Source organism: Bos grunniens, chromosome 15 (genome assembly GCF_055505025.1).
Source record: "Bos grunniens cultivar Pamir isolate PY7600 chromosome 15, Bosgru_T2T1.0, whole genome shotgun sequence".
NCBI classification, from domain to species: domain Eukaryota; kingdom Metazoa; phylum Chordata; class Mammalia; order Artiodactyla; family Bovidae; genus Bos; species Bos grunniens.
The window spans coordinates 6,820,417-6,892,505 of record NC_141179.1 but is presented as its reverse complement, the minus strand read 5'-3'; the positions used below and the strand labels follow the sequence as shown (position 1 = coordinate 6,892,505).

The following is a 72,089-nucleotide window of genomic DNA, read 5'->3' as shown; positions in this document are numbered from 1 at the left end:
GGCAATGGCAACCCACTCCAGTACTTTTGCCTGGAAAATCCCATGGATGGAGGGGCCTGGTAGGCTGTAGTCCATGAGTCACTAGGAGTCGGACATGACTGAGCGACTTCACTTTCACTTTTCACTTTTATGCACTGGAGAAGGAAATGGCAACCCACTCCAGTGTTCTTGCCTGGAGAATCCCAGGGACGGAGGAGCCTGGTGGCCTGCTGTCTGTGGGGTTGCACAGAGTCAGATACAACTGAAGCGACTTAGCAGCAGCAGCAGCAGGGTTGACATATACACACTACTCTCTCTCTATATATAAAATCAACAAGGACCTCCTGTATAGCACAGGAAACTATACTCATTATTTGTACTAAACTATAAAGGAAAAGAATCTCTGTATCAGAGTGCCAAATGGGAGTGCATGTACCCTCCCAAAAGGGTGCAGCCATGGCTTAGCACTAGCTTATTGTTGCCATCCAGAAATATATTCCTGGCATAGTGACATCTTTTGATATTTTTATGAGAGCATTGGGATCTACAATGTCATGGGAAATCTCTTACTTTTTTTTTTGGCCCCTCCACTTAACATCAGGATCTTAATTCCCTTGTCCCATTTAGTGAAAGTGTGGAGTCTTGACCACTGGGGAAGTCTGGAAATCTCTTACTTACAAAAAGTGTTGGTAATTAACTAAAACATTGAAAAATACAGTGATATTTTTCCAGGAAAAATCTTACTTGGAAGGCTGGTGGAATTCAAATGAGGCATACAGATTAATTAATAGCACTGTTTCAGTGTTTATTTCCTGGTTTCTGTAGTTATACTATGGTTATATAAGATGCTAATTTGGAGGAAGTTGAGTATAGGATGTGTGAAAATTCTTATGTTTATGAATTTTCTCTCTTTATAAGTTAATTTAAAAATAAAAAGTTTAAAAAATTAGTGAAATGCTGGAGTCTAATTCTGTGCAAGCCAAACATAATACCTCTGCTGGCCACCAATCTGAGGCCTCTGGTTTTCGTCTGGGATTTTTTGGCCTCTACAGTGGCTAGTACACCAACTTGTATATGGTAGACATTCAGTAAATACTAGTGCTCTGTTTTGGAAAAATGTTTACAAAGTGATTATAGTGTAACATCTATGAATTATTTGACTTTTAAAACTGTCTTTTTTTTTTTTAAACAGGTTTTACAAAAGAGAGGAACTGTTCTACTTCTAAATTTTTTTCCAGTTTTTTCTATAAAGCAAAACATCTGAAAATGGAGGCCTAAAACTCTTAAAAGGGACTTAGTCTGATCTGAGGGAGGTAGTTTTGTGCATGAATAAACAAAGTAGATAACTGGAGTTTTTTGTATCCAAAGAATGTTAATTTAAAAAATATGATCTAGTTATGAGAGGTATAATTACACAGTAATAATAGGTTTGATTCTGAATTTGACTTGTGGATATAAAGAAATGATTGTAGTCGAGACATATTGTTGAAATACTTTTTTTCAGAGTTGGCCAGGCAGTTTCCTACTGGCTGCTGTGTAGAATAGAAAAAAATTGTACCTGTATTTGGTAAAGATTTAAAAATGAATGACAGTTATCTAGAACAAATAATTAATATTCAGCCTTCTGCTAAGTTAGAGAAATATGCATATAAAACCTTTGGCATGTTAAAAGATTTCTGTAGTGACAAAGAAATGTCAAAACCAAAACTTTTTGATAGGTACAACAAAATAAGAGTAAGTATGAAAGATAAACGTGATGATTGGTAAAGAAATTAACCATTTCTAAGCCTATTGATATTTTGAAAGTCAAAAATGTAGTTTGTTCAAATGGGTTGTTATCTCTGAGAATAATTAGAATTAGAATGATGGGTGGATGGTTACTTTTTGGTAAATGAACAAACTTCAGAAAGAAACACAGAGATAGTCGTAACACCACATAGAGACAATAATAACACCAAGAGTTTTATATTTTAAAATAGCACAAATAATATTACACATTTTATAACAATGTATAAAATTATTGACTAATAAAAGGAATACTGAAGTTAAACAAAATAATTCACCTTTGAGGGAAATAATCACTAATATTTCTGATGCCACCTGGAAAGAAAGCATTGAAGTCTGTAGTAAAAAGCCTCAATATATATGAGACCCAGGAAACATGCTTGCAAATCACTTCTGGAAGAACCATGATGACTTGTTTATTGGTCATTACTGATACTATTGATGTAGACCTGCCTACTGGTAGATAGTTTTAATTGAGAAATTCTGGATTTTGAGGTCTCTGTTGTTCAAAAGAAGTGGATTGTGACAAAGTAAATTTATTATGTTTTGTCAAGATAAATTCTGGTTCAAGGTATACTATCTGTGAAATAGTTTCTGACCAAAACCAAATTTTTTTAATCCATCTGTTTTTTGTTTGCTTGTTTAAAATTTATTATCCATCTTAGCTTGGAGACTCAGCACTCTGACTTTTGACTGTTTTTAAAAATAAATTCACTATCAGGAGATTTGATGTTGGCTTTCAACAGCATGGAGCTGAGCCTAAAAGATCAAATGAGCAAATATACCCATCTCTGATAGTTTATTTGAAATGGAATGTTTAATTTGCTAAGATCTAGAGGCATCACTATGACTCAGCAGTCAGGTACCTATCTATGGAAGTAATTATTATTTAATAAATCTTGAAACCAGGTCTTAAGATCTGTGAGCCAATTCTGTTACTACTTAAGTTCTTCATCTGGAAGAAAATTTTGGATTTTTTCTTCTCCCCATTAAAATGGTTGTAGGAAGAAAAATTAATTAATTTGAGCAAGATTTAGGATATACTATATTTCACTGAATCTAAGATGTCATCATTTGTAAAGCACGCCATTATTTTATGTACCTCCTAGAAATAAAAATCCTGTTAATTAAAATGTGATATGCCATTGATTGTAAGATACCTCTCCATAACAGAGATATTGAAACATGTGCCTTAGAGTCAGTGAAATATAATAATCCATTCTTTTCTCCTTTTGAGGTAGGTTTTACACTTTCTTTTCCCTGGCTCCAAAATTTCACAATTTAAAAAAATCAGAATAAGTATAGTTTGAATATTCTTGTGTATATGGGACACTTATGCAGGATAGCTTTCTGCCAAAACAAACTATGTGAGACATTTTATCTTCAGGCTGACCGAATGTCAATGAAGCATATTAGTGGAGAGGGTGACCTACTTGTGGAGACACCTGACACAAAATGGCGTCTTGATGACCTAACGCATTCTACATTTTTATGAAGGTTTTAATTTTCATCACAAGGTACTGTGTAGCATCATGTTTACATTGTATATATCAAGAGTATGCAGAGGTACAAGTTGTACATAATTGTCCCTTAAAATGTATCAGTATAGGATTTAGAATCTTGCCATGCTGTAATCCTAAATGCATAGAAGAAAAAAGAATGAAAGATTTCCTGTTCTAAGTGTTCAACCTAGTACTAAAATTAATAAAAATCAAAAGCCATGCACAAAACTACCTCCCCAGAGAAAGACTAGTCCCTTTTCCTCCCCATCCACTTCATTATGAATATAGTAGAAAATAGCGTATTCTTATCAAATTTGATGAAGAGTGCCAACATGTTTGAACTGAAGTATGACTTTTCATGTGAGCTCTACCGAATGTCAACATACTCAACTTTCCCCGCCGGTGTACCTGTCTCAGAAAGGAGTCTTGCTCGTGCTGGTTTTTATTACACTGGTGTGAAAGACAAAGTCAAATGCTTCTGTTGTGGACTGATGCTGGATAACTGGAAACAAGGAGACAATCCCATTGAGAAGCATAAAAAGTTGTATCCTAGCTGTAGCTTTGTTCAGAATCTAAATTCAATTAACGTTTCAGGAGCCTCTTCTCAGCCTACTTTTCATTCTTCATTAACGAATTCCACACATTCACTACTTCCCAGCTTGGAAAACAGTGGCTACTTCAGTGGCTCTTATTCAAGCTTTCCATCAAATCTTTTAAACTCTGGACCAAATCAGGATTTTTCTGCCTTGAGGATAAGTTCCTACCCTTGTGCAATGAATACTGAAAAAGCCAGATTACTTACCTTCCAGATGTGGCCGTTGACTTTTCTGTCACCAACAGACCTGGCAAAAGCAGGCTTTTATTACATAGGACCTGGAGATAGAGTGGCTTGCTTTGCCTGTGGTGGAACATTGAGCAATTGGGAACCGAAGGATGATGCTATGTCAGAACACCTGAGACATTTCCCCAACTGTCCGTTTTTAGGAAATCAGCTCCAAGGCACTTCAAGGTACACTGCTTCTAATCTGAGCATGCAGACATATGCAGCCCGCATTAAAACATTCTGCAGCTGGCCCTCTAGTGTTCCAGTTCATCCTGAGCAGCTTGCAAGCGCAGGTTTTTATTATGTGGGTAAGAAGCTTAATCTGATAATAAAAAAAAATATTCAACATGTTTATCTTATACATTTTAGTGGTAGAATTATATGGATTCATAAGTTTTGGTCCAAATTTAATTTTAGGTCACAGTGATGATGTGAAATGCTTTTGCTGTGATGGTGGACTGAGGTGTTGGGAATCTGGAGATGATCCATGGGTGGAACATGCCAAGTGGTTTCCACGGTAATTATTTTCAGATTTTCTATGCACATGTGTGTAAGATGAGTTTTATGTGTGTAACTTAATCAACTGTTACTTTAGTCTGCCTTTGTTTCAAAAATACATTTGTGAATAAATTTAGGGAGGCTTACTTAGAAAAATAACTGCTTAAACAGTTTTGGTGGAAATTTAAGATAAATAGTTCAGGATTTCTTTGTGTGTGTAATTAATATAAATATGTATATATTAAAATAACATGCTCATTATAAACTCAAGTCACACATTATTAGGAAAGTACAGAGAGAAAAAATTTAAATGTCAAGAAATCTCGCCACCTAAAGATGACCACAGTTACCATTTTCATGAACATCCCTCCAAAAAACATCTCAAATGTATAAAATTTTATATAAATTAGATACATGTACTATTTTGAAACTTTTCAGTCAACATTATGTCTTGAACATATTTCCATTTATTCAACACTCAGTAGGTAATTACCTATTACCAGGCACTGTTGTAGATATTTAATATACTTGGTTGAACAAAATCAAAACAAAATCAAAATCAAAACAAAATCAAAACTGGTCTCATATGCTAAACTTATAGCAGGAGAGATCAAACAATTAATACAAGCTTAATAAATAAGTTATATAGCATGTTGGAATATAATAAGTGCTTTGGATAAAAAGAAAAAAAGAGATGGATGAAAGAGATCAGAAGTACCAGGCTGATTGCAATATGAAACAGAGTCATCAGGGTAAATATAGATCCATTTCATCTGTTTTGGTCACTGCATAGCATTTTGCTGTCATGTCTTTCGATTATTCCATGCTTGTTTTCACTCTTTTTAAATTAAAATCAAGTAGCCTTTAATTATATTTTTCATGGTCAACACTTCTAATATTTGTTAATGTTGATTGCCAAATGTTTACATTATATGTTTTTAATACTGGTCTTCCCTTGTAACAACTTTGCAGTCCCCAAATATTTCAGATTTCAAAAATTAAAAAGAATACCTTTAAAAAACATAGACGTTTTTAAAATGTGCTGCTAGCTTTCTATTGTGGTAATTTTGTGAATATATAAAGAACTGATAATTTTGCTTTGATCGAGTCATGAATTCATTTTGTACTTAAATTAGACAATGGATATATATTATCTAGGAAATGCCAAACTTGTGAATGTCTGACATACTAGAAAATGGGCTCATCTTCCTAATTCTTTCTTTTTGTGTATTTTCAGCTTTTAAACATACACACATACCTTATGTATGAACAGTATCATTTATTAGGGAACTTTCTACCTTGTTTCCTTGTTATTAGTGTTCAGAGTGTTTTTAGGAATCTTAGAGAACAGTTGAAGAGAGCAGCTGGGAACTTGGAATGGAGACAGCCTTGCTTTTCTCAGTAGACTTGAGAGCCTCACGACCTCTGCCTGCCTCAGCCTTGGCTGATTACCAATTACAGCCCTCCTCTTGATGATATCTTGCTTTTGACTGCAGCGTCTCTTACCACTTCCTATATGCTAAATGAATAGTCAAGTGGTTATAATTATGCTTATGTTCATTTGAAATATTTACCAGGCTACAAATGGCCAGATTGAAATAACCAGAGTTAAATTTGTTTAAATATAAATAACCAGATTTAATTTTGTTTACATTTTAGGTGTGAGTACTTAATACAAATTAAAGGACAAGAGTTCATTAGTCGAGTTCAAGCCAGTTACCCTCATCTACTTGAACAGGTAAGGGACAGTTTTTTAAAATCATTTGTTAAATTGACTTTCTGATAATTACAGAGAGTAAATTTTAGTGAAAAGACAAGAATCACTTTAAAAATACACTTTTTTTTTCAACACCCAGCATGATCTTAGAGAGTGCTCAGTTCAGTTCAGTTCAGTCGCTCAGTCGTGTCCAACTCTTTGTGACCCCATGAAACACAGCACACCAGGCCTCCCAGTCCATCACGAATTCCCGGAGTTTACCCAAACCCATGTCTGTTAAGTCAGTGATGCCATCCAACCATCTCATCCTCTGTTGTCCCCTTTTCTTCCTGCCCTCAATCTTTCCCAGCATCAGGGTCTTCTCAAATGGGTCAGCTCTTCGCATCAGGTGGCCAAAGTATTGGAGTTTCAGCTTCAACATCAGTCCTTCCAATGAACACCCAGGACTGATCTCCTTTAGGATGGACTGGTTGAATCTCCTTGCAGTCCAAGGGACTCTCAAGAGTCTTCTCCAACACCATAGTTCAAAAGCATCAATTCTTTGGTGCTCAGCTTTCTTCCCAGTCCAACTCTCACATCCACACATGACCACTGGAAAAACCATAGCCTTGACTAGATGGACCTTTGTTGGCAAAGTAATGTCTCTGCTTTTGAATATGCTATCTAGGTTGGTCATAACTTTCCTTCCAAGTAGTAAGTGTCTTTTAATTTCATGGCTACAATCACCATCTGCAGTGATTTTGGAACCCCCCAAAATAAAGTCTGACACTGTTTCCTCTGTTTCCCCATCTATTTGCCATGAAGTGATGGGACCGGATGCCATAATCTTAGTTTTCTGAATATTGAGCTTTAAGTCAACTTTTTCACTCTACTCTTTCACTTTCATCTTTAGTTCTTCACTTTCTGCCATAAGGGTGGTGTCATCTGAGTACCTGAGGTTATTGATATTTCTCCTGGCAGTCTTAATTCCAGCTTGTGCTTCACCCAGCCCAGCGTTTCTCATGATGTACTCTGCATAGAAGTTAAATAAGCAGGGTGACAATATACAGCCTTGACGTACTCCTTTCCCAGTTTGGAACCAGTCTATTGTTCTATGTCCAGTTCTAACTGTTGCTTCCTGACCTGCATATAGGTTTCTCAAGAGGCAGGTCAGGTGGTCTGGTATTCCCATCTCCTTCAGAAGTTTCCACAGTTTATTGTGATCCACACAGTCAAAGGCATTGGCATAGTCAATAAATAGTAGTGAGTGCTATTCTTTGGATAACAGCAGATCCAAAATTAGAAACCTTCTGAAAAATAGTATTTAAGTTGTGTTTCTGAATATTACTCTAATAAAGTTGTAATAAATTGAATTACTTGAGGAAAAAATTGACTAGGTAGTAGCATTTAAGTTACACTCTATATCACCATGATGATGAGCTATACTATATAAATTTTTCTTAAAAGGATTTGAGGAAGATAATTGTATTGCTTTTTCTAATCTTCCCAGAAAAGCAAATAAGAACTTATAGAATAGCTTGAGGGTCAAACACTTCCTAGCCATGGTCAATGGAACTAATATTCGATCCAGCTTATCCCAAAGAAACACCCAGAAAATGGAAGATCTTTGGGATAATAGGTAAACAATGATTGTCTTGTAGATCACTGAAAAGGTATAACCCTGTTTGTGCCTTAATGAAAATGCGTTTTATTTGTTAATACATACACACATGTGAAGAAATTCTTAGTAGTTTATGGCCTACAGAACTGCTGTTGAATGTAAATAAAATTCGCTTTTGACATAAAAAACCATGTTCCCAATAAATAAGTCAGTATGCAATAAATTGAACAAGTCTTTTGATTAATTTTTATTGCAATGAATAAGATGAAATTTACATTTTAATTTATGTACATTTTTTTTGTAGCTGTTATCTACTTCAGACAATCCAGAAGATGAAAATACAGAGTCACCAAGTATGTATACTAATAATAACTGCTACATTTAAATATTAGGATCATTTGATACTGTTAAGATTGAAAGCTGATAATTACATAATATACATTTATGTTTTGATTTATAATTTACAATGAATTTTCAAATACACTTGATATTTTTCAAACCTTAGTGCATATCATAATTGCCTGAGGAACTCCAAAAATATAGATTTCTAGTCTCACTTTAACCCTACTGAATTGAATCGTAGTATCTAAAAGTGGGGCTTGACTGTCTCTAGTTTTAACAAACTGCATACATCCAGTTTTCAGACCAGTGTGGGAACAGATACACTATGGCATAAGATTGCATACATACTATTTCTATGAAATGGAGAGTAGAAAATAATATTCCCATTTTTTTCAATAAGGACTTGGAGGCTCAGAGAGGTTAAGTGACCTATTACCTTAACCTAAAAGGTGATAGAGCCAATATTTGAATAAGCCCTTCTTCATTATCTAGTGTTAAATTCAATTCAATAAATATTTGTTGTGCTTCTGCTGTCCTGAGAAACAAAGAACAGAATAAATGTAACACCTGTTCTCATGAGCTGCTAGTCTGAGGGATACAGGAAAATGCACAGATAGGATAATGGTGCAGAAAATAAAGTGGGCTCAGAGAGCACATATGGAACATTAGTCCAGACTTGGAGGATCAGAAAAGCCTTTCCAGAAGAAGTATTTGTCTTAGCACAGAAGCAAACAGAAGAACAAAAGTTAACCAAACGGAGGAAAAGAATATTCTCAGCAGAGAAAACAGCACGTGAAAGACTTAAGTGACAAAGGAGAACAGGCAAATTAGAAGAACTGAACAAACTTTTGTATGGATAGAAGTAGGATTTGTGAAGAGATGAATGAATGAAGCAGGCTGGCTTAACAGTAGTTAGCACAATAGGCAGAATTTGAACCAGCAGCTGTCAGTTTGTGACTTCTGGTCTAGAAGACAATTGAGTAAGTGGCCAGTGGTGAGGCTGAAGGGGTTAGGGTCCAGACTGTGTAAGATCTTATAAGGTACAATTGAATGTTACCTTAAAGGCAAAGGAATTGTTGATGGAATTTATGGAAATTCAGATTTATGTTTTTAAAAAGGCATTCTGATTACAATACTGAGAATAAGTTAGATAGGAACAGTGTTGTAGAAGGCCACTGCAGGAATAGAGATGAGTGATGACAGTTGGCCTATTTCACAATTATATAAAACATATTTAATTTAATTTAGAAAGCTCATTTGTTCATTCAACTTGGGGAAAAAGAATCTCAATACTGGTTGGGATGATCCACCAGCACCGACATTCTATTTCTTTCTCCCACTTATAGTTATGCCAGATAATGGATATTTTGTATCTGAATACAATGTTCCATGTTCCTATTTTAGTGACTGAATATGTATACCATTATTTTAAATTTACGAAAGGTAGTACAAAAATAGTACCTGCATATTTTCTGGGCCTTATATTTTGGATATTGTAATAGAAAGACATTTCTCCAAAGAAGACATACAGATGGCTAACAAACACATGAAAAGATGCTCAGCATCACTCATTATCAGAGAAATGCAAATCAAAACCACTATGAGGTACCATTTCACGCCAGTCAGAATGGCTGCTATCCAGAAGTCTACAAGCAATAAATGCTGGAGAGGGTGTGGAGAAAAGGGAACTCTCTTACACTGTTGGTGGGAATGCAAACTAGTACAGCCACTATGGAGAACAGTGTGGAGATTCCTTAAAAAACTGGAAATAGAACTGCCTTATGATCCAGCAATCCCACTGCTGGGCATACACACTGAGGAAACCAGAAGGGAAAGAGACACGTGTAGCCCAATGTTCATCGCAGCACTGTTTATAATAGCCAGGACATGGAAGCAACCTAGATGCCCATCAGCAGATGAATGGAGAAGAAAGCTATGGTACATATACACAATGGAGTATTACTCAGCCATTAAAAAGAATACATTTGAATCAGTTCTAATGAGATGGATGAAACTGGAACCTATTATACAGAGTGAAGTAAGCCAGAAAGAAAAACACCAATACAGTATACTAACGCATATATATGGAATTTAGAAAGATGGTAACAATAACCCTGTGTACGAGACAGCAAAAGAGACACTGATGTATAGATCAGTCTTATGGACTCTGTGGGAGAGGGAGAGGGTGGGGAGATTTGGGAGAATGACATTGAAACATGTATAATATCATGTATGAAACGAGTCCCAGTCCAGGTTCGATGCACGATACTGGATGCTTGGGGCTGGTGCACTGGGACGACCCAGAGGGAGGGTATGGGGAGGGAGGAGGGAGGAGGGTTCAGGATGGGGAACACAGGTATACCTGTGGCAGATTCATTTCGATATTTGGCAAAACTAATACAATATTGTAAAGTTTAAAAATAAAATTTAAAAAAAATAAAGAAAGAAAAATAAATAAATAAATCACAATTTAGAAAATATACAAACTCTCCCATAATGTGTTAAATTCCTTATTTTGTATAGTTATTCATTTTGGACCTGGAGAAAACCATTCAGAAGATTCAGTCATGATGAATACACCTGTGGTTAAAGCTGCTTTGGAAATGGGCTTTAGTAGAAGGCTGGTAAAGCAGACTGTTCAGAGTAAAATCCTAATGACTGGAGAGAATTATAAAACCATCAGTGATCTTGTATTAGATTTACTTAATGCAGAAGATGAAATAAGGGAAGAGGAGAAAGAAAGAGCAACTGAGGAAAAAGAATCAGGTATACATATTTATTTACAGTCTCTATTTCCATAAGGATGCCACTGTATATGTTATTGAAAATATACTCATTAATCCAATTGGATTTTATGTTCAGTCTTCTACATTTGAATTCTGAAAACTTTCTTCACATTAAACTATATTTGATTGCTTATTAGTAAATTGAAATCGTATATATTGAGTGAAAGCAAATTTTCCTGCCTTTGCTTAATTTCTGTGTTTACTCTGAATAATTGATTGTGTATATAATTATTCATGGCACATTAAAAAAAATTTTTTTTTTTTTAAATTTTTGGCTGCAGTTGGGTCTTCCTTGCTGCACGTGGGCTTCTCTAGTTGTGCTGCCTGGCTTATTGTTGCAGTGCCTTCTCCGGTTGTGGAGCATGGACTCTGTGGACTCGAGCTTCAGCAGTTGCAGCTCTCAAGCTTTAGAGTGCATGCTTAGTAGTTGTGGTGTACAGGCTTAGTTGCTCCTTGGCACATTCAGTCTTCCCAGACCAGGGATTCAACCAGTGTCCTCTGCATTACAAGGTGGATTCTTAACCACTGGACCACCAGGGAAGCCCATGGCACATTTTTGATCTCGGACTAGTTGCTCACTCCTCTTCGCTGTAAATTGGGGTGGGATCAGGGACAACTATTAATAGTAGCATAACAGTGTGTCTCAACCTGTGACTATAAAGTAATATACAAATTATCATTAAGTTTCCTATTGCTCACACAAGATATGAGTTCCCCTTTGGAGTGTCTTTCTATTATTTAAAAGAGTGCTGGGATACTGTTTCACGTTCTTTCAAGACAAGTTGCCTGTGACCTTCCATGCTAGCCATGTCGTCTTGTTAGCTCTGCTCTGTTGCCCTTCAGAAAACTCTCCTCTCAGCATGTTCATTCTCATCTGGTTGCTCTGCTTCCATCATCACTTTGGCCTGGACAAAGAGAAATGTTGATCCCTCCTTGGCCACTCTTTCTCAAGCATGGACCAGATCCAAGAGTCCTTTCAACACAGCTGAAAACAGACTACAACTGTTAACAAGCTCTTATTGGAGATTTAGGGATCACGGAAGGACATTATATCACACATGGCAATTGACAGCCATAACTGTATGTGTGCTCTCTTGGTGCTCCTAAACCCATCCTCATGAATCTCTCTACCTAGCTCCTGATTGATCTCTGTGTGGCTCTGACCAGTTTACACAAATGACTAGGAAAGTCCCAAGCAAGGCTCAGTTCAGTTCAGTTCAGTCACTTAGTCATGTCCAACTCTTTGCGACCCCATGGACTGCAGCATGCCAGGCTTCCCTGTCCTTCACCAACTCCCGGAGCTTACTCAAACTCAATTCCATTGAGTTAGTGATGCCATCCACCCATCTCATCCTCTGTCGTCCCCTTCTCCTCCCACCTTCAATCTTTCCCAGCATCAGGGTCCTTTCAAATGAGTCAGTTCTTCTCATCAGGTGGCCAAAGGATTGGAGTTTCAGCTTCAGCATCAGTCCTTCCAATAAATATTCAGGACTGACTTCCTTTAGGATGGACTGGTTGGATCTCCTTGCAGTCCAAGGGACTCTCAGGAGTCTTCTCCAACACCACAGTTCAAAAGCATCAGTTCTTCAGCGCTCAGCTTATAGTCCAACTCTCACATCCATACATGACGACTGGAAAAACCATAGGTTTGACTAGACGGACCTTTGTTGGCACAGTAATGTCAGCTTTTTAATATGCTGGCTAGGTTGGTCATAGCTTTTCTTCCAAGGAGCAAGCATCTTTTAATTTCATGGCTGCAATCACCATCTGCAGTGATTTTGGAGCCCCCCAAAATAAAGTCTGTCACTCTTTCTATTGTTTCCCCATCTATTTGTCATGAAGTGATGGGACCAGATGCCATGATCTTAGTTTCCTGAATGTTGAGTTTTAAGCCACCTTTTTCACTCTCCTTTCACTTTCATCAAAAGGCTCTTTAGTTCTTCACTTTCTGCCATAAGGGTGGTGTCATCTGCATATCTGAGGCTATTGATATTTCTCCCAGCAATCTTGATTCCAGCTTGTGCTTCATCCAGTCCAGCATTTCTCATGATGTACTCTGCATATAAGTTAAATAAGCAGGGTGACAATATACAGCCTTGACATACTCCTTTCCCAGTTTGGATCCAATCTGTTGTTCCATGTCCAGTTCTAACTGTTGCTTCTTGACCTGTGTACAGATTTCTCAGGAGGCCCCCAAATAGCCACAAAGCCCAGAATGAGAAAGGTTTGCACCCCTTCCCTTGTCCATGGCCATCTGAGACCTCTTTCTTCCCAGGATAGTTGACTGTGAGATTGTCCACTCCATTCCTGGATAAATCTACCCCTGGCCAACCCAGACTGACATATCAGATCATGATGATACAGCATCCTCTATTTACCAAAGTGTGACTTACTTATTCAGTTGTACATGTCACCAATACAGCATATAGTCCAAGTTTGCCCAGCCTTGCCAAGTTCTTTTTCATTTTAAAGGGAAGATAAGACTGCGTGTCCTTCCTGTAGTTGTCACATTCTTACCACTGGTTGTCAGTGAACAACTGCTTAAAGAAGAGAACACTCATCTCCATAACTGTTTAAAAACTCTTTGAAGTCTAAAGCCATCCAGCTATAAAATACTTATTTTTCTTCAAAAAAAGAGAAATCAATGGTTTCCAGAGATAACTCCAAGTCAACAAATGGTATAAGATAACTTTCATGTGTCTGCACAGTCTGTGCCCAAGAAATATTTTTTGAATGACAATTAAAATTCTTACATTTGTGTTACTAATTAATTTCTAGTTTCCGAGAATGGTAGGTGGGTGATTTCTTTACAAATGTGCACTTAAAGAGGCAACTTAGGATATTTTTTTCCAGAATAAAAGAATAGTATGTTTCAAAGGTGTATTCAAGTCTTTACTTTCTTATAAGCTATAATATAGCCTATGACTTTGAAGTGAGACTATTTTCCTCAGTCAGTAGCAGTCTAATTTTGGAAATCTGAAGAATTTCAGAGAACTTATTAGTTTAAGTAAAATGTAATTAGAAAAATAAAAAACTTTAAAATGGATATACTTCAATATAAAATTATACTTTAATTTTCTAATATATCGCTACTTCTTTATAATAAATTACTTAACAATATGGTAAATTCTGATTCTTCCATCCCTCTGCTGTAATCTACTTCAAATTTCTTTGTTCCAACTGCTCTTTAAATTGCCTAACCCTGATCGTTCATTTGTTCAGCAGGTATGTGTGAAACATTGACTTTTTACCCAGACACTGTCCTGTTCGTTTTCTCTTTTATTTTCAGAGCTTCAATCCTCTTTGAAATGCGTATCTTGAGCCTGGACCATCTGACTAGGCACTAGTTAAATGGTGTTCCTTGTTAAATGGTTTTATTCACGTTCCTATTTGATAGAGTCAGAGTTTCTAAAATATATCAATCATCTCCACTCAAATAATCTTTCTTTAGACAACTCAACTTCTCTTTTTATTTTATAGTAAAGCTTAATGGATCATGGTAAAACTATATGATAGTTAATTAACAAACCTAGATTCATAAGTCATATTCCATAAAGATAATGCAATTGCAGAGTTTCAAATATAAAATATTTTACTAGTAGATACAAAATCTAGATTTTTAAGGAGAATATAGTGATCCTATAGCACAGGAAGGTGTGACAAGTAGGATTTCTTTTTCAAAATGTTGTTAGTGCCTTTTCCCCATTGTTATAAAATATTGAGCTAATGGTGATACCATGTATAATTTGGGGAAATAATAATTAAATGGAATTTTAAAGAAGTTTTATGGGTGACTGATAATTTAAGAAAAAATCTGTCATTTTTAATTCTCTTGATTTTGCCTTTTCCACTTGGACTAGATTGGATTGAAATTTCAATTTCATTTGGCTCTAAGGTTTATTTGGTTAAAGGATTAGCAATATTGCAGAATTGTTGAAAGCAGAGATTATGACACCAAATTGCCTCAGTTTGACTTTTGCTAGTTTTATGTACTTGAGCAGTTTACTTACCTCATTGTGCCTCTGTTTTCTTATCTACTAAATAAGGACACTAGTGAAAGTGAAAGTCGCTGAGTCCTGTCTGACTCTTTGCAACTCCATGGACTATATAGTCTATGGAATTCTTCAGGCCAGAATACTGGAGTGGGTATCTGTTCCCTTCTCCAGGGGATCTTCCCAACCCAGGAATCAAACCAGGGTCTTCTGCATTGCAGGCAGATTCTTTACTGACTGAGCTGGGCTGTTGTAAAGATGAAATAAGTTAATACATGTGAAGTGCCTACCACAGTGCTCAGCATTAGTTCTTATTATAAATAGAGTTATTTTCTACTTTGGTACTGCCAAGCTAGCAATCAACTTCAGTGCTGATACTGAATTATGGTTGTTTTCATTCAGTTATATGTGTATATGTGGAAGGAAGTTTGCAGACAGAGTTTGAATGTGATTATGTTTGTGTTCTTTTCTATAAAGATGACCTGTCATTAATCCGGAAGAATAGAATGGCACTTTTTCAACATCTGACTTGTGTGCTTCCAATTCTGGATAGTCTCCTAACTGCCAGGGTGATTAGTGAACAAGAACATGATGTTATTAAACAGAAAACACAAACATCTTTACAAGCAAGAGAACTGATTGATACTATTTTAGTGAAAGGAAATTTTGCAGCCACCATATTCAAAAACTCTCTACAAGAAATTGATCCCATGTTATACAAGCGTTTATTTGGTGAGTGCTGAAAAATTACTTTTGAAACTTTCTAGGTCAATTGAAAAATATGCTCATATTAATAATTTGTGATTATTGAAAATAATTCAACCTAATTTGTAAACTAATACTTGTACAAAAAGATAGAAGGCTTTTGTTGCCTTGACATTTTGAAAATTATTTATAGTGTTTGGGCAGAGTCCAAACTGTTAGTTTAAAAATATATATTCTGTGACTAAATATTGTTAACCTTATTTGTAATAGTAATGCTTTTGCTTTTGCTCCCTTAGTGCAACAAGACATAAAATACATTCCTACAGAAAATGTTTCAGGTAAAATATTAATGATTTAAACCAGAAGAAAACATTGTTTTTTATTTTCTTGGCTTTTCATTGGAGGAGAAGCAGGAAATTGCCTTTTATTAACATTTTTTCTCTCTTCTTAGATTTACCAGTGGAAGAACAGTTGAGGAGACTACAAGAAGAAAGAACGTGTAAAGTGTGTATGGACAAAGAAGTGTCCATAGTGTTCATTCCTTGTGGTCATCTAGTAGTTTGCAAAGACTGTGCCCCTTCTCTAAGAAAATGCCCTATTTGTAGAGGTACAATCAAGGGTACAGTTCGTACATTTCTTTCGTGAAGAAGATCTAAAACTCTGTCTAAACTTATACTAGAATTAATGGATGAAATGTATTATAATTTTAACTTTGATAGTGTTTTGGTTTCTTTAAGATGTTTTTATTTATTTGCAACTCAGAAGATTTTGTTTTATATAAATATATTTATATAAATATATCTCTAAAATATGAACATGAATATTTTATATAGCAGGGAATGATGGGCTTTTGTTCTTATGAACAAAATATAGGGATAGCACTATAAGCACAATACTAAATTAAAATTTCAGCATTATTGAAATTGTAAGTGATGGAAAATTTAAGCTTTTGAACTGACCTTTCTGAATTTTGCATATTTTTGAGTTGTATTAAGGATCAGGAACACAGATTCCTTTGCTTTTTCCATCAGTGTCCTATACATAGAAGGTCTTGATATTTGTTGAGTGACTTTTTTAGGACATAATGTTTTTGTAAAGAATTCTATGAGGAACATTTTAATAAAGCAATCAAAATTACTGTTGTTCTTGATACCTTCATTTCTATGATATCAGATAGTGTACTGACTCCCACACTCCTTCTGTACCTCCCTAAGACTTTTTGAATGTTGAACTCTGCTTTAGATCCCTTTCTGTAAGATGCTTCTTCACTTATACTTGTAGAGCACAGTGGTCAACCACAGCTGGCTTTAATCTATAGGATTTTATAGGATGTCTGAGTCAAAATCAAATATCCTCCCATTAAATTTGTTTATTCATTTGTCTGTTGATTTATTCAGGAAGTCTCATGCCTGTCCTGCCTATCAGGAAAGGCCCCTAGTTTTATTCTCACCACTTTGGTATTAATTCTGGGATTTGAAAAGTACACTGATTAGCAGTGTTTGGAATGAACAGCTTGTAAGTCAATTTGTTCCGCTCTGCCAGTGCAGAAAGATTTCCTCCTTTGCATTACTTTTTGGTACTCAGCGTGTCCAATTCATAATTCTCTAGCCTTTGTTTCCTGTAGAGTTTTTAGGGCTTTAAAACCAGAAGTGAAGCTGTAGTTGGGAATAGTCTGGAGAGACAAGCAAAAAAGCCAATAATCTAAATTAGTTCTAAATGGCTGCTAGAGTTCCATAAAAAGAAAGCTTAGGAACCAAGTAAGAGGGGAGATTCCATCTCTTCAGGCTGTTGCTGGGAGGCTGCATGTGATGCCACTGATTTTGCCTCTTTGTTCGAATATTTAGTTGGCTAGCCACATGGTAACCACAGTGTCCTGCAGGGGTGCAAGGCTGAATCAGTTGGATTATTGCTTAGATGATTTGTGTTATTCAGTTGCTCAGTCGTGTCCAGCTCTTTGCGATCCCGTGGACTGCAGCACCGCAGGCTGACCTGTCCTTCACTGTCTCCTGCAGCTTGCTCAAACTCATGTCCACTGAGCTGTTGATGCTATTCAACCATCTCATCCTCTGTTGCCCCCTTCTCCTCTTGCCCTCACTCTTTCCCAGCATCAGGGTCTTTTCCAGTGAATCGGGTCTTTGCATCAGGTGGCCAAAGTATTGGAGCTTCAGCCTCAGCTTCAGTCCTTCCAGCGATTATTCAGGATTGATTTCCTTTAGGATTGACTGGTTTGATCTTGCAGTCCAAGGGACTCTCAAGAGTCTTCTCCAGCACTACAGTTCGAAAGCATCAAGTGTTCAGCCCTCAGCCTTCTTTATGGTCCAACTCAGCCTTTTAAGAGAAACATTTAGATAGTATATACCCTTCTGACAGCAACTATGTTTATATCTAGTTCTTATTGCATGCTACACTTAATATTTGAACTTGCCCATATCCACTGTGAAAGTCTTGTTCATTTCTCATTTTGGTAGTATATATATAGCTATATAGTATATAGCTAACATACCCAGATTATTTATTCAGATATTTTGTTATTACCCTGTTAGTCACTATAGATAATAATAATGGTAGTTTCACTTTCAGATGCCATGTCAGGCATCAGGCACGTTTTTAGGTGCTTGACATTCATTCATTCATTTGGTTCCCTCCATCTTCACCCCTCACCCAACCTGGCCTTACAATTCTTGTAACTGAGTAGATAATTTAAATCTCAATATACAATATATACTAAGTGTTATAATTCAGAATTTGCAGTGGGCTTAGTTTCTTATTTAGATTATGCTCATTGAACTTCCGTCCATTCTTTTTTTCATTTCCTTGTGTTACTTGGTACTATTAGCCTGTAAAATGCCTTTGTGATCATAGGCAATGTTATTCAACCATCTTTACCGTGTTTTGATGGCTTGCACATGATAGTAGACAGTGTGGATGTTTGCTGTGTAAGTTCTAGGCAAAACGATGGGTTGTTTAAGGGATTCACTGTAGAAGCAACACTGTTGCTAAGTCGCTTCAGTCGTGTCGGACTCTGTGCGATCCCATAGACGGCAGCCCACCAGGCTCCCCCGTCCCTGGGATTCTCCAGGCAAGAACACTGGAATGAGTTGCCATTTCCTTCTCCAGTGCATGAAAGTGAAAAGTGAAGTTGCTCAGTCATGTCCGACCCTCAGCGACCCCATGGACTGCAGCCTTCCAGGCTCCTCCGTCCATGGGATTTTCCAGGCAACACTAGTACCCTTGAAATAGTAGGTCAGGATTGCTCATTCTTTTTAAAACTATGCCAATCCCCACACTTCTAGTCAAGAAGAGATGAGCAAGGTCCAATTTCCCGAGTATGTACTATGTAAATAGAGTAATAGGTATTTTTTTTTTTCCACGTTGCACAATATACCTGCTCTTCATCAGAGTCTCACCTGGCCCTGTACAGTTTTTAACCTCATTTTCTGCCACTTTCTTCTTGCTCACTATAGCTCAGCTACTTTGGTTTTCTTCAGTTTCTAAACATGGCAGGCTCTTTTGCTTCAGGGTCTTTGACTGGACTGTTTTTTCATTTGCTCTTTCCCTGAAAAATTTTTACTCGTTCTTCAAGTCTTAGCTTAGATGTTACTTCTTCAGAGAGGCCTTCTCTTACTCCTTAGAGCTAAATTATATCCCTTAAACTGTCTCACGACTAAGTGACTGAACTGAACTGAAACTGTCTTTCCAAAGGCCTCTTTTTTTTTTTTTTTTAATGAAATTGATCACAATTGCAAAGAGTTGACTCATTGAAAAAGACTCTGATGCTGGGAGGGATTGGGGGCAAGAGGAGAAGGGGACGACAGGATGAGATGGCTGGATGGCATCACTGACTCCATGGACGTTTGAGTGAACTCTGGGAGTTGGTGATGGACAGGGAGGCCTGGCGTGCTGCGATTCATGGGGTCGCAGAGTCGGACACGACTGAGTGACTGATCTGAATCTGAATCTGAATCACAATTTGTATTTATACATTTTTTGTGTACTGTCATGTTTATTGTAAAAATTTCCATGAGAAAAGGAACCATGTGTTTTGTTTGCCGTACATGTCTAGCACCTAACTCAGAGCCTGACATAGAATAGGCCCTTACTGAATGAGTGAATGAATGACTTTCTATGAGCAAGGTTGGGATATGAGAGGGAATTTCTTCCTCCATAATTATCACTGTTGATAAAGTATTAAGGGATAATCATTGGTGTAGAATCATGGGCCAAATTCTGCACTCCTTTAGATATCAAAGGGAAGTTTTAGAGAGCGATCAACTCAGTTAAAAAAGATGTATGTAGGAGATGGGACTTGCAATTATTTTCTGAATGATGAAGCAAGGCAATTATTTTCTAGATGATTTCAAGTTTGGAAAGAGCATTTTAAAAAGGTACAAATATGGACATTAGAATCTTAATAATAATAATTGACATGTATTGAACTTGCATGTACTAAGTGTCTGTGCACATTATCTCATTAGAGAATCACTGTAACTTAAAAACAGTATATAACACAGGGACTGATAGTGCAAATTTGGGGTTCAAATTATAGCTGAGTAATCTTGGACAAATTAGTTAACACCTCTGTGCCTCTGAGTGCATCTGTGTGGAATGGGGATAATATGCTGCTGCTGCTAAGTCGCTTCAGTCGTGTCCGACTCTGTGCGACCCCATAGACGGCAGCCCACCAGGCTCCCCTGTCCCTGGGATTCTCCAGGCAAGAACACTGGAGTGGGTTGCCATTTCCTTCTCCAATGCATGAAAGTGAAAAGTGAAAGTGAAGTCGCTCAGTTGTGTCCGACTCTTAGTGACCCCATGGACTACAGCCCACCAAGCCCCTCCGTCCTTGGGATTTTCCAGGCAAGAGTACTGGAGTGGGGTGCCACTGCCTTCTCCAACTATAGCCCCTGCTGCTGCTAAGTCGCTTCAGTCATGTCCGACTCTGTGCGACCCCATAGATGGCAGCTCACGAGGCTCCCCCGTCCCTGGGATTCTCCAGGCAAGAACAGGGGATAATATACCTGTTGCTATATTACATCTCATGTCCCGTGATGAGATTAACATCTCATCTCCCATGAGATGTTTCTCATGGGATTGCAGTGAGGATTTAAAGAGCTGATCTGTAAGATGCCTGGAGTGCTCAACAAGTATTAAGTAGATACTGTTCTTGTTTTTTAAAGATGAAAGAAGTGGTTTAGAGAGGTTTAGTATATTACCCAAGGTCTCATAGCTGGTAAGTGAAAGAGTTGGAAGGAGAACTCATACTACCATCAATTGGAAGAGACCTTAGGAGTTCTTTTTTCTTTTTTTTTAATGAAGGATAATTGCTTTACAGAATTTTGTTGTTCTCTGTCAAACCTCAACATGAATCAGCCATAGGTATACATATATCCCCTCCCTTATGAGCCTCCCCTCCATCTCCCTCCCCATCCACCCCTTTAGGTTGATACAGAGCCCCTGTTTGAGTTTCCTGAGCAAATTCCCATTGGCTGTCTATCTTACATATGAATGTAAGTTTCCATGTTACTCTTTCCATACATCTCACCCTCTCCTCACCTTTCCCCATGTCCATAAGTCTATCCTCTATGTCTGTTTCTCCATTGCTGCCCTGTAAATAAATTCTTCAGTACCATTTTTCTAGATTCCATATATATGCATTCAGTTCAGTTCAGTTCAGTCGCTCAGTCGTGTCGGACTTTTTGTGACCCCATGAATCACAGCATGCCAGGCCTCCCTGTCCATCACCATCTCCCGCAGTTCACTCAAACTCACGTCCATAGAGTTGGTAATGCCATCCAGCCATCTCATCCTCTGTCGTCCCCTTTTCCTCCTGCCCCCAATCCCTCCCAGCGTCAGAGTCTTTTCCAATGAGTCAACTCTTCACATGAGGTGGCCAAAGTATTGGAGTTTCAGCTTTAGCATCATTCCTTCCAAAGAACACCCAGGACTGATCTCCTTGCAGTCCAAGGGACTCTCAGGAGTCTTCTCCAACACCACAGTTCAGAAGCATCAATTCTTCGGTGCTCAGCTTTCTTCACAGTCCAACTCTCACATCCATACATGACCACTGGAAAAACCATAGCCTTGACTAGATGGACCTTAGTTGGCAAAGTAATGTCTTTGCTTTTGAATATGCTATCTAGGTTGATCATAACTTTTCTTCCAAGGAATAAGCATCTTTTAATTTCATGGCTGCAGTCACCATCTGCAGTGATTTTGGAGCCCAAAAAAATAAAGTCTGACACTGTTTCCACTGTTTCCCCATCTATTTCCCATGAAGTGATGGGACCAGATGCCATGGTCTTCGTTTTCTGAATGTTGAGCTTTAAGCCAACTTTTTCACTCTCCTCTTTCACTTTCATCAAGAGGCTTTTGAGTTCCTCTTCACTTTCTGCCATAAGGATGGTGTCATCTGCATATCTGAGGTTATTGATATTTCTCCTGGCAATCTTGATTCCCACTTGTGCTTCTTCCAGCCCAGCGTTTCTCAAGATGTACTCTTCATATAAGTTCAATAAGCAGGGTGACAATAAACAGCCTTGACATACTCCTTTCCTATTTGGAACCAGGCTGTTGTCCCATGTCCAGTTCTAACTGTTGCTTCCTGACCTGCATATAGGTTTCTCAAGAGGCAGGTCAGGTGGTCTGATATTCCCATCTCTTTCAGAATTTTCCATAGTTTATTGTGATCCACACAGTCAAAGGCTTTGGTATAGTCAATAAAGCAGAAATAGATGTTTTTCTGGAACTCTCTTGCTTTTTCCATGATCCAGCAGATGTTGGCAATTTGATCTCTGGTTCCTCTGCCTTTTCTAAAACCAGCTTGAACATCAGGAAGTTCACAGTTCACATATTACTGAAGCCTGGCTTGTAGAATTTTGAGTATTACTTTACTAGTGTGTGAGATGAGTGCAATTGTGCAGTAGTTTGAGCATTCTTTGGCATTGCCTTTCTTTGGCATTGGAATGAAAACTGACCTTTTCCAGTCCTGTGACCGCTGCTGAGTTTTCCAAATTTGCTGGCATATTGAGTGCAGCACTTTCACAGCATCATTTTTCAGGATTTGAAATAGCTCAACTGGAATTCCATCACCTCCACTAGCTTTGTTTGTAGTGATGCTTCCTTGACTTCACATTCCAGGATGTCTGGCTCTAGGTGAGTGATCACACCATCATGATTATCTTGGTCTTGAAGATCTTTTTTGTACAGTTCTTCTGTGTATTCTTGCCACCTCTTCTTAATATCTTCTGCTTCTGTTAGGTCCATACCATTTCTGTCCTTATTGAGCCCATCTGTGCGTGAAATGTTCCCTTGGTATCTCTAATTTTCTTGAAGAGATCTCTAGTCTTTCCCATTCTGTTGTTTTCCTCTATTTTTTTGCATTGATTGCTAAGGAAGGCTTTCTTATCTCTTCTTGCTATTAGTATACAATAATTATCTTTCTTTTTCTGACTTACTTCACTCTGTATAATAGGCTCTAGGTTCATCCACCTCATTAGAATGGACTCAAATGTGTTCCTTTTTATGGCTGAGTAATAGTCCATTGTGTACATGTACCACAGCTTCTTTATCCATTCATCTGTTGATGGACATCTAGGTTGCTTCCATGTTCTAGCTATTGTAAATAGCGCTGCAAGGAAAAATGGGATACATGGGTCTTCCAATTTGGGTTTCCTCAGGGTATATGCCTAGGAGTGGGATTACTGGGTCATATGGTGGCTTTATTCCTAGTTTTTTAAGAAATCTCCATACCATCTTCCATAGTGGCTGTATCAGTTTACATTCCCACCAGCAATGCAAGAGGGTTCCCTTTTCTCTACACCCTCTCCAGCATTTATTGTTTGTAGACTTTTTGATGATGGCCGTTCTGACTGGTGTGAGGTGATATCTCATTGCAGTTTTGATTTGCATTTCTCTAATAATGAGCGATGTTGAGCATCTTTTCATGTGTTAGCCATCTGTGTGTTTTTTTTGGAGAAATGTTTGTTTAGGTCTTTTCCCCACTGTTTGATTGGGTTGATTGTTTTTCTGGTATTGAGTTGTATGAGCTGCTTATATATTTTGGAAATTAATCGTCAGTTGTTTCCTTTGCTTTTATTTTCTTCCATTCTGAGGGTTGTCTTTTCACTTTATAGTTTATAGTTTCCTTTGCTGTGCAAAAGTTTTTAAGTTTAATCAGGTCCCATTTGTTTACTTTTATTTTCATTACTCTAGGAGGTGGGTCATAGAGGATCTTGCTTTGATTTATGTCATCGACTGTTCTGCCTATGTTTTCCTCTAAGAGTTTTATAGTTTCTCTTATATTTAGGTCTTTAATCCATTTTGAGTTTATCTTTGTGTATGGTGTTAGGAAGTGCTCTAATTTCATTCTTTTACATGTACCTGTCCAGTTTTCCCAACACCATTTATTGAAGAGGCTGTCTTTGCCCCATTGTATATTCTTGCCTCCTTTGTCAAAAATAAGGTACCCATAGGTGAATGGGTTTATTTCTGGGCTTTCTATCTTGTTTCATTGGTCTATATTTCTGTTTTTGTGCCAGTTCTATACTGTCTTGATGACTGTAGTTTTGTAGTATAATCTGAAGTCAGAAAGTTTGATTCTTCCAGCTCCATTCTTCTTTCTCAAGACTGCTTTGGCTATTTGGGGTCTTTTGTGTTTCCATATGAAATGTGAAATTTTTTATTGCCATTGTTAATTTGATAGGGATTGCATTGAATCTGTAGATTGTGTTTGGTAGTATACTTATTTTAGCAATATTGATTCTTCCTACCCAGGAACATGGAATATCTCATCTGCTTATGTCATCTCTGATTTCTTTCATCAGTGTCTTATCATTTTCTTTGTATAGTTCTTCTGTCTCCTTAGGTAAGTTTAATCCTAGATATTTAATTGTTTTGTTGCAATGGTGAATGGGATTGATTCCTTAATTTCTCTTTCTGATTTTTCACTGTTAGTATATAGAAATGCAAGTGATTTCTGTGTATTGATTTTGTATCCTGTGACTTTGCTAAATTCACTGACTAGTAGTTTTCTGATAGTATCTTTAAGGTTTTCTATGTACAGTGATGCCGGGAGCCGGCGAGAGACATTCCGCTCGTGACAAAGGTCATGAGGAAGGAGGCTCGGCATACGCAAAGGCGGGGTCGAGCCTCGGGAGTCTCCCCGGATATTCTCGAGTATCTTCCCCCAAAAAACCAGAGTCTGCCTACTTTATTGCTTTGTGCTCTCACCTCTGACTTTACTGGGGGCTGTCCCCCACCACCATCTCGCTCTCTCTGTCAAAGAGTTAACTTACAGCTCCAATTAATAAAGTTCCTGGGCAATTAGGAGTGTTTAAATCCAAATCCCTCAGATGGCTCTCTAATTCGCCTGACATGTTTACCCGGACTCCTACAGCTATGCATATGATTGTTTACAGTCTCCCAGCCTCAAGAGGCACGGGAAGCTTAAGATATTCAAATAGCTTAGAGCCTCTCAGAGAGTTAGAAACTGTCAGAATAAAACTAGTAAAAGATTTCATTGATGAGCCAATGCTTGTTGCCAAGTTTTCACATCCCCTGAATTGTATCCTTGAATGTGTATTAATTAATATAGTTGGTATGTAGAAAAAATAAGTAGTGGCCTTGGTGTTAGTAACTTTAGACCCTTAAGGTAATAAATTCTTTCCTTTGTTGTAAACCCATTACACATCCACCCTATAGGAATGCAATTTTATCTTCGGAAGATGGCGCCAAACCTTAAAATAATTACTCTTAGAGAAAATAAGTCTTTGTTGATAAGTCCTTGTCAAGAGTCATAAAATGTTAATAGGCCTTCTGGCCAGAAGATGATGTAAATCACCTAAACCATTTGTATACGATAAATTTGCAGGAAAGAAACCCTGGTTTTTGATAAGAATCAAAGACTGCTGACTTTGCATCCCCTATTATCCTCTATGTGTAACTTAGGGTATAAAAGCCCCTGTTAAAAATAAAGCTATGGGCCTTGCTCACCAATGCTTGGTCTCCCCATGTCATTCTTCTCCTTAACTTCCAGCTGAGTCTCCATCTGGAGCGTGGATATCCTCTGCGACCACTTATTTGCCTGGGCTTCTAAGACCCACTCGAGAAGGTGTCTAAGGTGGGGCACCTTCCGCTATTCGAGAGGGCGCCTGCGGCCTCCATGGTCAGAGCTAACCTAGTGTCACGGGTTATATTGATTTTCCGCGTAAACCAAGCTACTCAGTCTCTTTTCTCCACTGAATTTTCCTACTGAGCTATCCTCATTCTATTACTCTTTATATCTCTAATTACCATTTGAATAGGTCGCCAACGCCATCTCCCCTTCGAATACCCTGGATCAGCCGGGGCTGGTCCCCGGCACAGTATCATGTCATCTGCAAACAGTGAGAGCTCTACTTCTTTTCTGATCTGGATTCCTCTTATTTCTTTTTCTTCTCTTATTGCTGTATCTAGGACTTCCAGAACTATGTTGAATAATAGTGGTGAAAGTGAACACCCTTGTCTTGTTCCTGATCTTAGGGGGACTACTTTCAGTTTTTCACCATTGAGAATAATGTTTGCTGTAGGCTTATCATATATGGCCTTTACTATGTTGAGGTAGATTCCTTCTATGCCCATTTTTTGAAGTGTTTCAGTCATAAATGGATGCTGAATTTTGTCAAAGGCTTTTTCTGCATCTACTGAGATCATCATATGGTTTTTATCTTTCAATTTGTTAATATGGTGTATCACATTGATTAATTTGCATATATTGAAGAATCCTTACATCCCTGAATGCATATCAGCTTGATCATGGTGTATGAGCTTTTTAATGTGTTGTTGAATTCTGTTTGGTAAAATTTTGTTGAAGATTTTTGCATCTATGTTCATCAGTGATACTGGTCTGTAGTTTTCTTTTTTTTGTGTTGTCTTTGTCTGGCTTTGGTATCAGGGTGATGGTGGTCTCATAGAATGAGTTTGGAAGTGTTCCTTCCTCTGCAGTTTTTTGAAAGAGTTTTGGAAGGATAAGCATTAGCTCTTCTCCAAATCTTTGATAGAATTCTCCTGTGAAGCCATCTGGTCCTGGGCTTTTGTTTTTTGGGACATCTTTGATCACAGCCTCCCTTTCAGTGCTAAGAATCTGTCCATTTCTTCTAGGTTATCCATTTTATTGCCATATAATTATTCATAAGAGGTGGTGCAGCTGCTTGGGTTGCAGGGATTCTGGCAGCACCAGGTACTCAGGAATTGGCGGCTAGGGCAGCAGGAAATATAGTGCTCTAGAAGGGTATGGCAACTAGTGTTGGCCAATACGCTCCAGGGTTCTTGCCTGGAGGACCCCCTGACAAAGAAGCCTGGCAGGCCACAGTCCACAAGGTTGCAGAGTTGGACACAACTGAAGCGACCTTCCGTGCTTAGACACAAGACTTTTTTTTTGTCTGTGGCAGCTCTGCCCCACTGAGGGTTGAGTGCTGAAGGTGGCAGAGCTGCCTGGGTCACGGGGATCCTGGCAGCACCAAGTGTGCAGGGACATGGCCTGCCTCTGCTGCAGGAGTTATGGCCCTCTCAGAGTCTTTGTTTGAGCCTTTTGTACCTGGTGATCGGAAGGCCTCTTTGGCCAGTCTTTGTAGCTCTGCCTGTTCATGCACTTAGAGGGCTCCCTTGCCTGGGGTCCTTCTCTGTTGTTCAGTGCATCAGGCACATAGAGGGACCACCCTGGCTGGGGTCCTCTGCTATAGATTGGCATGTCAGACACTTAAAGGGGCATCCTGGCTGGGGTCCTACTCTGTAGTTTAGGGCATCAGGCACTTGATGGGCCAGCCTCTCAGTTGTTCAGCTGCTAGTGCAGGCGTGTGGGGAAAGAGAGGCTATGGTGATGGCTCCACTCTCTATGTGTGACTCAGCAGCATCTCCTTGCTTCCATGGCTGCCTGGCTTTCCTCCACAGGCATTTCCCACCACAGTCTCCTCCCTCACACTGCCTCGATCCATCTCTCCACAGTCAACAGCAGCCTTTGCCCTGGGATTGCTCCACGATCCCTAAGGTCCAGATCCCAGCTTCTGTCCCTTCCAGGGGACCTGTGTCCCTGTCCGGGGTATGTATGGCTGTGGCAAGGACTGTCTGTTCTCATTCCATTTAGGCTGCCACAGATCAGTTGCTTCACTCTCAGCCTTAAATGTTTCTCCTCTAACCCAGACAGTTGCCCCGACGTGGGGATCAGACCCCTGCTTCAGTTCCCCCACCCGCTGAGGGCAGGTCCAGTCCTATTAACACTCCTGTTTTTCCCCCTAGTTCCTTCATCCTCCCAAGTTTTGTGTGGTTCTATATATTCTTTTCCGCTGGTCAGGTACTCCTGTCCACTCTCAGCTGGTGTTCTGCATGCACTTCTGTGTCTGAAGGTGTATTCCTCATGTATCCATGGAGAGAGAGGTACTCCACGTCCACCTACTCCTCCACCATCTTGTTCTCTCTAGGAGTTCATCGTGGCATCAGAATATTTGAATCATCTTTGTAAGGAACCTCTCAAAAAATGCTCATGTGTCAGCTTTATTGATCTTATGGTAGTAGAGGTGGATATGATAGAACTTAGGTGATGCCTAAAAATAGTTTTCTATATGTTTTGTTAGGCCAAAGAAAGAAAAAAAGGTGAAAGTCGCTCAGTTGTGTCTGACTCTGCATGAGCCCATGCAGTCCATGGAATTCTCCAGGCCAGAATACTGAAGTTGGCAGCCTTTTCCTTCTTCAGGGGATCTTCCCAACCCAGGGATTGAATCCAGGTCTCCCACATTGCAGGTGGATTCTTCACCAGCTGAGCCACAAAGGAAGCCCAAAAACACTGGAGTGAGTAGCCTATCCCTTCTCCAGTAGATCTTCCTGACCCAGGAATCAAACCGGGGTCTCCTGCATTGCAGGCGGATTCTTTACCAACTGAGCCACAAGGGAAGGGATAATAAAAGTGTCAAGCTATAAAGTGGATATCCTCAAAATATTTTGAGAGGTCTTCATACTTGAAAATACTGGGAACTAGTAATTCAAATTAGTTTTGTGTTGGCTAGTCAGGCGATTGAGCCCTTAAAATGTGGCTTAGTTTGAATTGAGATAAGTGGTAAGTACTAAGACACACAGTAAATTTTGATGACCTAGTACAGAAAACTATAAAATACTCAGTAATTTATATTGATTACATGTGGAAATAATATTTTAGGTATATTGGGTTACATATATTGTTAAAATTAATTTTACTTGTTTTTTCTTAATATGGTTATGAGAAGATTTTAAATTACTCATATAGATCACATTACATTTCATTGTATAGTACTGATCTAGATAATATAATTGCTCTTAATTTTATCATTTCAAGACATTAGGGACTCATCAAAGTTTATTAAAAGGTAGTTTGTACTATAAAATATGGTCTTCTCTAGAAAACTACTCTGTCCATGCACCATCACCTCCTTTTCCTCTGGTCTGGATTGAAAGTTTCCTTAATGCTCTATTTTTAAAGGAATTGTATTAAAGTATAGTTGATTTTCCTTGATGATCTTTTCTTGTCCCTGTGATTGACTTTATGCTAGTGTTTATCACATTGTATGGGGTTTGTTTTGACGGGCTTCCCTGATAGCTTCGGAGAAGGCAATGGCACCCCACTCCAGTACTCTTGCCTGGAGAATCCTATGGATGGAGGAGCCTGGTAGGCTGCAGTCCATGGGGTCGCACAGTCGGACACGACTGAAGCAACTTAGCAGCAGCAGCGGCCTGATAGCTTAGTTGGTAAAGAATCCGCCCACAATGCGGGAGACCTGGGTTCGATCCCTGGGTTGGGAAGATCCCCCAGAGAAGGGAAAGGCTACCCACTCCAGTATTCTGATCTCCAGTGTTCTGTATAGTCCATGGGGTCACAAAGAGTTGGACACGACCAAGCCACTTTCACTATGGGGTTTGTTTATTGGTTTCTTTTGCTAGTTTGTGAGCTCGTGAGAAGGGACTGTTTTTCATTCTCACTGTCCTTAGAATTTGTGCAAAAATCATACATACCATGATTCTTTTTCCCCCAATTTTACTGAAATATATTTGACATACAGTACTATATGTTTAAGATAAATGATTTGATTTACATACTCCATGAAGTGACTATTGCAGGTTTAATAAATATCCATCATCTCATGCATGCATGCATGGTAAGTTGCTTCAGTCATGTCTGATGGTTGCAATCCTATGGACTCTGGCCTGCTAGACTCCTCTGTCCGTTGAATTCTCCAGGCAAGAATACTGGACTGGGTTGCCATGCCCTCCTCCAGGGAATCTTCCCCACCCAGGGATTGAACCCACGTCTCTTATGTCAGGTTCTTTACCAGCTAGGAAGCTCATCGCCTCATATAGATGCACAATTAAAGAATCAGAAAAAAAAAAAAATGTTCTTCTTCTCATGATGAGAACTCTAGGGACTAAATCTAACTTTCATATATAACACACAATAGTGTTAATTATATTTATCATGTTGCATGTTACACCCCTAGTACTCAGTTCAGTCACTCAGTCATGTCTGACTCTTTGCGACCCCATGGAATGCAGCATTCCAGGCCTCCCTGTCCATCACCAACTCCTGGAGTTTACTCAGACTCATGTCCATCAAGTCAGTGATGCCATCCAACCATCTCATCCTCTGTCGTCCCCTTCTCCTCCTGCCTTCAGTCTTTCCCAGCATCAGGTTGTTTTCTAATGAGTCAGTTCTTAGCATCAGGTGGCCAAAGGATTGGAGTTTCATCTTCAGCATCAGTCCTTCCAATGAATATTCAGGACCAATTTCCTTTAGGATGGACTAGTTGAGTCTCCTTGCAGTCCAAGGGACTCTCAAGAGTCTTCTCCAAGAAGTCTTCTCCAAGGTAGGGTGGGATGAATTGAGAGAGTAGCATTGAAACATATACATTACCATATGTAAAATAGAAGAATTGATACAGTCACCATCTGCAGTGATTTTGGAGCCCCCAAAATAAAGTCTGCCACTGTTTCCACTGTTTGCTTATCTATTTGCCATGCAATGATGGGACTAGATGCCAGGATCTTAGTTTTCTGAACTTAGTTGAATTTTAAGCCAACTTTTTCACTCTCCTCTTTCACTTTCATCAAGAGGCTGTTTAATTCTTCTTCGCTTTCTGCCATAAGGGTGGTGTCATCTAAGGTTATTGATATTTCTCCCGGCAATCTTGATTCCAGCTTGTGCTTCATCCAGTCCAGCATTTCACATGATGTACTCTGCATATAAGTTAAATAAGCAGGGTGACAATATATAGCCTTGACGTACTCCTTTCCTGAGTTGGAACCAGTCTGTTGTTCCATGTCCAGTTCTAACTGTTGCTTCTTGATCTGCATAGATTTCTCAGGAGGCAGGTCAGGTGGTCTGATATTCCCATCTCTTGAAGAATTTTCCACGGCTTGTGTGATAGCAACAAAAAAGCAGGAGGCATTATTGTTATATAATCCTTACTAAAGAATGTAGAAAAAAAAATTTGTCCTTTCCTCCTCCTTGAGAATTCCAGACCCCTTTCTCCTCCATGGGGACCCTGGACTTTTTATCAACCTGCCTAGGAATTGACTCTGTCACTAGGCTGGGGAAGTTTTCAGCTATTACATCTTCAAATATGTTCTCTGCTCCTTTCTCTCTCTTCTCCTTCTGGGACCCCTGTAATGTGAATATAAGTGTACTTGGTATTGTCTCAGAGATCTTTTAAACTGTCTTCATTCTTTTTGTTCTTTTGTCTTTTTTCCTGTTTAACATCAGTGATTTCCATTATTCTGTCTTCCAGCTCACTGATTTTTTCCTCTATTACATCTAATCTACTCTTCATTTCTTTTATTATATTTTGCATTTCAGTTTTTGTACTCATCTCTGTTTGGTTCTTCTTTATATTTTCTAACTCTCTGTTAAAAACATCTAACATCTCACTCTGTCCATTCTATCTTCTCCTGAGTTCTTTGATCATCTCATGTTCCTCTGTCACCTCATTTTGTCTAATTTGTTCTTTTTATTGCTATGTATTTGGTAGGCTGGTTAAATTTCCCAACCTTGGAGAAGTGCCGTTCGTAGGACAGGTCTTATGCATCCAAGCAGCACACTCTTGTCTTGTCACCAGAGCAGTGTGCTCTAGTGGTACCCCCAGAGTGGGGTGCACTGGTCCTCTGTTGTGGTGGGCTAACTACACCTAGTGGTCTGATGGGTGTGGCTGGCCCACGAAGCCACTAGTTAGTGGGGCTGGGTCACCGGGCAGTTGGCTCTAGAGCCCCACTGTGTTCCCAGGGCTCCTGGCCCACTGCTCAGTAAAACCTGGATATAGGGCTGGGATTCCTAGACACAGCAGCAGCCTGCTGGTAGGTGAGGCCAATCTCTGATATGGCTCACTACACGTTCTGAGGTGTCCCAGAGCTGGTGCTGGCCCTTTTGTGAGTGGGGCTTGATCCCAGGGTGGCTGGCTGAAGGGTTTCTTAGAGCTGGTATTGGTATGCTTGTGGGCGGGGCCTGGACACGGGCTGTCCTGGAACTTGTGCTGGTCACTGGTGGTCAGAGCAGTGTCCTAGGTTCTCTGGGTGCAAAGCCTTGAGGGTCCTGAAACTAGTGTCAGCACCTTGGTAGGTGGGGCCAGACCCTGGGACAGCTGGCTGAGAGTCCACTGTGTCTCAGAGCTGGTGTTGGCTGGTCCTGCCATGGTGGTCTGTGGAGCTGCAATGGTCCTGGGACTTGTGCCCACATACTGACTAGTGGGTAGGGCCTTGGCTTCTTGGGGCTGGTTCTGGCATGGTAGATGGAGGTAAGTCCTGGGGTCTCTGGCTGCAGGGCCCTGGGGTTCTGGAGTTGGTGTGTTTGGGGCTTGGGCCCATGGAATCTTGGGGCCAATGTCTGCTCATTGGTGGATGGCTGGTCCCAATGCTAGTGAACCGGTGCGTGGAGCTTTGTCCCCAGGTCTCTAGCTGCGGTGTCCTGGGATTCCTGGGACTAGTGCTGGCTTACTGGTGTATGGAGCTCAGGATGTTCCTACTCTGCTATCTTGGCCACTCACCTCCATGATTCTTAAATGAATCAAAGAGTGAAATAATTTGTTCATAGGCATGTAACCCCAGGAGAAACAGCAGAGATTAAAGCAAAATCTCTTTCACTGTAATGCCCAAGTTTTATACATTGTGACATATTGCATATACTTCAAAGATTTGAATAATTTTGCACTGTCATTTATAAAATGGTACGTTTTCACTATTTAATATAGTGTACCTATGTTGTGAAGAGAACTCAACTTTCTAATTCATCTAAAGTTTTATTTATTGCACGTTTCTAAGGGTTTCAAATAATTCTACTAGATTGAGCTGCTCAATTTCTCTCTTGTGATTGCTTTCTGGAAAACCACAGGAAAAACTTCCCCTAGACCTTCATCAGCTTTTTGGATCCTAGAAGTCTTTTATCTTATCCTTCCTCGAAAGGAAACATGTATAGAAAGAACAAGGTTCTCTATTCCTTGTGTATGCGAGCATGACTCCTTATGACCGTTTTTTCTCCAGTGGCAGGTCTTTTCCTTTTGTTTAGTTTGAGGATTTGGGGGCTTATTAAAGAAAAGACCAGCAGGTGGCAGTAGCGCACAACGAGCTTTACTCTGGTGCTTGGCAGGTTTCAGGCGAGGGAAGTTCCCATAGAGGGTGGGTGACCTTCCAGTCAGAGGTGTGGGGCCACCACCAGGAGGGGAAGAGGGCAAGGGAACTCCCAGGCAGGAGGGGAAGGAGGCAGGAGGTTTCGTCTAAGTGCTGTTGCAGACAGCTTAGTCATGGATCTCAGAAGGCCAGCAGGGACTTGGTTTCTTAGACTGAGGATTTGTTTTGTGGATTCTGGGTATGCAAAACAGGCAGGATCTAAATGGCTTAAAATATGGTTCTTTAGGATACAGTTAAAGTAATTAGATGTGTAAAAATTTGAGTTTGGCACAGGCAAGATTTTGAGCTAGTAGTCCAAGTCTGCTGTGAAAAAGTAATATGAAGCTAATAAGCAGGGGGCATCTTTTTTTTAATTGGAGGATAACTGCTGTACAACAACGTGGATCAGCTGTAAATATACATATATCCCCTCCCTAGTGAGCCTCCCTCCCACTGCCCACCCATCCCACACCTCTGGGTCATCACAGAGCACCAGCGGAGTTCACAGGGTACATCTTTAATCCATTTATATAAATCTTCATCATCCTTTTGTTTTCTTGTTTATTTTTGGTTTCACTGGGTCTTTGTTGCTGCACATGGGCTTTTCATTGTGGTGTGAGGGCTTCCCTGCAGTGGCTTCTCTTGCTGTGCAGCACAGGACCTAGGCGTGCAGGCTTCAGTAGTTGCAGCAAGCGGGCTCAATAGTTGTAGTATGCGACTCTAGGGCATGCGGGCTTCAGTAGTTGTGGCTCACAGGCTCTAGACTTCAGACTCAGAAGTTGTGGCTCACAGGCTTAGCTGCTCCATGGCACGTGGGATCTTCCCAGACCAAGGATCGAACCTATGTCCCTGCATTGGCAGGTGAGTTCTTATCTGCTGCATCACCAGGGAAGTCCCATCCTAACTTTTAACTCATTAATTTTTTTTCATACTTTAAACTTTTTATTTTGTATTGGGGTATAGCTGATGAACAATGTTGTGATAGTTTCAGGTGAACAGTGAAGGGACTCAGCCATATATATACATGTGTCTATTCTCCCCAAAGTCCCCCTCCCATCCAGGCGGGCACATAACACTGAGTTTCATGTGCTCTACAATAGCTCCTTGTTGGTTATCCATTTTGAATATGGCAGTATGTACATGATCTTCCCAAACTCCCTAATTATCCCCTCCCTCGGGCAACCATAAGTTTATTTTCTAAGTCAGTGAGTCTCTTTCTGTTTTGGAAGTTCATTTGTATCATTTCCTTTTAGATTGCACGTATAAGGGACGCCATATGATACTTCTCCTTCTCTGTATGACTGACTTCACTCAGTATGACACTCTCTAGCTCCATCCATGTTGCTGCACATGGCATTATTTCATTGTTTTTAATGGCTGTTAACTCATTGAGTTTTGAAATTAGAGCTGCTGATATTTGAACTTATATCAATTAAAGTTCACTAATTAAGCTTTTAAATAATATTTCTGTTATTAAAATTTTGACTTTTGCTACAGACAACAAAATTTTAAAGCTCTCATGAACTTAATACAGATAGTGATTTTTTTTCCCCAATAGATGGAAAGGTAATACTTGGGATGTTGTAAGTAACTAGAAGTTGGGGAAGAAAACTATGACATGGCCAAATTTTCCAAATTTTTAATGTGTTGGGTTTTATTTAATTTTTAAATAAAGTATTTCAAAAATTCAGGAAAGTATACATTTCATTCTTGTATTGAGGAATACCAGAATATGCCACCCCAAAGTGTACTTATAGAAAATGGATTATTTTGTCTTGCTCTTTAGTATCTTAAAGATGACTCTTAAAACTCTTATCAAAGGAGAGGACAAGGACTCAAATCTGCACAACAAACCTTACTAAACAATTCTTATTTACCATGCTTTTCCTGATTACCTTCCTATATCTTGATTCTCACCCAGAAACCCCAAACCTCTTTTCCTTTGCTGGTATTAAAACCCAAGTTCTAATCCCATCTTTAATGTTATTCATCACTGAGGATTCTTATTCATACATGTGTAACCTTGTTTTTCTCTTGCCAATCTATCTTTGGCCAGTCTAGTTTCCAGCATCCCAGCTGGGGAACCTAAGATGGGCAAAGTAAGAATTTTTCCTTCCTTATGATATACACTGATGTAAGGGAGAAAAAAAATAATTTCCCCTTTGCCCTTCTGAGTTTTTGGCTGAGACCTCTGTAATAAAAGACTATTAACAAGAAAAACATCAGAAGTTTCACATATCTACCTCATGTATACATGGGAGATACCCTGGGGAAACTGAGTAACTCCCTGAGACGGACTAAGCCACAGGCTTAAATACCACTTTCACCTCGAAACAAAAAGAAAGAAGGGTGTGAGGAGGCCAGTTACAGGGAAGTTTCCAGGAAAAGCACAGTAAACCAGGGTAAAGTTTGCTGCTGCTGCTGCTAAGTCGCTTTAGTCGTGTCCGACTCTGTGCGACCCCATAGACAGTAGCCCACCAGACTCTCCTGTCCCTGGGATTCTCCAGGCAAGGACACTGGAGTGGGTTGCCATTTCCTTCTCCAATGCATGTAAGTGAAAATGAAAGTGAAGTCACTCAGTCGTGCCAGACTCTTAGCGACCCCACGGACTGCAGCCTACCAGGCTCATCCGTTGCTGCTGCTGCTGCTGCTAAGTCGCTTCAGTCGTGTTCGACTCTGTGTGACCCCATAGACGGCAGCCCACCAGGCTCCCCCGTCCCTGGGATTCTCCAGGCAAGAATTCTGGAGTGGGTTGCCATTTCCTTCTCCAATGCATGCAAGTGAAAAGTAAAAGTGAAGTCGCTCAGTCGTGTCCGACTTGTAGCGACCCCATGGACTGCAGCCCACCAGGCTCCTCTGTCTGTTGCTACATAGATTTAAATCAGTGCCTTCTCCATTTGTCACTCCCCAATGCATCTTTGGCCTGTCTAGCCCAGTCTTAGCAAGAATCTTGCTATGTCATGTTAGTGAGAATGTGCCGAACCTTAATATCTGATTAAATTCTTTATCTTCCACCTTTGATATATATAAGCCCTCAGCCAATCTTCAGCAAGGATCCACCTGCCCTTGATGTCTCCACTAAGTAATTTCACATCCACTGACCCTTCATTCCACTGGTTGGCTACAAATTCTCAGCTATCTTTGTGGTATTCAGAGTTGAGCCTGATCTCTCTCCCCATGGCAATGCTTTATTGCAACAGTCTTAAGTCTTCCTTTCTGTTGTTCATTACTTGTAAACGTTTTGACAAGTGTCAGAACAATTTTTTTCTTTAATAATATCACATAATAAATCCTAACATTCTTTTATACTTCCTAAAAAATTAAACAACCATTACATATGCAATTGATGCACTGAAAAGATTATGAATCTCATTCATCATAAAGCAGTGAAATTAAAAGTACACTGAGATACTATTTAACAGACGGGCAAAAATTCAAAAGTTTGACAACATATCTCCTTGATGAAAGTGAAGTGAAAGTCGTTTAGCTGTGTCCAACTCTTTGTGACCTCATGGACTATACAGTCCATGGAATTCTCTAGGCCAGAATACTGGAGTGGGTAGCATTCCCTTCTCCAGCGGATCTTCCCAACCCAGGGCTCGAACCCAGGTCTCCCACATTGCAGGCCAGTTCTTTACCAGCTGAGCCACCAGGGAAGCCCATCTCCTGGATGAAGTGGTGTAGAAAAAGGGAAATTACATACATTGCTGACTGGATTGCAAAATGCTAATACTTCCATGAAAGGGAAGGGGTATTTGATCACATCTAGCAAAATTACATACGAATTTGCCATTTGACCTAAGAATCCAACTTCTGGGAATATATCCTAAAACAAAATGTCCATGACTATTCATTATAGTATTATTTGTAATAGCAAAAGATTGGAAACCACCCAGATGTCCATCAAAGGGAAGTAGTTGAATACATTATGGCATATGAAATAAAATTACATCTTATAGCAAGACAAGAAAAAAAATCAAACACAAAAAATTTTCCCAGCCCTTTGGCCTCGTCTCTCCTGCCACTGTGCATAATGTATCTGCATTAAACATCGACCAGACCTCTCCATTTGCAGAAACACCTGCTCAACTATACAGAGCAACATTCTCCTAGTACCAACAAGACAGTTCCTTAAAAGATAACAGTCCTTCTTAATCTAGGAAGGGGCCCGTTACTTGCTTAACTACTATAAACTGTCAATAATACATCATTTAATATACAGCCCTCTGTCTTAAAAACTTATATTGATATAACTGTGCTTTGACCTCTAAGGGGCAGAACAGTTCTTAGAGCTTTCTGAGAATCTATTCCTGGATTATAACACTCAATTTGGCTCAGTTAAATTTTCCATTTTTTTCTTAGATTAACTGACTAATTTTTTCACCAACAGGGACTAGTTGACTACATAGCGCTACATCTACACTATGGAGTACTGTGCAGAAATGAGAAATCTATCTCTACTAGTATTGAGTGATCTCCAGAATTAGTAAGTGGAAAAGGTGGGAAAAATATGCTACCGTTTATCTAATAAAAAATAAATATATGGATAAATATATATAATTATATTTTTAGAATTAAAAAAAGAACCATAAACGTGTTTAAATCATTGCCTATGAGGCAGGAAGAAAATGGAAGTGAGAATAAGGATTTTTCAGTGTGAAGGAAGGGAGTTACAGATGTACAATCAAGGGTTATCCAGCTTATAACAGAACAGGTTATAAGAAAAATACAGTTGACGGGAACAGAGTAAAGGGACAAAGTAGGTGATTAAATAATCAATCTCACTAGGACATTATAAGTAGAAAAAACATGGGCTACTCTTGTAAATTAATGATTACTCAGGAAAGCAGGTTTGCTTACCACCAAACCAGGTAGGCTTGCTTAGCAACAAAACCATGCAGCAGAAGCATGAGACATGCTCTCAAACAATAAAACAGTGGTGGCATAAAACCCACATATCTCAGTGAGTTCAGTAAGTTAATGATTCTTAGGACATGCTCTCTGCACACATGAAAAACAATAACTTGTGGACTTAAATTGACCATGTAGGGAACAAGAAAACTTTCCTGCTCAGCCTGGAGGAGGAACTGATGATGGAAGCATGATGTCTACTCAGTTCAGTTCAGTTCAGTTGCTCAGTCATGTCTGACTCTTTGTGACCCCACGGGCTGCAGCATGCCCGGCCTCCCTGTATATCACCAACTCCTGGAGTTTACTCAAACTCACGTGCATTGAGTCAGTGACGCCATCCAACCATCTCACCCTCTGTCGTCCCCTCCTCCTCCCACCTTCAATCTTTCCCAGCATCAGGGTCTTTTCCAATGAGTCAGTTCTTCACATTAGGTGGCCAAAGAATTGGAGTTTCAGCTTCAGCATCAGTCCTTCCAATAAATATTCAGGACTGATTTCCTTTAGGATGGACTGGCTGGATCTCCCTGCTGTCCAAGGGACTCTCAAGAGTCTTCTCCAACACCACAGTTCAAAAGCATCAATTCTTTGGCACTCAGCTTTCTTTATAGTCCAACTCTCACATCCATACATGACTACTGGAGAAACCACAGCTTTGACTAGATGGACCTTTGTTGGCAAAGTAACATCTTGGCTTTTTAGTATGCTATGTTGGTCATAACTTTTCTTCCAAGGAGCAAGTGTCTTTTAATTTCATGGTTGCAGTCACCACCTGCAGTGATTTTGGAACCCCCCCAAAATAAAGTCTACTCAGTGGAAAGTACTCTGAGGTCTACTCAAGAAAGACAAACAAGTTCTTCTCCCTCTTTCATTTTTCCTTTGATTATAAAACTCCAGCCCAGTAAGATCCTGGGGCATGGCACCCCCTTCCTGCCTGCTTGTAAGGCTCACAAGCATCTTATTCTAATAAATCACTTCTTATTTATCACTTTGCCTCTCACTGAATTCTGCACTGAGACACAGAGCCCCTGATATCACACCAAATGGTTTCACAACTGAATAACAGTACCACAGACAGTCAGATTATGGTCTTAAATATCATTTCCCACTGAAGGAAACAGAGCATTTTGAATAAATGGCTTGTTATAATTACTGGGTAAGAGATGTACAAAGCCAGTATTGAAAGCAATCAAAGACTACCAGGGCCATTTCTAAAGGACTCAGGAATGACTTCCCTGGTGGTCTAGTGGCTAAGACTCTATGCCCTCAATGCAGAGGCCTGGGTTCACTACAACTAAAGGTCCTGCATGCTGCAACAAATATCAAAGATTCTGTGAGCCAAAACTAAGACTCAGCACAGTCAAAAAATAATTAAAATATACACATAAATTTTAAAAAAAGGACTCAGGAGCCAACATAAATAAGCTCCCATTGGTCTATTGAGAATAAGTGCAAAGGATTGTAACTCACAAAGTGTTAAAATCCCTAGATTCATACAGATAACTGTTCACTTTAGGGTTTTTACCCATTAGAACTTTTTTTAATAGTTTAGGTTACCATTTAATTTTATTTTTCATTAGAGTAACCACTCATTATTACTTATTGACCAGTTAAATCCTTTTCTCAATGATATGTAATGTAATCCCAATGTCAGGTTCATATATATATTTCTAGGCACTGTATCTTGTTCCTTTATTTGTCCATCCTTGCGCTAACTCAGTACTATCTTAATTACTATGACTTTACTATATAACTCATTATCTCATGGATAAGTCCCTTCAATCTTATATTCTTCTTCAAAATTGTCTTGGATCCTGTAAATATTTTATTGACATAAATGTGAAAAATATTAGGATAGCAACCTCAGTAGAAATACACACCTTATTTTTAAAAATCACCAGCAATTGTACACTGTAAATATTAAAAAGATTAACTGAGTAAGTGGGCAACAATAAATTTAACATTCAACTACAAGGTTATACTGGAGAAGGCAATGGCAACCCACTCCAGTATTCTTTCCTGGAGAATCTCAGGGACAGGGGAGCCTGGTGGGCTGTCGTCTATGGGGTCGCACAGAGTCAGACACGACTGAAGCGACTTAGCAGCAGCAGCACAAGGTTATACAAGGTTATAGTTATTTATTATGCCTGAATGTTATTACACAGTTTTTTTTTTTGAAATATCTATGGACTTTCAGTTTTTGAAATACGAATTTTCCCTTATACTGTTTTGGTCAGGACAAGAATTGAAAATGAGAAATAGTCTTGAATCCAGAATGAACAGTTCTTGCTATATTTATTTTCCCACACATAAAAATAAAGTTGAGTAACTTTCAGAGAAATTGTAACTTGAACTAAATACTGAACTACTATCAAACCTCGTGCATATTTGGAAGTTTTTAGTCATTGGGAGTCACGGCATTTCTTTTCTCTGTATCACAATCTGTTACGAATACTTTCTTTTTACTATTAACACTTGAACAGAAGCCCTCCTGTTCTGTGACTGACTAGCAGGCAGAAATGACAGGGACAGGAAATGGGAAATGGTTCAGGGTTTTGGAATTCCCCCGGCTGCCTAATTAAGTAGCTTATTTGGAAGTTTTTGAAATATTTGCCCCCCTGGGGTTCCCCTGAGAGAAGAAATCATCTGCTATCATTCACAAAGAGAGTCTTCACAAAACATAAACTAAAAAATTCCCTTGCTGCAATATAGCAAATATTTACTGTATGCCACTGCTAGAGAGGGGAGCAAACCAAGATTTTGTATTTACGATTTTTATATCACTTAACTATACAAACATGTCACTTAACTATATAAACGTTATTTATAAGGGCTCCTTTGTGGTTCCTTCATGATTAACATATACATGCGTATGAATGTACCCACTCATTGGAAAAGACCCTGCCTGATCTTCGGATTGAGGGCAGGAGAAAAGGGCCACAGAGGATGAGACGGTGGCTGGCATCACCAATTCAATGGACATGAACTTGGGCAAACTCTGCGGAGATGGTGAGGGACAGGCAGGCCTAGTGTGTTACAAGTCCATGGGGTTGCGAAGAATCAGACACGACTTGGCGAACAACAATGTATGAATGTATACATTCCATTCTAGCCACATTCAGATTAAAAAAAGGAGTGAGGCCTGGCCTGAAACATGGTTCCTGTTGCTCGTGATGACTTTCTGAAATTAGAACACTTTTGTCAGTTCATCCGCCTCCAGAACAGAAAAACAAAAGTTTAAAAATAAAAGATACAGTGTCTGATTATAAAATTTATTCTCTGATGCTGTTCTGCCGTCCAACACTTTTCCATTTCCACGGCCAGCTGTCGAAGGTTGACGTTACGCAGCCGCTGAGACCGTTCAGATCAGATCAGATCAGATCTGTTACAACTATTCATTTAATGGAAGCCCAAACGCCGGCAGGTTGCCTCCACCCCGGGACGTGGTCACCCGCGCTGAGGGGAGGCCTCACTCGGGGAGTCGGCGGGGGCCGGACCCCGAACGCGCGACGCCGGGGAGAGGCGCTTCGCCCGCACGGGGGCGTTTCTGCAGGGCTTCCCGCGGCTTGCGCTTCGTCACGTCCCCCTCAGGAGAAGGTCAGGAACGGCCAGGGAACGAAACGTCAGAAATACCCACGCCGCGAGATGAAAAGTCAGAATACCAAGCTAAGGCCCGGCTCCGCAGGCCCCGCCAGCTGACCCACGGCCAGGCCCTCCCGCCCGCGCGCGCTCCCTGAGTCACGCCAGACCCGCACTTCCGCCCTCAAACGCCCCGGCGCCCTCGGGCTGCGTGACGTGATCCCGGCCGGCGCGCTGACGTCACGGGCGTCGGCGTGGGCCTCGCGCGGGCGGGGAGCCTGTGGCGCGCTGGAGCCCAGCCACCCGGCCGCCCCCTTCTGCCGGCGTCGCGTTCGAGGGTCTGAGGAGGCTCCGGGCGGCTGAGCAGTTTCCGCGTCTGCTGCGCCGGCCCCGCGGTGAGTGCAGCTCGTTCCGGGCCCCGGGGTGCGAGGAGGCTTGGGGCGCGCGGGCCCGTGGGACTCGCTTCCCTGCGGCTGCGGTTGGGAGGACTGGGACGACAGGGCCGGAGCCCTTCGGCCGGCAGCTGGGGGGTCGTGGCGAGCTCTCCAGTCTCCTCACTCTCGCCGACGCTGTTTCATTCGGAAGCCCCAACTCCAAAAGTTGCAGTCGAAAGTAAATTTTTTAAATTGACCTGTTGGCAAGCCTCCGCTGGCCGCCGCCCACTTTTGTGGCCATTGGACTCAGCCCAAGATGTTGGTCAAGCTTCTGCAGGGTTTTAAACTTAGCCCTCGGTGGTGTTTTGTTTAGCGTGTTCGAAGGAGGACAGTTTTGTGGGAGCGGGGTCTCCTCTTTCAGATCGCTCCAGCCGCGCTCTGCCACTTTCGTGGTCCACTGTGTGTTGTGAGTAATAGCGCTGGGAAATTAAAATTCAGGTTTCCCTTCTTTTCCCTTGCAGTTTGTCTCTCGGCCTCAACCCCCGAAGCCACAAGTTTGCTTTAAGAGGGCAAATCACTGTAGGGTGCTTGTGGACAAAAGTCTGTTAAGACAGAACGTCAAGTTCTGGTGTAACGGAAGCTTTCTTGCAAGGGGTCGCATTCCCGAGGCCAGTGTTTCACAGAGCCGTTGTGGGGTGTGTTGGTTTTGAGCTGCTTTCTGTGGCTGTTGCTTTGGATTGTAAGGCGTTGTAGAGTTAAAGGGTTATCATTTATTAATGAGTTCCTGACCCATTTTACTCTCACTGGTGAGTTTTCCGAGTTCTGGAGAGACTTGATATTAAAGAATAAAGAACATTGTGAGCGCGCAGTCGTGTCCAGTTCTTTGCGACCCCAGAGGCTGTAGCCCGCTAGGCTCCTGTGTCCAAGGAATTTTCCAGGCAATACTGGAATGGGTTGCCGTGTATTATGTCGTCTAAACAACTGCACTGTTGCTCATGGGTGCCGTCTCTTTCAGCACTAGTGCCCCTTTGCCTCTAGCAAACTGCCAGAGATATTACCCTTAAAGTATGTATTAAAGTTGTCACCAGAGGAGGAGAGGAGACCAAGAACAAAATAGGTTTCTGTGTCCATCTTTCTTCAAAGTTGTACGTTAAAAGAAATGCATATTTATGCTATGGGCAATGTATTGCATTTATTTTGATAGAGCTTTTCTAATTAGTTTTGGTGACAAATTGCTGAAATTTAAGATGTATTATCTAAAGTGTAAATCACTTTTAGAATTTATTGAACAAGTTGAAAAGAATATATAAATTGTATTCACCGTGAAAATGCAGTTTTCTAAAATAGCTTTTGTTTTTCCTTTTCAGATTTACAGCCCTGAAGAATCTACTTTTTTTCCCTCATTTTTTCCCCTGCAGTAATAAATCCCATTATGGACACCCAGAAACTTTATAAAGGGATATAGTTTGAATTCTGCGGAGTGTAATTTTGTGTATGACTTATACTTTTAAAATATGAAGGGTTTTCAGAAACAAGGCTAGTAGAGTTAATTACTGGCATATTATGCATAAGCAGTGTTGGTGATAAGATCTTGTTAGGCATTTGTGATAATACTAGAACAGTCAAGCTGTATCTTGATAAACTTGATTTACCTTTAAATACAAAATGAGTGATATTGTAGATGCATGATTCTTAAATGAAAGACAAGTTATGTAAAAAGGTTCTGCTGTAGAAACCTTATGGTTAACTAGTTTATGGAGGCAATACCTTCAGTTGACCAAATATTATAAAGTGGTATGCAAAGTTAGGAAGAAAGACAACATAATGATGCTGCAGGAAATGAAAACAAATATAGACAGTATTAACAAAGATAAGTTAGTGGCTTGTGAGTTTTAACATCGTACACAGTATAACAGATATAGGTTCAACAATGCTTGTAGGTGTTGACATCCTCCAAAATTGTTAACTGAAGCTACTTTAACTTTCTTAAGTAAATACTATGATGATAAGCTATGTGAAATTAGCCTTTAGATAATGTGACCATATGAAGACTTATTGTTTACTAGAATAAAAGATTTTTTTTATAAAAAATATATTAAGAGTGCTTGGAGGGAAAAAAGTCTGCATATAGTTTTTTTTCTCTTATAGGATGGCCATTAATTGGCTTGATATCCAGGCTATGTGATTTGTAACCAAAAGCAAATTAAAGGCATAAGTATTGTGTCTTTGTTTAGAATTTTGGGAATATAAACTTCCTTGAAAAATCAAGGAGTGTTAAACATATTTTCAAAAGTGTCTCAACTTCTTTCAGTCTGCTTAGTATTATACCAAATAGTGAACAGAGATAGTACTTGAGTTAATATAGTCCTAAAGAGTATTAAATAGTATTTTGATAATATAGGAGATAGAGTCATCCTGCCTGAGTGTAAATTCAGATGTAAATCCAGTAAAGAAGGTGTAGTGAATTTTATGTAAGTAGGAGCCTATCATTTGATTCTTTTTTAATGGTGAAAAAAAAAAAACTAATGTGAAGAGAAGAAAAATTTCATGTAAAGGATTTTTGCTGTCAAAAAGTAAAAATCATTCATGCACAAAACTACCTCCTAAAGACTTGTCCTGGATCCCTTGTATCGAAAAATTAAGAGTGTGATGGAAGACAGCACAGTCTTGTCAAATTGGGCAATTGGCAACAAACAAAAAATGACATACGACTTTTCATGTGAGCTCTACCGAATGTCTACATATTCAACTTTCCCCGCCGGTGTTCCTGTCTCAGAAAGGAGTCTTGCTCGTGCTGGTTTTTATTACACTGGTGTGAATGACAAGGTCAAATGCTTCTGTTGTGGCCTGATGCTGGATAACTGGAAACAAGGAGACAATCCTATTGAGAAGCATAAACAACTGTATCCGAGCTGTAGCTTTATTCAGAATCTAGTTTCTGTTACTAGTCTGGAATCTACTTCTAAGAATGCTTCTTCTCCAATGAGAAACAGTTTTACGCACTCATTATCACCCACTTTGGAACATGGTAGATCATTCAGTGGTTCTTATTCCAACCTTTCACCAAACCCTATTAATTCTCGAGCAGTTGAAGACTTTTCCCCATTGAGGACTAACCCCTACAGTTATGCCATGAGTACTGAAGAAGCGAGATTTCTTACTTATCAAATGTGGCCATTAACCTTTCTGTCACCATCAGAATTGGCAAGAGCTGGCTTTTATTATATAGGACCTGGAGACAGGGTAGCCTGCTTTGCCTGTGGTGGGACGCTAAATAACTGGGAACCAAAGGATGATGCCATGTTAGAACACCAGAAACATTTTCCCAGCTGTCCATTTTTGGAAAATTCTCTGGAAACGCTGAGGTTCAGCATTTCAAATTTGAGTATGCAGACACATGCAGCTCGCCTGAGAACATTTATGTACTGGCCATCTACTGTATCAGTTCAGCCCGAGCAGCTTGCAAGTGCTGGTTTCTATTATGTAGGTAAGAAAACGTATAGCTATACATTTTATCTAGTTCATTTTGATTAATATATTAGAACACGTGTGTATTCAGTTATTGTGTTTTCTTTAGGTCGCAACGACGATGTCAAGTGCTTTTGTTGTGATGGTGGCTTAAGGTGTTGGGAATCTGGAGATGACCCATGGGTAGAACACGCCAAATGGTTTCCAAGGTAATTGCTTTGAAAGGTATTTGTATACACAACTCTGTGCGTAAAAGATGTAGGCATGTTTGTGTGTTTTAAGTTTACATTTCAGTATAACAAAGCTTGTTTATACCATTAGAAAATTAGCCTTTTAAGACACCAAATTGTAACATTAGTTATTTTGGTAGAAAAATGTAGAATATTCTGTAATTTTTTTCTTTTATAAACCATGTATTCAGGATATAACTTAACTTATTCTTGATGCCTCATTCACAGTTATGGCCATACATTACATTTATGTGTTTTCCATTTTGTTTAAAGTATTATAAAAATATGTAAAGTAGAGCAAAAAGGGGATATGTTAGAAAAAGGTAAGGAAAAAGAAAAACAAGAAGGGACATTAAGTGAATCTAGGAATAGGACAAATATAACAATGCATATAATAAAAACCTGATTGTATAATCAGTTTTAAGTGATTATAATTGTAAATTATTTTTTTCTGTACAATTTTATCTTTTTGTTATATGTATCTCTCTTTAGTCACTTTGTTTCTACCGGTATGTCCTATTTTTTTTTACTATAGCCTGGAAAGAATTTAGAGGCAGTGCTGTTACTGGAATGTTATTGAGTAGTTGTATGAACTTGGACAAGTCATGTGACCCCTTTGAGCCTTTCCTCATCTATAAAATGAGGAAATTGGAATAGGTAATACTGTCTTTTAAAAAAATTACAAGATGTACATAAAATACAATTTTTAAGTATACAGTTTTGTGGCATTAAGTGCATTCACCTTATTCCTCATTCATTACTACTATCAATTTCCAAACTTTTTTTATCTTCCCAAACTGAATCTTGTATTCATTTAGTTAATTCCTTATATTCCAGCCCCAGGCAACCACCATTCTACTTTCTGTCTCTGTGAATTCAACTATTTTAGGTACTTTATAAGAGTGGAATCATATCATATAGATAATTTTTCAACTGGTGAGTGACTTTCCTAAATGAGGAAACTCTAAATTATTTTTTTGGGAAAAATCATGTTTTATGGTCATAATTGTATTTATTTTTGGCCTCTCCTTGTGGCTTCTGGGATCTCAGTCCCCATTCAGGGATTGAACCTGGGCAACAGCAATGAAAACACCAAGTCCTAACTACTGGACCACCAGGAAATTCCTAGTTGTCAGAATTTTAAATGACTTGATTGTACTTGGCTCTATGAGATTGGCTTATTCTGTAATTTGGAATTTAATGCTGTATTAAAAAGACAAAAACAGCTTTCTGATTAACAGTGTTTCATTTGCTATAATTTTTCCTTTATAAAGCAAGACCAAACAAAATCTTGGTTTATTTCTGTAATTAATGTTTTGCTTGAAATGGTTACATAAGGGAAAAGGCCAGAAGTACTTTTTGTAAACACTTCTGAAAACAACAAATTTCAATTGTGGATAGTCTTTCATCTCAGAAAATGAAAACCCAAAGTGGATAATCATTATCACTGTATTTTAACACAATTTATTTATTCACTTATTAAATATTTGCATGCCTACTAGATACTATTTTACTTCTGTTTTTTCTCTCCTAACATTTTTAGTTATAATCATTCAAAAGAATTTCCTTTTTCATAAGTATTAATATTTACACGACAGTGTGGAGTCAAATGAAAAGTCAATCCAAAGCAAAATGAAGAAGAACCAAATTAAAGAGAAAGTCAAAATAGTTTTGTGGTACTATGACATATGAGGTTGAAAATAAAACTGGCAGATAAATGCTGATTTTGCAGCAGACCAGTAAGAATACTGGGATTCCTCTTGATTGAGCATGATAGTTCATGACAGTAACAGCATTATCTGGTGGCAAGAGTCTTAGGAATAAGTAGTTAGAAGTAACAGTGGAAAATCATGATGATCTTTTTTTCCCCCTTATAATATCATTTTTAAAAAATTGAAATATAGTTAACATACATAATATGTTTCAGGTGTGCTGTGTCCTGATTTGATGTTTGTATACATAATAAAGTTGTTACCATGATAAGCCTAGTAACCATCTGCCCCTATACAGCTATTGCAATATTGTTGACCATATTAAAACATTTTTTTTCTTTGAAGGATAATTGATTTTGGGGCTTCCCTGGTGACTCAGACAATAAAGAATCTTCCTGTAATGTAAGAGACCTGAGTTTGATCTCTGGGTGGGGAAGATCCCCTGGAGAAGGGAATGTCTGCCCACTCAAGGATTCTTGCCTGGAGAATTCTATGGACAGAGGAACCTGGTGGGCTACAGTCCATGGGGTTCACAAAGACTCGGCCATGATTGAGCGACTAACACTTCAACAACAAAGTCATAATTGCTTTTGCACACATTTTTTTTGCTGTGTGTATATTACATCCCCATGGCTTATTTATTTTATCACTGAATTTTTTATCTCTAAATCCCTTTCACCTATTTCCCTATATGCTTCTGAATACTACTTTAGATGCTGGAGATATTAACAGTGAATAAGACAAGACAAAAATCTTAGTCCTCATAGAATTTATTGGAAGGAGGAAGTATGGAGCAGCCAATGTTCAGTATACTTCCTATCTTTAGTCATTATAAGTTAATCAGTCCCAGAATAAAAATAATTTAGACCTATATTAAGATCAGGAACAATGATGACTTGAACCATGAGCATGTTTACATGATCTCTACTAAATCTACCCCAGTCATCACTTGAAGGACATTGGGTTGTTTCCAGTTTGGAGCAATAATGAATAAAGCCACTCTAAAAATTAGTAAACCTTTGTGAACTTGTTTTCATTTTGTTTAGGTAAATACTTTAAATACTTAGAATTGGGATTAGTGGGTTGGATGGCAAGTTTTGTTTACCATGGTAATTTAGAAGAAACTGCCAAATTGTTTTCTGAAGTGGCTGTAGAATGTGTGAGACCTCCAAGTATTCCAGATTCTTAATGACGTGGTAATATCTTTTTGATTTTAGCCATTCTAATAGATGTGTAGTGGTATTTCACTGTGGTTTTAATTACCATTTCCTTAGTGATTAATGATGTTTATTTGCTATCTAGATGTTTATTTGCTGTCTATATAAGTTGTCGCTCAGTGTCAGCAAGGAATTGGTTCCAGGACACTCCCAGGGTTTCCCCTCAAGAAACCAAAATCCGTGGGTGCTCAAGTTCCTCGTACGATCATAGTAGAGTCAGCCCTTTGTATCTGTGGGTTCTTTATTCTTGGAACTGTGTTTTCTTTGATGAAGTGTCTCTTTTAAAGAAGTTTTTTTTTCTTTTTTTTTTAATTGCTAGGTTTTGAGAGTTCTTAATGTATTCTAGATACAAGTTCTGCATCAGTTGTGTTTTGGAACATTTGAGTCTGTGACTTGTTTTTTTTATTTTTTTAACAATGTATTTGATGAGCAGAATTTTTTAATTTTGATGATGTCAATTTATCAATTTTATCTTTTATGGATTATGCTGTTGGTTTATTAGTTAAGAAATCTTTACTTAACCTAAGAACAAAAAGATTGTCTCCTGTGTTTTCTTCTACAAGTTACACTGTTTTAGGTTTTGTATTTAAGCATGTAGTCCATTTTTAGTTTGTTTCTGTATACAGTTTGGACATAGATAAAGGCTAATATTTATGAATATTGAGTTGTCTATGTCCATTTGTTGAAAAAACAAAAGGGAAGAAACAGATGTTATATGAACTTCCTGGAATAACCATGGAGAAATTCTAGTAATTTGAAAGCAAGTATTTGGGAAACACTGTCACAGTATATATAGATGAAAATACTTGATACTCTTTATTTTTTTAGGGGGTTTGTGCTTCCTATAAAATGGAAGAGTGGACAGTGGAGAAAGATTAGCAGTCGTTTTGTGAAATATTACATTTTAGGCATCAGTTCAATTCAGTCGCTCAGCTGTGTCTGACTCTTTGCAACTCCATGAATCACAGCACGCCAGGTCTCCTTGTCCACCAACTCCTAGAGTTCACTCAAACTCATGTCCATCGAGTCGGTGATGCCATCCAGCCATCTCATCCTCTGTCGTCCCCTTCTCCTCCTGCCCCCAATCCCTCCCAGCACCAGGGTCTTTTCCAATGAATCAACTCTTCACATGAGGTGGCCAAAGTACTGGAGTTTCAGCTTCAGCATGAGTCCCTCCAATGAACACCCAGGACTGATCTCCTTTAGGATGGACTGGTTGGACCTCCTTGGAGTCCAAGGGACTATCAAGAGTCTTCTCCAACACCACAGTTCAAAAGCATCAATTCTTCGGCACTCAGCTTTCTTCACAGTCCAACTCTCACATCCATACATGACCACTGGAAAAACCATAGCCTTACTACATGGACCTTTGTTGGCAAAGTAATGTCTCTGCTTTCCAATATGCTATCTAGGTTGGTCATAACTTTCCTTCCAAGGAGTAAGCATCTTTTAATTTCATGGCTGCAATCACCATCTGCAGTGATTTTTGGATCCCCCCAAAATAAAGTTTAACACTGTTTCCACTGTTTCCCCATCTGTTTCCCATGAAGTGATGGGACCAGATGCCATGATCTTAGTGTTCTGAATGTTGAGCTTTAAGCTTTTTCACTCTCCTCTTTCATTTTCATCAAGAGGCTTTTGAGTTCCTCTTCACTTTCTGCCATAAGGGTGGTGTCATCTGCATATCTGAGATTATTGATATTTCTCCCTGCAATCTTGATTCCAACTTGTTCTTCTTCCAGCCCAGCGTTTCTCATGATGTACTCTGGATAGAAGTTCAATAAGCAGGGTGACAATATACAGCCTTGCTGCTGCTGCTGCTAAGTCACTTCAGTCGTGTCCGACTCTGCGTGACCCCATGGACGGCAGCCCAACAGGCTCCGCCATCCCTGGTATTCTCCAGGCAAGACATACTGCTTTTCCTATTTGGAACCAGTCTGTTGTTCCATGTCCAGTTCTAACTGTTGATTCCTTACCTGCATACAGTTTTCTCAAGAGGCAAGTCAGGTGGTTTGGTATTCCTATCTCTTTCAGAATTTTCCACAGTTTATTGTGGTCCACACAGTCAAAGGCTTTGGCATAGTCAGTAAAGCAGAAATAGATGTTTTTCTGGAACTCTTGGTTTTTCCATGATCCAGCAGATGTTGGCAATTTGATCTCTGGTTCCTCTGCCTTTTCTAAAACCAGCTTGAACATCTGGAAGTTCATGGTTCACAATTGCTGAAGCCTGGCTTGCAGAATTTTGAGCATTACTTTACTAGTGTGTGAGATGAGTGCAATTGTGTGGTAGTTTGAGAATTCTTTGGCATTGCCGTTCTTTGGGATTGAAATGAAAATTGACCTTTTCCAGTCCTGTGACCACTGCTGAGTTTTCCAAATTTGCTGGCATGTTGAGTGGAGCACTTTCACAGCATCATCTTTCAGGATTTGAAATAGCTCAACTGGAATTTCATCACCTCCACTAGCTTTGTTCGTAGTGATACTTTCTAAGGCCCACTTCACATTCCAGGATGTCTGGCTCTAGGTGAGTGATCACACCATCATGATTATCTGGGTCGTGAAGCTCTATTTTGTACAGTTCTTGTGTATTCTTGCCACCTCTTCTTAATATCTTCTGCTTCTGTTAGGTCCATACCATTTCTGTCCTTTATTGAGCCCATCTTTGCATGAAATATTCCCTTGTTATATCTAATATTCTTGAAAAGATCTCTAGTCTTTCCCATTCTGTTGTTTTCCTCTGTTTCTTTGCATTGATCGCCGAGGAAGGCTTTCTTATCTCTCCTTGCTATTCTTTGGAACTCTGCATTCAGCTGCTTTTATCTTTCCTTTTCTCCTTTGCTTTTCACTTCTCTTCTTTTCACAGCTATTTTTAAGGCCTCTTCAGACAGCCATTTTGCTTTTTTGCATTTCTTTTCCATGGGGATGGTCTTGATCCCTGTCTCCTGTACAGTGTCATGAACCTCCATCCATAGTTCATCAGGCACTCTGTCTATCAGATCTAGTCCCTTAAGTCTATTTCTCACTTCCACTGTATAAAATAAGGGATTTGATTTAGGTCATACCTGAATGGTCTAGTGGTTTTCCCTACTTTCTTCAATTTCAGTCTGAATTTGGCAATAAGGAGTTCATGATCTGAGCCACAGTCAGCTCCTGGTCTTGTTTTTGCTGACTGTGTAGAGCTTCTCCATCTTTGGCTACAAAGAATATAATCAATCTGATTTCGGTGTTGACCATCTGGTGATGTCCCATGTGTAGAGTCTTCTCTTGTGTTGTTGGAAGAGGGTGTTTGCTACGACCAGTGCGTTCTCTTGGCAAAACTCTATTAGTCTTTGTCCTGCTTCATTCCATACTCCAAGGCCAAATTTGCCTGTTACTCCAGGTGTTTCTTGACTTCCTACTTTTAGACATACCACATTACAGTTTCTAAAACTTATGTTAAGCTTCCAAAGTAAATTGTCTAGAACAGCATTTTCCAAGTCTTACCTTTTTCTCCTTTGAGGTCCAGACGCCTTTACTGTTATTGTATTAATGTAATCAAATAAAAATATCAGAATGTATCAATACATAGTAAAAATTTGTGATGTTTTATGAGAATTTTGTTCCTGTTAGGTGTATATGTGTACTAGGTTGTGATGTAAAATGTTTGTACTATGGTGTATAGTCCAAGAGTTTGAAAACTGCTTTTCTAGAATGATCAGAGTATATTTTTGGCATAAAAGAATTTAAAAAGTTTTCCTCTTATGTTTTAGGTGTGAGTTCTTGATACGAATGAAAGGGCAGGAGTTTGTTAGTGAGATTCAAGCCAGATATCCTCATCTTCTTGAACAGGTAAATATGTTTTTATAATTGGTAACATTGGATTCTCCTAGATAATAATTACAAAATATGATTAAAAGTGATCTTTATTTCTTTTTAAAGTTAATGATAGTTATATGTTTTATGTCCATCTTAATGAAACTTTTTAGTTTTTTTTCAGACTACCATGTTTGTTCATGGCTTTTAAAAATTATTTTTTAGTTTTTTGAAAAGTTAAACAACCTGCCCCTGTACAAATTTGTGGTAGGGTTGGAGAAGAGTCTTTAGTATCTCCTTCTCCTTTTTGAGAAAAAAAAAAAGTAACATTTTAGGAATTTGGAACCTCAGAGAGTGGTTAAGCTGAAATACAACTTTCTAAGTGGAATGAGAAACCATTAATACTTTTTCCTGCTTTCCTGATATTTAAATTCTAATATGGAATTAGCTGCAGTTTAAGGAAATATTTTATGGTGATTAAGATAAAACAGCAAAGTGCAGTATGTAAACTACCCAGTTTTCAAAGCATGTGCATAGTACTTAAGATAAACTTACCTTAATGTGGCTATGCTCAGATTGTTTGAGATTCTGGATTTTACCTTTTTTTTTTTTTTCCTGTTTCATAGCTCTTATCAACTGCAAATACCTCTGGAGATGAAAATGCTGATCCACCAAGTATGTATGAAAATATCCCAAATAAAGAATAGGATTTAAGAGTATTAAAAATAAAAGTTTGTAAATAAAGGATTTCTGAGGTTATAGGAAAAAGTGCTAAGAAGTTAGCTCGTAAATATTATGTATCTTTCTATTCTCTAGAGGAGGGAATGGCAACCCACTCCAGTATTCTTGCCTGGAGAATTCCATGGACAGAGGAGCCTGGCGGGCTGCAGTCTGTGGGGTTGCAGAGAGTTGGACATGACTGAGCGACTGAGCACATACACATCTATCTTCTAAGATTCATGACATTTTTAGAGGATTCTTAGAAGCGTTCTAGTTTTTGTTCTTAAAGTGCTCATATTCTAACTGGGGAGACAAGATAGGAATACCAAATGAGAGGTGCAAATAGTAAGCTCTCCAAAGAGGGAAAGTTTGCGGTAAGCTATCATGTTTGGAAAGGCCCAGGTTACATGATTTGAGAATTGGGCTAGAAAAGTAGGTATTTGCCTGGATGTAGTATTTTAGTGCAAGGGTAGGAAATACATCTTCTGGTTATAATTTATAATCTTAGCTACATCTGGCATTTAGTGTAAAGTGTTATTTAGTCTACTGTTACCTTACTAACTTTCTGTCTGGATGATCTAACCAGTGTTGGAAGTGGGATATTGAAGTTCCCTTCTATTATTATATTCCTCTGTATTTCTCCCTTTAGTTATGCTAATATTTGCTTTGGATATTCAGATGTGCCACTGTTTTGTTGCATATAAGTTTACAATTGTTTTATGTATGCTTGATAAGTTGACCCCTTCATCACTGTGTATAGTGATTTTCTTTGTCTCTTAGCACTAATTTTGACTGAAAGTTTATTTTATTTTATGTAAGTAGAGCAACTCCTCATCACTTTTGATTATCATTTGCATAGAACTTTTTTATCTTTTCACTTTCAGCCTTTTATATCTTTCCACTTGCAGTAGGCCACGTACTGTTAGATCTTGTGGGGTTTTAAAATCCGTTCAGCCGTTCTGTGTCTTTTGATTGGAGAATTTAGTCTATTTTCATTTAAAATAGTTACTGATATATAGGGACTTTTTACTGTTTTTTTTGTAAATTGTTTTCTGACTTGGGTTTTTTTTTTTTTTTTAGTTCCTTTGTTCATTTCTTCCTCTCTTGCTGTCTTCATCTCTGACTTAATTTCTATAGTAGTGTACTTTAATTTCTCTATTGTATTTTCTGTATCTACTGTAGGTTTTTTCTTTGTGTTTACCATGAAGCTTACATAAAATATCTTACAGATATAATAGTCTGTGTTAAGCTGATAACAACTTACCTTCAATCGTTTAGAGAAACTCTACAGTTTACTTATCCTCACCCCATGTTTTACACTATTGATGTCGTACTTTATATCTCTTTATATTCTGCATCTAGAAACAAATTATTGGAGTTGTAGTTGTTAGTATTGTTTTTTATTTTTCTGTATTTTTCTATAAGTACTCCTTTAAAAAAATTTTATTGAAATATAGTGGATTTACAGTGTTATGTAGTTTCAGGTGTACAGCATAGTGATTCTGTGATACTATATATTCATTCTTTATCAGATTCCTTTCCCATATAGTTTGTAGTAGAACACTGAGTAGAGTTCCCTGTGCTATACAATAAGTCTTTGTTGGTTATCTCTTTTATATATAGTAGTGTGTATATGATAATCCCATGCCCCTAATTTTTCCCTTTCCCCAGACTTTAGGTTTGTTTCTGAAATCTATGAGTCTGTTTCTGTTTTATAAGTTAATTTAAATCATTTTTAAAAAAACATTTAGATTTCACATATGAGCAATATCATATGATGTTTGTCTTTCTTTGTCTGACTTCGTATGTTAATCTCTGGGTCCATTCATGTTGCTTCAAATGGCATTATTTCATTCTTTCTTTGTGGCTGAGTGAATTCCATTATATATATCTACCATATTTTCTTTATCCACTCCTCTGTCAGTGGACATTTAGGTTTCTTCCATGTCAGGCTGGGCTTTCCAGGTGGCTCAGTGGTAAAGAATCCACCTGCCAAGCAGGAGATGTGGATTTGATCAGTCCCTGAGTTGGGAGGATCCCTTGGAGAAGGAAATGGCAACCCACTCCAGCACAACTTTTGCCTGGGAAATCTCATGGACAGAGGAGCCTGGAGGGCTACAGTTCATGGGGTCACAAGAGTCGGACACAGCTTGGTGACTAAACAACAACAATGTCTTGACTGTTGTAAATAGTGCTGCAGTGAACATTGAGGTGCATGTATCATTTTGAATTATGATTTTCTGCAGATATATGCCCAGGAGTAGGATTGCTGAGTCATATGGTAGTTACAGTTTTAGGCTTTTAAGGAACCTCCATACTGTTCTCCATAGTGGTTATAACCAGTGTACATTCCCACCAATAGTGAAGGAGGGTTCTCTTTCTGTACTCCCCTTCCAGCATTTATTTTTGTAGACTTTGATATTAGCTCTTCTGACCAGTGTGAGGTGATATCTCATTGTAGTTTTCATTTCTATTTCTGTGATAAACTAGTGATGCTCAGCATCTTTTCATGTGCCTTTTGGCCATCTGTATGTCTTTAGAAGATCTTCTGTCTCTTTTTGATTGGATTTGTTGTTTTTACATAGAGCTAATGAACTCTGTATATTTTGGAGATTAACCCCTTGTCAGTCACTTTGCAAATATTTTTTTCCCATTCTGTAGGTTGTCTTTTTGTTTTGTTTCCAGTTTCCTTTGCTGTGCAAAATGTATTACTGTTGTTTTAACTTATACTAGACATACAATTACAGTATAGTGTGTTTTGAATTTGACCTGCATACTTAATTTTACCAGTTAAGTTTTATACTTTTATATGTTTTCATGTTATTACTTAAGGTCTCTTCATTTTAACTTGAAGAAATCATTTTAGCGTTTCTTGTAAAACAGGTTTCATGTTCATGAACTCTGTCAACTTCTGTTTGACTGGAATGTCTTTATTTCTCCTTCATTTCTGAAGGACAATTTTGCCAGTATTTGTTTTGCTGAAAGTTGTACTTTTATTTTGGTTTCAAAGGATTTGTTAACAAAAGAAACTGCTTGTTACACACGAATAAGCAGTTTCAATATTTAATATTCAGTAATTAATTTGGCTTAATTTCAGTGTACAGTCATAAAAGAAAAGAAATAGAAACAGTAGAGAGAAATAATAGCATATACATCTCTACATTGGGCCAACACCCACGTTGATCTAGCATAGAACAATGCTGGAAGTCCCACGTAACAGCAGTCTGGAGTCCTAACTGGGAAAGGGTCCTGTCAGTACATCCACCACACAGGCCAGACTTCAGATTGCAGCTTTGGGAGCTGCTGCTTATGATCCTCGGCCACAAACTGATAACAGTTTGCATGCAAAAATGCAGTTCTGGTTTTTCTTTAACTTTTACAATGCTGTTTGTTTCATCTTGTGAGTCATAAAGTTCTTTAGACTCTGGGGGCCTGATTGAGTCCCCAGAGGCTTAAGAAATTCTAAGGCTGGATTGCCCCAGTGGTCCAGTAGTTAAGAATCAACCAGCTAATGCAGGGACACCAGTTCAACCCCTGGTCCGGGAAGATTGCACATGCTGCAGAGCAGTTAAGCCCATATGCTACCACTACTGAGCCCATGCTCTGTAACACAAGAAGCCACCACAATAAGAAACCTGCACGTTGAAACTAGAGAAAGCCTGTGCAGCAAACAGACCCAGTGCAACCAAGAATAAATAAGTGAATAAATAATCAAATACAAAGCACTCGTTAAAAAAAAAAAAAAATCCAAAACCCACTCCCTTTCTTATCTGAAGTGCTGCTTGACTTGCTGGTAACGATTGGTGTTCATGCACGCAGGCAGGCATGTAGTCCGGGCAAGGTCAGAAGTCGGTTAGAGGTATTCTCCCCTACTTGCGAAGCCTGAACAAGGCTACCTTCATTTTGAATTTCCCAAACAGTGTTCTTGGTTGGCATTTGTTTTTCTTTTATCACTTGGATATATTAAGTCTTTCTCTCCTAGCCTGCAAGGTTTCTGCAGAGAAATGTGCTGATAGCCTTAGGGGGTTCCCTTGTATGTAATGATTCTTTTTTTTTTTTGCTGCTTTCAAAATGCTTTCTTTGTCTTTTTGTTTTTAATATTTTGACTATAATGTGTCTTGGAATAATCTCTGGCCTGATCTTGCTTGGGGTTCTCTGTACTTGCTCTTTCTGGATATCCGTATCTCTCCCAAGATTTGGGAACTGAAGTTTTAAGCTATTATTTCTTAAAGTAAGCTTTCTACCCCTTTTTTCTGTCTTCTGGGATTCCTGTGATGTAACTGCTCATCTGCTTGGTGGTGCCCTATAATTCATGTGGTCTTCTGTCCCTCTTTTATTCTCTTTTTGTTCCTATAACTGGCTAATTTCAAATGATCTCCATTTGGATTCTCATTCTTTTTTTCTTCATGATCAAGTCTGTTGAATTTCTCTATTGATTTTCAGTTCTGTCCTTTTTTTCTTCAGCTCCACATCTTCTGTTTGATCTTTTTTCTTTTTCTTGATTAAATTTCTGATTTTGGTTTCTATTTCTTGTTTAAACTTCTGATTTTGTTCATGAATTGTTATTTTCATTTAGTTGTTTACTGTTGTTCTCTTGAATTTTATTGAGTTTCTTTAAGGTGACTGTTGAGTTCATTGTCAGACAAATCATAGATCTTCATTTCTTTGGGGTCAGTCTGGATGTTTATTAGTTTCTTTTGATGGTGTTGTATGTGCCTTATTTATATATTTATATGCTGTATGTAGCCTGGCCATAGTATCTGTGCATTTGAAGGAGCGAACACCATTTCCAGTTTTTACTGATTGGTCTTGCCAAGTGAGGACCTTCTTCTGTCAATTTTGATGGATACAGAGCTGTTTTGGGGTCTGTTGCTGGGACCATAGTCAGGGATTCTGGCACCTGGGTACAAGCCAGTCTTCTCAAAATCACTCTCCTTGGTTTTGGAATACACTAGGCTTTCAGAATCTTATATCTCAATCACAGAGCCCCTCACAAAGGCACTTTGGTCCTTGGACGGATTCCAAATTGTTGTTGCGTGGGGAATCCAGATGGGAGACATCTTAATTAGCAATCTTGCTATCATTACTCTTTTGTATCCTTCTTAAGGTATCGTCCTCACTTGGCTTCCTGGACACCACATTGTTGATTTTCACGTTTCCCTGGTTGATCATGAACAATTTCCTTTGGTGGTTACTCCTTTTTCAAACCTCTTATGTGATGGAGTACCCCTCAACGTTCAGCCCAAAGGTAGTTCTCCATTTCCTGAGCTGCAGACTAGCATGTTCAACCACCTGTTTAAACCTCTGCTTGTTTATAATGGGTTTCTCAGAGTTAATAGGACCAGAGCAAACATTTTCTCCCTGCCCTTCGTACCTCAGATGTGCTTTTTCTCTGATCTCCCTTGCTCAGTTAATGTTCCCCACTTCCTGAGGTTGACTTAAGTTAGACATCATCCCTGATTCCTCCTTTTACTTTGTGTATTTAAGCTATTAAAAGTCCTTTCATCTCTATAATATGTCCCAAATCTTACCACTTCTCTTCATCGTCCCCACTGTTAACCTGATTCAAGCTTCTATCACCTTTTGTCATAAAATCCTAACAGGTCTCCCTGACTCCATTTTACCTCACTAAAGTTTATCACAGAGCTGCCAGAATCAGCTTTTGAAAAAACAAATCAAGTTTTATAAGTCTTAGAATATTCTAGCAGACTTAAAATATAAACTCCTCCCAAGGCTCTACGTGATCTAGGCCTCACCCTACTCTCTGACTGCACCGCCTTACTATTTCTTGAATAATATCAAGCTTTCCTCTTGACTTGAGGCTTTTATACTGGCTGTTCTCTTTGCCTGAAAGACTTCTTTCAGATATTCCCATATTCATTCCTTATCGTTCAGTTGTTTGCTTTGCTGTTACCTATTCAGACAGGGTTCCACATATGTTTGAGCAAGGGAGCACACAGTGTATATTTACATTTATTATACAACAGTTTTCCAGCAGATGGCAGTAAAGTATCTTGAAGAATGATGTCTTTTTATAATTTTCACATTGCCATATTGGCTGGCATTGACCCTGTTATCAGAAAATGCCTCTCTGATCACCCTATCCTGAATGTCCTCCTGCTGCTTCCTAGTTTGTCTTAACCACCTTATTCTGCTTTATTTTCTTCAGAACATGTGTTGCTATCTGAAGTCATATTAGTTTAATTCTTTAATCACGTTTTTTTAAACCACGTTTTTAGATGTGTTCTGTGTGAATTAGTCTTCCACTTTACTGATCTTCCCATCTTTGTTTTTTCTGCTTCATCTGTCCACCTCTTCAGGTCCTGTCTATCCTTAAGGTTCAAACTCTTGTGTGATCTTTTTCATTAAGTCTTTGTTGATTTCTTCCACTTTCCTAGCTGAATTGAGATTATTCTCACTTCTAAATTTGTGTAGCATCTCAGTTTCCAAAAATAACTGTACAACAGAGTCATTTGAGGAATTTTTAGGATATTCTTATGTTCCATCCCTAAAGACTCTAACTAAGATATGGGAATTGGTATTTTTTTTAAGTACAGCCTGTTACTGGGCTTCCTTGGTGGCTCAGTGCCACCAAATAACCTGCCTGCCAATGCAGGAGTCATGTGTTCGATCCCTGGGTTGGGAATATCCCCTGGAGAAGGAAATGGCAGCTCTCTCCAGTATTTTTGCCTGGGAATTCCTATGGGCAGAGGAGTGTGGTGGGCTGTTGTCCATGGGGTCACAGAAAAGTCGGACACAGCTTAGCAACTGAACAACAATAACAGCAGCCTCTCCTTTGATCCTTACCAGGTTCAGACTTCTGTTGGAGTTATAGGTAACTTGTGCATACAGCTCATCTCCATTACCAGCATATAATCACGTCTAGAGTAAAGATTATATCAGAGTCATTATTGTTCCCCATATTTTTATATTTATGGAATTTACCCAAATATATATCTTTTAAAATAGTTGTTCATTTTGGACCTGGAGAAAGTTCTTCAGACGATGCAGTCATGATGAATACACCTGTGGTTAAAGCTGCCTTGGAAATGGGCTTTAGTAGAAGCCTGGTAAAGCGGACAGTTCAGAGTAAAATCCTAACAACTGGAGAGAATTACAAAACAGTTAATGATATTGTGTCAGCACTTCTTAATGCTGAAGATGAGAAAAGAGAAGAAGAAAAGGAGGAAGAGAAGGAAAGACAAACTGAAGAAACAGCATCAGGTATTTGGGAACGTTAGTCCCCTGCATTATTTCCGTTGAGGTCTTGTAGGACTGTCTCATGTGTCTCTCCACTGACTGCTGGTGGCAGCCAGCAGTCATTTCCAAACCTCACATTCCCTTCACTGTGAGCAACGTATTACCCTAGTTGAGAATCACTGACTACAGTTTTTTTTCTTTTTGAATGTTTTTTTCTCCCCAAGAAGATCCCTGATTTATGCTAATCAGAGGATTTTGTCATAATTTCTTTCTTGAGCTATATTGCCTTTCTCCCTCATACATTAACAGATCTAAACTGTTTGGAAAAAGTAAGATTTTAAAGCTGGGGGCCTGTCTCATTTCTACTTTTTTTTTTAAAGTTCCTTTAAATCATATTCTTAACATGGCATTTTACTGTCTAATCCTAGCTTAGTGATCCTTATAGAAAAAATAAAATCCATGATGAAATTCTAGGATTTGATAAGCACCTCCCCAACACAAAGATCATAGGGAATTGATTTTGGTATTCATCTTTATTGTGTTAAGCTTCAGACTTCCACAACAAGTCTTCTGAGTAATCATTCCTTTAACAAATACTAACTGAACATGATCACCTGTACCAAGTACTGTGCTCCCCATGGTGCTTGCTTTCAAGGAGCATAGAGACTAGCTGTGGAAACCAATATGCAAAAAGATAGGGTTACAGGGCCAGTAGAACTGAAAGTTGCATACATAGTGTAAATTTGACTGTCAGACTGGAAAACACTTTTTCTGTTTAAGCTTGTAAGTAATGATAGGAATAGTTTGAGAACTGTATCATTTGGCCGTGTAGCAAAATGTTTAAGGTCTGATTTCTAGTTGAGACAAATTTGTGTTTAAATCCTGGCTTTGTCAGTTACCAGCTTGGTGATTAATTTAACCAGAACTCTTGTTTTCTCATCTGTAAAACAGGGATGATAGTACTACAAATTGCATGGGGCAGCTATAGAAATTAAATGAGAGGTTACAAGTAAAACAGTTTAGTGCCTTTACCTAGCACATCAAAATTTTTTTTAAGTATATTGCCTTGGGAAGTGGGAGGGTCTTCGTGCAAGAAAGGGCCCAGGGATAGTGAGATTATTAACCAGAGGGCAGGAGGAGAAGGGGACCACAGAAGATGAGATGGTTGGATGGCATCACTGACTCAATAGACTTGAGTTTGAGCAAATTCCGGGAGATAGTGAAGGGCTCCTGGAGTGCTGGAGTTCATGGGGTCACAAAGAGTCGGGCATGACTGACCAGCCGAACGACAGCAACAATAAAATACACGTTAAATGAAATCACTCTAATAAACCTGGACACCATAGTTTTGTGACTTTCTTGTATTTTGTAAAATTCAGAGAAAAGTCTTGAATTACAGCTTTGAAATTGTTTCTTAATAATCAAAAAAAGAATAGAGAGGAAGAGTTTAGGATACTAATAAGAGAAGATCATTAAAACACCTGACCGATATATAGATTAGAATGGGACATAAGCAAAGCCAGGAGACAACTCTTTTGTTAGTAGGGTTGGAAATGACATGGAGCTACAGCATCAGGTGAAGAACAGATCTGTTAGTAGTAAGGTGAATTATTAAGGCAGAAGGATAAATAAGTTGTGGGTAGAGAAGGGACTTTCATAATTTTGAGATGAATAGTGTGTTTCACTCCTTGGTGGTTGTTCAGTCACTCAGTCATTTGTGACCCCAAGGGAATGGTCTTTTTTTTTTTTTTTTTTTTAACAACTTTATAATAGACTTCTTTATTTTTTTATTAAACTTGTAAATATAGAGATGTACAAAATGCTAAAGCCTTTGGCTGTGTGGATCATAGCAAGCTGTGGAAAACTTTTAAAGAGAGGGGAATACCAGATCATCTTACCTGTCTCCCAAGAAACCTGTATGCGGGTCAAGAAGCAATAGTTAGATTGGTTCAAGATTGAGAAAGGAGTATGACAGGGCTGTGTGTTGTCACCCTATTTATTTAACCTATACACTGAGCACATCGTGAGAAATGCCAGGCTGGATGAGTTACAAGCTGGAGTCAAGATAGACGGGAGAAATATCAACAACCTCAGATATGTGGATGAAACCACTCTAAAGGCAGAAAGGAAAGAGGAACTAAAGAACCGCTTGATGATGATGAAAGAGAAGAGTGAAAAAGCTGGCGTAAGACTAAATATTAAAAAAACTAAGGTCATGGCATCTGGCCCCATTACTTCATGGCAAATAGAAAGGGAAAAGGTGAGAATAGTGACACATTTCCTCTTCTTGGACTTTAAAATCATTGCAGATGGTGACTGCAGCCATGAAATCAGAAGACGATTGCTTCTTGGCAGGAAAGCTATGACAAACCTAGGCAGTGTGTTGAAAACAGAGACAGCAGTCTGTTGACAAAGGTCCGTATAGTCAAAGCTATGGTGGTCATGTACGATTGGTAGAGCTGGACAGTAAAGAAGGCAGAGCACCAAAGAATTGACGCCTTTGAACTGTGGTGCTGGAGAAGACTCCTGAGAGTCCCTTGGACAGCAGGGAGATCAAAGCATTTAGTCCGAAAAGAAATCAGCCCTGAATACTTATTGGAAGGACCGAACAGCAACTTTTTTTTTTAAGGCTGAAAGCAGGCAATTAAATATTGGTGATTGGGGCATCAAAAGAGGAAGTTTTTGAAAAATACTTCAGGAATTTATGCCTATAGTCTATTTAACAATGGATTTTGTGTGGTTTAAGGTTAAAGGAGAAAACATTACTTTAAAAACAAGACTAGGCTTGATTGGTGTGCAGTCTTTTTAAATTGCTATAAACCTAGACCTTTATAAAATATTGGTAGCCAACTCTGTGCCAGATACTGTGATAAATACTTCACATATATCTCATTTAATCCTTACAACTCTTTGAGAAAGGTACTATTATTATGTACATTTTACAGATGAGGAAACTGAGGTATGTGAAGGTTACGGCACATAGCTACTAAGTGGCTGTGCCTGTATGGGCAGCTAGGTTTGTCCTAACTCTGCAGCTCAAACTCTTCAGCACTGCTTACTGCTTTTATTCCCTGCCCCCCCAACTCTGGCTCTTTGTTGCTGAACGCAGGCTGTTCTCTAGTTGCAGCAAGTAGGAGCTGTTCTCTGTTGCGGAGTGTGGGCTTCTCACTGCGCTGTCTTCTCGTCGCAGAACACTGGCTCTAGGCCCGTGGGCTTCAGAGGTTGTGCTGCATGAGCTCAATAGGTGCAGGGCTCTAGGGTGCCAGCTCAGCAGTTGGGGAGCAAAGGCTTAGTTGCCCTGCAACATGTGGAACCTTCCTGGAACAGGGATCAAACCCATGTCCCCTGCATTGGCAGGCAGATTCTTAACCAGTGGACCACCAGGGAAATCCTGCTTACTACTTCTTAAACATCAAGAGACTAGGAGACTTGATTCTACAACTGATTCTTCCTGTGACACTGGACAGGTCACTCATTCCTCCTGAGTCTTTCTTACCCTATCTGGAAATAAGAAACATTCATAACCGACCTGTTTCATTGATAGGATCTTTTTATCTAATGAGACAATTCATATGAAAATGCTTATAAACGTAATGTGATATAATGCAAAGAGAAGTCAGTATTTCATTGGGGCAAAGTATAGAGGTGGCATATTTATATTATCCTTTAAAATTCTCTTCCTACTTTCTGCAGGATAAAGCAGGATTCTAAGATAGGTTAAAAGATAAAATGTTACAGAAAAACCCAAACAAACTTTTTGGCCAACCCAATATATAGACTCAAGTAGGTTACAAAAACAGAGGCCATGTGTATACTACATACTATGCCATGGTGTAGTATGTATACTATATACCTACCAAATCTTCTGAAAGTTTTCCAAATGACAGACATTAAGATGCAGACAAGTAATTTTGTTCTTTTTTTCTAGCTCCTGTTTAGTGTCTGAATTGTTCATAGTGTTGGTTAGTGACTATGAGTGTGGTTGGAGCAGTTTATAATCTAATATATTTTTTCTTTTTTTTTAACATTGAAGATGATTTGTCATTACTTCGGAGGAATAGAATGGCTCTCTTTCAACAGTTGACGTGTGTGCTTCCTATCCTGGATAATCTTTTAAAGGCCAATGTAATTAATAAACAGGAGCATGATATTATTAAGCAAAAAACACAGATACCTTTACAAGCAAGAGAACTGATTGATACTGTTTTAGTTAAAGGAAATAGTGCTGCCAACATCTTCAAAAACTGTCTTAAGGAAATTGACCCTACATTATATAAGAACTTGTTTGGTGAGTTTGTTGTACAATTATTTTTAGAATTGTGTTCATCTTTGTGTTTGATAAATTGAATCCAGTTAGCAAACTGTGTACATTTGTTCTAAAAAAGTGAAGTCTTTTATTGCCCAAGTAGCTTGGCTAAATAATATCCAATGATATATAACTAAAATCTATGTATTCAATACATAGTAGGGGAAAAATAATATGTAGTAGGCAAAGCAGTCTTGTATTTGGTAGAGTAATGCTTTAAAATATTTTTTTAATTGAGGTGTAGGTGGTTTACTGTATTGTGTTAGTTCCAGGTGTACAACAGTTATTTAAAATTTTTATAGATTATATTCCATTTATAGTTACTATAAAATATTGGCTATTTTCCCTGTGCTATACAATGGACCTTGTAGCTTGTTTATTTTATACATAGTAGTTTGTACCTCTTAATCTTCCTACCCCTGTTTTGCCCACCCCCACCCCCACTGGAAATAGTGCCGCCACTAGTTTGTTCTCTATATCTATGTCTGTCTTTTATGTCACGTTCACTAGTTTTATGTTTTAGATTCCACATATACATGATGACGTAGTGTTTCTCTGACTTATTTCACTAAGCACGATACACTCCTGGTTCCATCTGTGTTGTTGAACGTGACAGAATTTTATTTCTATGGCTGAGTGTTAGAGTGATTTTTTTTTGTATGTTTTTCTTTCCTCAGTGGAAAAGAATATGAAGTATATTCCAACAGATGTTTCAGGTAAAACAAAATTAAGACTTGGGACCAACATAGAATATTACCCTTAAAAAAATTATTTATGTATTTATGTATTATTTTTGGCTGTTGGGTCTTTGTTCCTGTGCAGGCTTTCTCTAGTTGTGGCGAGTGGAGGCTGCTCTTCATTGCAGTGCACAGGCTTTTCATTATGGTGGCTTCTGTTGCAGAGCACAGGTTCTGGGGTGCACAGGCTTCAGTAGTCAGTGTGTGGGCTCAATAGCTGTGGTTCCAGGTTCTAGAGCACAGGCTCAGTAGTTAGGGTTCCTGGGCTCCAGAGCACAGGCTTAAGTAGTCGCAGTGCGTGGTCTCAATAGCTGTGGCTCCTGGGCTCTAGAGCACGGGCTCAGAAGTTGTGGTGCACAGGCTTAGTTGCGCCACTGCATGTGGGATCTTCCTGGATCAGGGATTGAACTTGTGTCTCCTGCATTGGCAGGCAGATTCTTTACCACTGAGCCACCAGGGAAGCCCCTATCCTTTTATTTTTTTAATGGAAGGTAAAGTAGAAACTGAATTTCACTGAGGTTTTTGTTGTTATAGGTCTGTCCCTGGAAGAGCAGTTGAGAAGGCTGCAAGAAGAAAGAACTTGTAAAGTGTGTATGGACAAAGAAGTTTCTATTGTATTCATCCCTTGTGGTCATCTGGTAGTATGCCAGGAATGTGCCCCTTCTCTAAGAAAATGCCCTATTTGCAGAGGTATAATTAAGGGTACTGTTCGTACATTTCTCTCATAAAAGAAAAATAAGCTGTATGTTAGCTTATGTATAAAAATCTTTAAAATATTGTCTGAAGTTGTTTGAAGTAAAAAAAGGAATTACTGACTCCTTAATTAGTAACATTTGTATTCTCTGCTTTCTTTGGTACTAATACTCGTGTTTCAAAAAAATGGTGTCACATATAATATTTAATCTCTGTTTATATGAAAAGTAAGGTTTATGTTTGAGCTGTGTTAGTGTACAATGTGCACACAGAAGTTAAAGGAGCAGTGTTAATGCTGTTATGTATCATTTTAGGAGTGACTGGATCTGGTATTCTTTCTGAAAGCTTTGAGTACTACTTTAGAGTACAGTTGAAAAGAACTGGAAACCAGGAACTCTGGAGTTTATCACAGTTATATTGCCAAATTCTTATTGGTTCTTTTTCAGTTGTGTTGTTTTTCAAATAGTGGTACAGTGTTGAGACAAGGTCCTGGTTCCTACTCAAAAAAAATATGCATAACAAAGTCTTTGAGTTCCACAGAACTGGGGCCCCCACCCAGGTGGAGGATGGTAACGTCAGGCTGAACACAAGATTCCTGGAGCACCGCTCCCTTGCCTCACCAGTAACCAATCAGGAAAAAATCATACACCCTGAAGCCCTCATCCCAAATGTTGCCTCCTGTTTCTGGGGACCAGTGATGACCATCCTGTTAGGTCTCCTGTTTGGCCCCTGTCTATTTCATCTCTGAGAGGAGCCAACAGTTTCAAGCTAAATTGCTGTTATTACAAGGTGAATGCTGGTTTCAGGCACAGAATACTTCAACTTAGATCAGGTAGAGAGAGACTTCTGCTTTGTTAGGCAGGCCTACGCCCATGCACAGCAGGAAGAAATTACAGAAGAAAAAGACCTCCGCTCCAGTTCCCAAGAAGGATCTTGATTTTGAAGTCTCTCAGCAGGGAGTTAGGGGAAGCAAACTGACTGAAACCGCCCACCCTGGCCAGGCACCATAATAACCATTTGCAAGAGTTGTTTTACAACAGGAGATCCTGGTATGGAACACGGAACTAGTAAGCCACCACAAACCGGAAGAGTTCAGGAAAGGTCAAAATGAGACACCACATGTCCGACAACCTCCCAGAATCCTCACATCTGGCATCCATCTTGGCTGAACCAGGCGTGCACCGCCAGGAAGGACTCTGAGCCAGAATGATTTGGCTAAAGACAACCTGGAAACTAATCCCATCACCGTAAAACCCGAGACTGCCAGAGCAGTTCTCCTGGGTTCCCTCACCCTACTGCTCTCCACCTGGGCACCCCTTCCTGATAAAATCTCTTGCTTTGTCAGCAAAAAATAAAATGGTGTCATATATAATATTTAACCTGTGTTTATATGAAAAGTAAGCTTTATGTTTGAGCTGTGTTAGTGTACATATGTGTACACAGGAGAAGTTAAAGGAGCAGTGTTAATGCTGTTAGGTATCATTTTAGGAGTGACTGGATCTGGTATTCTTTCTGAAAGCATTGAGTACTACTTTAGAGTATTGTTGAAAAGAACTAGAAACCAGGAACTCTGGAGTTTATCACAGTTATATTGCCAAATTCTCATTGGTTGTTTTTCAGTTGTGTTGTAAGATAAGGATTTTTCTCTTAATGGTATAAAAGTTTTTCCCTAGTTTGTGAGAAACATCTTAATAAAAGGTCTTTAAAAAGACTACATCAATTCACATCAGTTTTTTTGTTGTTCTGCTTTATAATTTCCATAAACTTTCATAAGGTTATATAAGAATGAGATAATGTACATAAGCATAGTACTTGTCACATTGTAAGCAGTTCAAATGCAAATTATTAAATTAAAAAACTGAATTCATAAAACAAATTACCAAAAAATGTTTTTTTAATAATGAATTTATGAGAATTTCTTTCAGATGACAGTATCTGTCTAGTTGCTTTGTATATTGTAGATACTATTTGAATTAAAAATCCATGTCAAACATTCTTAACAAAATTATGTAAATCTTCATTGGGATTTAAGAAAATAGTGTCATCATTTTGTTGTAGAGGTGGTGGTGGGAGGTTGAATACAGCTAATGGAAAGTATGTTCTTTGGGGCCCAGTCATATTTGACCTTTCCCAGATCTGGGTCTTTGACAGACTTCTGAGACCAAGTGAAAAGGAGGTCGAGTATTAAAAATTCTTATCCCCAAACTCCATTAGATTCTTTCAAGTAAAGTGTATAGTAGGAAGAAAGAAAATTTCTCTATCTTTTTTTTAAGTCAGACTTTATAGGTGCTGTTTAATGATGGTTAAGTGAAAATAGGCAGGAATTCTATAGGAAACAGTGTCTGCAGGGCCCTGGCATGTACTCCAAGGGCCATGGAGGCAGGCCCTGTACCAGCCTGCCCGTGGCACAGCCCCTCTCTTCTGTGAGTTGTGGGACACTCACCACTTGGCCTAGGGCTGGGTCTCCAGAAAGCCCGAGTCCTCTGTTGGGCAAAGAGCAGCCCTGCAGGCTCCATGACGCATCTGTGGGCCCAGGTCTGGCCCTGTGAGGAATCTGAGGCTCCGTGTCTGTCAGGGAGCTGCAGCAAGTGTTCATCAGGTAGGAGAGGGCCTGGCTGGTGGCAGTGCGTGTGGCAAGGCCAGGAGAGTGCGGTCCACCAGCCAGGCTGTTGCCTTCATTCATCATGATGTGCTGGTGCGTTGGTGTAAGTCTGAATGCATACTTCTAGGTACAAGACCTATGTCAATAAGAAAGATTCTCCCTGCCATTATAGAAGGAATTTAAAGAGGGGATTAGATCATTTTTAAAACTACTGTGGTAAAACAGTACTCAGTATCCACTGTGTACCAGCACTGTGGAAAGTTCTTCAAGAGATGGGAATAGCAGACCACCTTATCTGCCTCCTGAGAAATCTGTATGCAGGTCAAGAAGCAACAGTTAGAACTGGACATGGAACAACAGACTGGTTCCAAATTGGGAAAGGAATCTGTTAAGGCTTTATATTGTCAGCCTGCTTATTCAACTTACATGCAGAATACATCATGAGAAGTGCTGGGCTGAATGAAGCACAAGCTGGAATCAAGATTGCTAGAGAAATATCAATAACCTCAGATATGCAGATAACACCACTCTTATGGTAGAAAACGAAGAGGAACTAAAGAGCCTCATTATGAAAGTGAAAGAGGAGAGTGAAAAAGCTGGTTTAAAACTCAACATTGAAAAAACAAGATCATGGCATCTAGTCTCATCACTTCATGGCAAATAGATGGGGAAACAATAGAAACACTGGCAGACTTTATTTTCTTGGGCTCCAAAAATCACTGCAGGTGGTGACTGCAGCCATGAAATTAAAAGATGCTTGCTCCTTGTAAGAAAAGTTATGACCAACCTAGACAGCATATTAAAAAGCAGACACATTGCTTTGCAGACATAGGTCTGTCTTGTCAAAGCTATGTTTTTCAGTAGTCATGTATGGATGTGAGTGTTGGACTATAAAGAAGGCTGAGCATTGAAGAATTGATGTTTTTGAACTGTGGTGTTGGAGAAGCCTCTTGAGAGACACTTGGACTGCAAGCAAACCAGTCAATCCAGAAGGAAATCAACCCTGAATATTCATTGGAAGGACTGATGCTGAAGCTGAAACTCCAATACTTTGGCCACCTGATGCGAAGAGCTGACTCATTAGAAAAGATCCTGATGCTGGGAAAGATTGAAGGCAGGAGTAAAGGGGACAACAGAGGATGTGATGGTTGGATGACATCACCGACTCAATGGACGTGAGTTTGAGCAAACTCAGGGATATGGTAAAGGACAGGGAAGCCTTGCATGCTGCAGTCCATGGGGTCGCAAAGAGTTGGACACGACTGAGCAACTCAACAACAGCAAATCTATGTATGATCACTTTACCCTTTATTGTTTCTGCACTTGGGTAAAAGAAGTATTTTTTATTATTGGGCTCCACAAACCCACAACAGATAGTATTTTTTGCTGGTCAGTTGGGAAAGACATGATTAACTCAGTGGAAACAGAAAAACCATGCTAATAATAGATAATGAAGAGACATACTGTTATATTATGGTATAATTGTGTCCAACAGGTTTTAACCAGTGAATCCTTGGCACTTTTAATCCTTAGCAGTTCTGATGACATAAGGTAAAATTGGATAATTATCCAAGATAATTGGATAGTTATCTTGTAAGCCAAGTGACCATATTTTGTGGTATTGTGAAAAGAGCCCAGAATTTCAAATCTGAAGACTTTACCTCTAAGCTCAGTTCTACCATTAAACAAGGTTCTTAGCCAGCCCTTTATAATTCTCTTTGATCCTTGGCTTTTCTTTGAGGGTCAGTTTCTGCCTGCCTTATCCCTCACAAAGTTATATTGGAGTCTAATGTGGGGCTACACATAAGAACTTGTGTGTTCTCTGTTAGCAGGCAGTGCTGATGACAGTGTCGCTGGTCTCATCCCTAAGTTGCAAACGTCTCCTTTGACATCAGACCCAGATAAACTGAGTCACAGCGTTGGGCTCCATTCAGTGTTTTTTGTTGTACTCTGTTTTTTAAAGGCCAAGTAATACTTGAATTTTAGCTGAGCTATTTCAAATCTAAAGAGATGATGCTGTGAAAGTGCTGTACTCAATATGCCAACAAATTTGGAAAACTCACCAGTGGCCCCAGGACTGGAAAAGGTCGGTTTTCATTCCAATCCCAAAGAATGTTCAAACTACCACACAATCACACTCATCTCACATGCTAGCAAAGTAATCCTCAAAATTCTCCAAACCAGGCTTCAACACTACATGAACTGTGAACTTCCAGGTATTCAAGCTGGATTTAGAAAAGGCAGAGGAACCAGAGATCCAATTGCCAACATCCATGGGGTCATCAAAAAAAAAAAAATTCCAGAAAAACATCTGCTTTATTGACTATGCCAGAACCTTTGACTGTGTGGATCACCACAAACTGGAAAATTTTTAAAGAGATGGGAATACCAGACCACCTGATGTGCCTCCTGAGAAATCTGTGTGCAGGTCAAGAACTGGTCATGGAACAACAGACTGGTTCCAAATTGGGAAAGGAATCTGTCAAGGCTGAACATTGTCACCCTGCTTATTTAACTTATATGCAGAGCACATCATGTGAAATGCTAGGCTGGATGAAGCACAAGCTGGAATCAAGATTGCCAGAAGAAATATCAATAACCTCAGATATGCAGGTGACACCACCCTTATGGCAGAAAGCAAAGAACTAAAGAGCCTCTTTATGAAAGTGAAAGAGGAGAGTGAAAAAGTGGACTTAAAACTCAACATTCAGAAAACTTAAGATCATGGCATATGGTCCCATCACTTCATGGCAAATAGTTGGGGAAACAATGATAAACTTTATTTTGGGGAGGCTCCAAAATCACTACAGGTGGTGACTGCAGCCATGAAATTAAAAGAGACTTACTCCTTGGAAGGAAAGTTATGACCAACCTAGACAGCATATTCAAAAGCAGAGACATTAGCTTCCCAACAAAGGTCCGTCAAGTCTAAGCTATGGTTTTTCCAGTAGTGTATGGATGTGAGAGTTGGACTATAAAGAAAGCTGAGCACAGAAGAATCGATGCTTTTGAACTGTGGTGTTGGAGAAGACTCTTGAGAGTCCCTTGGACTGCAAGGAGATCCAATGAGTCCATCCTAAAGGAAATCAGTCCTGAATATTCATTGGAAGGATTAATGCTGATGCTGAGACTCCAGTACTTTGGCCACCTATTGAAAAGAGCTGACTCATTTGAAA

The 72,089-nt window shown here is 39.1% G+C and overlaps 2 protein-coding genes across 13 annotated transcripts in view; both read left to right on the top strand.

Annotated features, from left to right (window-relative positions):
- BIRC3 (baculoviral IAP repeat containing 3) overlaps window positions 1-16,866 on the top strand; it is a 19,008-nt gene extending 2,142 nt beyond the window's left edge. For all 7 annotated transcript variants that reach the window (XM_086338866.1, XM_086338871.1, XM_086338867.1 and 4 more), the window contains 8 exons: window positions 1,172-4,397; window positions 4,507-4,606; window positions 6,247-6,325; window positions 8,209-8,257; window positions 10,770-11,012; window positions 15,502-15,756; window positions 16,026-16,067; window positions 16,181-16,866. In XM_086338866.1, the coding sequence (XP_086194992.1) occupies window positions 3,545-4,397; window positions 4,507-4,606; window positions 6,247-6,325; window positions 8,209-8,257; window positions 10,770-11,012; window positions 15,502-15,756; window positions 16,026-16,067; window positions 16,181-16,374 (1,815 nt within the window). In that variant the 5' untranslated portion in view covers window positions 1,172-3,544 and the 3' untranslated portion in view covers window positions 16,375-16,866. The remainder of the gene's footprint in view (window positions 1-1,171; window positions 4,398-4,506; window positions 4,607-6,246; window positions 6,326-8,208; window positions 8,258-10,769; window positions 11,013-15,501; window positions 15,757-16,025; window positions 16,068-16,180) is intronic.
- A 25,238-nt stretch (window positions 16,867-42,104) lies between these two features.
- On the top strand, window positions 42,105-68,035 carry BIRC2 (baculoviral IAP repeat containing 2). Of its 6 annotated transcripts, XM_086338865.1 has the most exons (10): window positions 42,105-42,257; window positions 43,604-45,723; window positions 45,814-45,913; window positions 46,470-46,591; window positions 52,613-52,691; window positions 53,282-53,330; window positions 60,345-60,599; window positions 64,609-64,863; window positions 65,559-65,597; window positions 66,153-68,035. In XM_086338865.1, the coding sequence occupies exons 5-10, from the start codon at window positions 52,632-52,634 to the stop codon at window positions 66,344-66,346; spliced, it is 852 nt and encodes a 283-aa protein (XP_086194991.1). In that variant the 5' UTR covers window positions 42,105-42,257; window positions 43,604-45,723; window positions 45,814-45,913; window positions 46,470-46,591; window positions 52,613-52,631; the 3' UTR covers window positions 66,347-68,035. The 6 variants fall into 6 exon arrangements, with proteins under 6 accessions (XP_086194991.1, XP_086194985.1, XP_086194987.1 ...); XM_086338859.1 differs by lacking the exon at window positions 46,470-46,591; XM_086338861.1 differs by lacking the exons at window positions 46,470-46,591; window positions 60,345-60,599.
- Window positions 68,036-72,089: the final 4,054 nt, after the last annotated feature.

What these genes read in the sequence shown, in the direction of transcription:
- BIRC2 (XM_086338859.1), top strand. Translation starts at nt 44,886, where the DNA reads ATGGAAGACAGCACAGTCTTGTCAAATTGGGCAATTGGCAACAAACAA. An exon ending in AACTGAAGAAACAGCATCAG is followed by an intron (nt 60,600 to 64,608) that starts GTATTTGGGAAC and finishes TTAACATTGAAG; the next exon opens with ATGATTTGTCATTACTTCGG. An exon ending in TATTCCAACAGATGTTTCAG is followed by an intron (nt 65,598 to 66,152) that starts GTAAAACAAAAT and finishes TTGTTGTTATAG; the next exon opens with GTCTGTCCCTGGAAGAGCAG.